Genomic DNA, 72,089 nt, shown 5'->3' with positions numbered 1-72,089 from the left:
CGATTTGCAGCGTGCACAGACAAGGCGAGTGGTTTTCCGCGCCGCCGGGATGGCGGCAGCTTCGTGGGACGAACGTACCGTCCTTGTACTTTCGGGCTTCGGTCCTATGAAACAAAATCCGATTACGCCGGCCACGACAGGACGATTGCCCACGACAGGACGACTGCTGCTCGACTGCCCCATAGTAAGAGAATGTATGCTTAGCACCATACCTCTTCAAGACCCAATCATTCATTCAAGATGTGATTATCTCACCGACTGGCGGGGAGCGACGTCGACGACGGTATCACCCTCGTTTTGGGCGATGAACAGTCGACGGGGTTAAACCAAGAAGGACAGCACGGTGGTCTACAGAGGATTCTAACGCTATCAAAAGAGACGGACGCCGGATATGAGGTGTTCTTGCCGACAGGCCAAGTGATCGTCCGGAAGTTTACCGGCATGCAAAATGTCAATATTTTTATCTGGTGTAGCACGCACACCCGTGTTAAAGGGGCCATGAAATGATTCTTTAACTTCTTTTCCTGAGCTTTAATCCTCAACTCAAAAGAGAACAGTGAGTCACGCGGTCGTGACATGCTAGCGCATCGGTGCGATCACCCCAAGCTTCCACCGTGCTTTTTAAGAACACCATAGAACTTGTCATTCGCAAGTGCGCTCATGTGCACTCATTGGCCACGAACGCGAATTCAAATATCCATTGACGAATTGATTGTTGACGAGCGCATACGACCGAGTGACGCAGTTTTCGTGTCAAATTCGTGAGCTGGGGTCGGCTGACGTCATTTTGGCTTTTGTAGGCATTGCAAAAGGGATATTTAGAACCATACACACTTGATGATAGCATCATAGCACACGGACATTAATGAGTACAAAACGGGCCAAGCTACAGAAAATAAATATTGCACTCGTAAAAAATAATTGTCTGTAACTTGTTAATTACAAAGACGAACACACCTCTGAGCATATACATTTAATAGTGTGTGATGATGCATTCTTATAGAGCAAGTCATTTCATATACGTCATTTGAACAAACGCCAGCTTGTCACTTAAAAAAAACAAAAAAAACACTGCGATCAAATGCAAGCTATTGCTAAAAAATCACGTTATATCAAAATCTTCAGAACTGTCAATTTGTAAAGTCGTCGATTACTACAAAAGGTTAAAGGTCGCAGGCGCTTCCTCGCTTAAAGTGGCTGTGATTATTTGGTGACCGAGGGCTGAAACAACTTCCCCTAAGCCCTAAACACGACGTATACCTTTCGTTTCGATTTTCAGAAATTCCAACATTCAAAGGAAACTAGAAAAGGCGAAAATGTTATCCTAAAAGCTATTGGGCAGGAGATCGAACTATAGGGGGCGCTCTGACCCGTTTGTTTTCCCCACGCTCGGTGTTTACTCAACACAAGGCCTGTGCACATGCCAACAGGCCTTACGGGCATGGCCATGTCATTTTCTACAATAGAGCGCGGGGCACAGTTTAATGTAAAAAATACTAACAATCGACGAAGCGACGTTAAGTGCCGGATCTATCCTCAGAGAATGCGAACTTGACCCACTTCGGCTTTTGTGCTAAGCTGGGATCGTGCATGCTGCATTGTTCATGCAGGCCCTTGTGGAAACAAAAGAGCCCCTCCTCCCCCTCGCCGGAGAACACGAACTCCAGTCGAACGCTGACGCCGCGTTCGGTTATGTCGGCCGAGCGCTGCGTCATTGTATTTGTTGTCCCCATCCGTGTAGTTGATAAGTTAACCGCTTGGGGCGTAACGGTCTGTCCTCCTCCCCAATATCGTAAGATCGTTGGTTAGTACAAAACGTAAAGATCGCAGGAGCTTCCTCGCTAAAAGTTTGTGGTTACGCGGTTACCTGGGGCTGAAACAACTTCCCCAAGGTCCAACATGCGACGCATACACTTCGCATTAATTCTAAGACATTCCAACATTCAAACAAGGCTAAGAGTTTTCGAAAATTGCATTCAAAATGTCTTATCGATCCTCGAACACATCCAGGAATATGAGCACCGCTACGGCGATATGACTGATGCTGTCACACAGGTGCTAACATCCAGAGCGATCTTGCACAGAAAAGGTAGAAAGTCACATTCTTACAGATCTTCACGTTATACCTGCGTCAGAGAGCACGAAGAAGTCCGAAATCGTCGGCAAGCAGCGGTACATTACGACTACCGCGCACCGAACAAACTCGAATCCACCCGCTCTGGGCGCTGCCATCTTACCGGTGACATCACGGCTCTTGCGAGGTCACGTGACGAGTAGTTACTCGGTTGCTAAGGGACGGAGCCAGCTCGGCTCGTTGCTATGGTACCGCGTGTGACCAATCACGGTGAGAGGCGGCACAGGGAAAAGCGTGGCGCTACTCTGGCAGCTACGCTGCCATATCGAGTTACTCTATCCTTGCGTTGCGGAGTTGAACGACGCAGCGTCTCGACTTCCGGCAAGATCTGGCAACTACGCCAACTACGCCAGGCCGCGGTACCGCGGTATTGTTTTGGTTTGACGCGGTTTGCGAGCATATGTAGCGAAGACGTGACCGGAGAAGTGCCCCAGTGATGTTCCCGGAAGACGGAAAGTATCATTCGTAATCGTCGTGCGCGCTTTGAAAGCGAAGGGAGTCACAGAATTCACGGGTGCGCAACCACAAGCCAAGGTTCACGACAGCGCTGCGTTGGTTTCGGCGATCTCGTTCTGTTTGGTGCAACACGGCGATGGGACAGAGCTGAAACGTTCGTGGTGTGTGTAATGCGGTGCTAACAGAGCGCAAATTGGTTGTTGTGGGGTTGACGTTCAACCAGTTAAAGGGGCCCTGCAAGCACTTTTTTACTGGTTTTTAATTTGCACCGAACCTGAGCGCACTGAATGTAGTAACCTAATGCAACTTTTCTTTTCTCGAAATTCGCTTTATTTTAAAAGTTATGGGCAAATTAAAATTACAAAAACAAGCAAAAAATAACCTCCTTCATGACGTCCTTGGTTGCTTGAGTGGCCGTGAACTAGAGGAGGGGTAGTGAGCTATGCGAGCGCTCACGGCTGCCGCACTCCTAGTCGACGGCATGAGAGGGCGCCACTAAAGCATCTATTGTATAGGCTGTATACAGCGGGCAGCCAGAGCGGCTCTCATTGCATTTGCTGCGCGAATAAACGCTAATTCTACATGACACTTCATCGGCCACAAACGACAGCAAACACGGGGTAAAGATCAGTTAAGAATGGGAGCCACTTCGCGCTGCCATACCGCGAAACAGCCAAACCGCATGACAAAGCTACTCGCCGAAGGCCTTCGGAACGCTCGGAGCCGGTCGAATCCCCCAGTCCGTAAACGACCGCAGTGCCGCCGCGTACATCCGGGACCTTTCCGTGTCGGCACCTGATCCCACTACTGCTTTCTTGTATGCGCCGCCTTTTCCACCGCTTGGTGGCGGGTATGTCGACGACGGGTCACTTCTTCTTTCCGTACTTTATAAACTGCATTTGTTTCTTTTCTGGTCTAAAGTAGTAAACAAAAACTACTTTTGTGAATAATTAAAGCGGTCCGCGCCACTTATATTTTGTATTTCGACTAAAACGAAGCTTTTAGCGGCTCTGACCAGTAGTAAGCCCAGGACCTAAGACGTCACATTTTGCGCGCTTTCGGTACCGCGGGTCGCCCTCGTCGGTGGAGGAGGTTTCCGCGTCGTCCGGTTAAAATATGACGCACTGATATTTAGTTACTCTCTCCGTGCCCACTGGCTTGCCCGAACCCCAAGAGACCTGGAAACCGCAAAAAAGGTAGACGCTTAAATATGATTGCAGGGCCCCTTTAAGTCCCGTCATCGTCAGCTGATCCAGTCAAACTGGTCCGGGAGGACGCTGCGAGCGTTTTTAAAAGTAAATCTACCTCGTTCTGTTTCAAAATGTGGAAGTTTCGCGACGCATACCGTGAGTAAAAAGCTGCGGGCGTTTTCAACAAAATTACGTCGTTTTAATTGAACAATGGACTCCGAATTGTTGTCCTAAATCTGCCGTTTTTATGCTTCGTGTTGGACTGCGTTTGCACAGCGACGTGTTGCATCGTGCGGTGTGAATAAATTTGGGCACGATTTCGTACCTGCCTACAGATGCATAAACTGAGACCATTTTTACGTAGTGGACATAGTGCTTTTTTATTTTCTGCCTAGTCGCGGACGTTAGGTGCACACGGGGCGAATCTCGACGGCCTCCAGAGCGATATGACGAGAACGTAACTAGACACGTTGGTCGCTACGCGAACGCTTGATTGCCTCCAGCCAAATAGCATTCCTTTCGGGGCGACATGGCTGCTGGAAGGCTCACTGTCGGGATCACGCATTTGACATCTCCGAAAAGTCAGCATTTGCACGCGTAAACAAGCCAAAAAAAAAAAAAAAAAGCACGCTAAGCAAGCAGAGGAAAACGAAAGAACCGCGCTATGAAAGCCAAAACACCGCGTCGCTTCCTATCACTAACACCTGCGGCAGCTGCTAAACACACACTACTTCACTTCAAGAAGTCTCACTCGAGCACCTGGGTCAGCACGAAACGACGAAATACTGATCACTTCGGCGAAACGATTAGTCGAGGTAGGCGAGACAAGCGGGAGCAGAGACTTCGGTGGCCATGAAAGAATGGCGAAGCTTTTGTTTGTATGAATCCAAACGGAAGTGCCCGTCTTGTAAACCATTTGTAAAGAATAATAACTCTCATCACATGGGTTATTCTTTAAACGTAAAAATATGCCGCTCAAAAGGAAATTGCAACATATAACAAAGGTTTAACAACCAAGATCTAAGCTGTCAATCAAACTCTTAGCCAATGAGAACCTTTTGGGATTGACGTCACATGATCACAACTTCGTGGCGGGCGATTTAAAACGGACGAAATAGCCGCAAACTAAAATGAGTCTCACGCAATAAATATTGCTGTAAAAATATTTTTTCTCGCGGAAAAATTGTTTTTTGACATGCTTGTCCCAATTAGGCTATTTAAAAAAAAAACTTTTTTTTCTTTGCAGTTACCCTTTGAGCGAGTAGACAGCCTCTGCATCGGGGAAAAAAGAAAAAAAAAAAAAAAAAAAAACAGCCTCGCATAACACCATTCGCGCACAATTAGTAATACTGGTAAAAGCAAGCGATCTACAGACAATAACAAGCCTTTTGAACGCAGGAAATAATCTAGCCCAAACGAACAAAACACGAACTTATTTCGATCCCGTGCCATGATCTTGGCTGTTGAGCAGATTTGACGTAGTTCCACGTCCACAGTCGCTTCCGTCTTTGTCGGACACATTTGAAACTAAGGCAAACTCATAGAGTTATTACAATAAACGCTAGAGGCTCAGCTGGCGCTAGTGTCTATGGGACTTCCGGTTGCAAATTGAAGCAGACAGCATGCAGTCTACTTTTCCAGTCTTCTTGTGTATTCCTATGGGAAAACGCGCGTGAATTTTGTCTCGTCGCCGGAAAATAACATGAATAACTTTTGTTATTGCGGTTGTACCGGGTAGTATGGACCTTTATTAATATTGTGAAAGTGTAATTGCTTTAGTTACAGCATTTTTCTTTACCACTGAACGATGTTAAACTTCGCTCTATTTCAGGCCCAAACCTCTGTTGCAAGGAAGGTATGTAAAAACGAGCGACGATTCCAAGCAAAATAACAATCGAAAGGAATGTAGAGTGTGTTCAAAGTTAGCCAGCATTCCGTTGGTGCTTATATATTGCTAATATGCCCGTCCTCTCACTATATGAAAATGACCCCGTCGTGCATCTTTACGAGTGGTTAAAAAAACGTTCGAATCGTAAAGAATAAAGTACGTGGGCTACGAAAGGTGTATTTTCTTATTATTTCCTATGTTGGGCAGTTTTATCGCGCACCTGTTCTCTGGCTTCCCCCTATTTGCAAAGATTTAGAGCGTGCGGGTGATGATTTGAAGACAGAACAGGCATCTTCGCATGTATTCATGAGCAGAAAGAATAAAGCAGTACTTGTTTATTGCAAATTTTGATCGTCTGCAAGCACAAGGAGTTACTTATCCAGTGTTACTGCGTAGTTCTTGCCGTCTCTCTTGGTTTTCATATGTCCTCCGTTCGTTTGGCACGTAACCCCCTGGAAAGCGCCGGCGCCGTGTTCGCGCTAACAGTGTCCGACAGTGCACATAAATACATGTAAGAAGCGGTTTTAGCACCGTTTTTCATGCCACGATTTTAAAATAAAAACGCCGTAACTGACCAATTATTTCATCTGCGTGCCTGGGAAATGTTTCAATGTGCCTAGTAGGTACGAATTATTCGTGATATTTGCTCTTATAATCGAGCGCAGGGAGGAAATGCACTCGCTTTTTTCCGTAGAAATGCATTACCGGAAGTCAACTTCGGACTGCTTGCTGTCTGCTTCAATTTGCAACAGCACACTAGCGCCAGCTGAACCTCTAGCGTACATTATAATAACTCTATGGGCAAACCCCACGCACCACCACTAATCGGGTAATTGGACCGTTAGCCGGCCGTGAACACAGGCATTCAAACTCACACGGCCGGCAAAACGTGCGAAACATAGGCCGTTGCTTCGATGAGATTGTATTCGTATCTTCAACACATTTGAAATAAAACGATCAGCAGACCGCATTATAAACCTCATAAAAGACACAAAAATAATAAATTATTGCATATGTCAATTTCGCCACAATATTATGAATAAGTCCCGAACATGTTGCAAAATAATAAATACGAAACTAAGCCTGCAATGGGGAACAAATTACGCAGACATGCAACCTTCTAGTAAGAGAAAGAAGGACATCCGGGCGGCGGTAGCGTACTGTGTTGACGCTCTGGTTTGCTGAGCGTCTGGTCGTTGCTTCGAATCCTGATAAGCGCTATTTGTTTTCTTACACTTTTTTTCATTTTAAATGTTTTTTCTCACCTTTTTGTATTGGTTCTTATTATTTTAAATATTTTTTCTCACCTGTTTGTGTTCGTTTTTATTTTTAAATTTTTTTCTCGCCTTTTGTATTATTTTGTTTTATTTTGTATTATTTTGTATTATTTTGTATTATTTTGTATTATTTTGTATTATTTTAAATATCTTTTCTCACCTCTTTATATTAGTTTTTATTTTAAATATTTTTTCTGATCTTTTTGTATCACTTTTTATTATTTTAAATATTTTTGTCACCTTTTTTAATTCGTTTTTATTATTTTAATATTTTTCTCACCTTTCTGTATTAGATTTTATTATTTTAAATATTTTCTATGTTTATGCTGTCATCGGCACCGTGCTTCAAAGTAACAATCACGCAGAAGGTGAAAATAAAAAGTGCGAGCCCACATTTGGATTGATGCAATTCAGAAACCCTGTCCCTCTTGTTTTGCCGGGATGATTCGCTCCCTCCGTGCTAATAGGTGGGTCAGTGTAGTAGGCAAACAGCGCAAGTCCTTTCAACGAAGAAATACAATTAATAATAATGGGTACATTTAGAGAAAAATGGGAAAATGTAAGTGATAAAACTGCCACAGTGATGAAGCCAAAGTTTGTCATGAAAGCGGTCATCTTCACCCACTATTGAAACAAAAATACCGCCATTTTAAGGCAGTAATTTAGTTGAACTCATAGCTCATAAGCACATCTCCTAATTTTCTCACTTCCGGATAGTATTTAGTTTTGTTCTGGTAGATCAGCGCTATCCCCCGCGTGCCGCCAGGTCTTACTTATAGAGGTTGCGCCCCGCAGTTTTACTTATTGTTAGGCCTAAACACCTTTTTATTCCTGAGATTCAAGTACAGCGCGGATAATTAAACTAGCTTTCAAAAATGCTATCGTTCGGCACTGTGACATTTATTTTTCGTAGTGTCAAGGTGTCACATTTACAAACCCAGCAGTGTGTACATCCACAACGCATTGGTGTTTCTCGCTTTTTTGAGTAAAGAAAAAAAGTTTTTATATTCGCGTTCCTCTGGTACGGTATGTCGTATAACGGGGTGAGTAGGCATGCCATTTTATTTCACTTTCCGTAATGTGCGCTGGTCTCTCGGGAGTTCTAATTTCAAAACCAGTCTGAACGTTCACGACCGTAGCTGTGACCATTTCAAAAGTCGCTTTCCGTAACTACGCAGCAAAAACATTAATCGAAAATATTTTAGCTGCACGCCAGCCCTAATTATTGTTAAATAATGTTTTCCAAGCCTTTGTTTGAGTAAGACTTTATTGACAGGGGACTAACTCTACCATCGAAGCTATCTATGTGTTCGTGTTGCCGGCCCGAAATTCGCTCAGCCAGCGATCAGGGCAACACTCGTTGTCCAACACAAGTTGCTGCTGTTTTTGTTGCCGAAAGCTGTCATACCGAGGCAACATTTTAGTTGTCGTTCATGTTGTCGTGCAGTTGCCGCGGTGTGACAGCTCTGTCGGACAACACGGGGAGCGAGCAACAAGTTGCCCGACTGTTGGACAACGTGTTGTGTTGCTGTTGCCGTCGTGTTGCCTCAGTGTGACAGGGCCTTAAGGGATTATAGAGGAGCGGCCGGGTGCTGGCGCACTTGCCTCCATTGTCAGCGTACGCTGGGAAACCTTGAGCGAAAACATTTTAGAGCCTCGGCTTTAGGCCGCGCTCTGTATTCTCCATCGTGATGTTATGGGAGAGCAGAACAATTAATAAAACAGTGTCCAGACTTGTTCTGACGTCCTTTATCCACGTCTTGTGTATAAAAAAAAAAAAGAAAAAAAAAAGAAAAACAATTTCCGCTTCGAGAAACGAATATTTATCGAAGTTTTGAAAATTATTTTTAGCTTCTCACTTTAAGTCGTAATATTGCTTATATAATGGGAAAAAAGGTTGTGAATTTTTGTAGAATTACTGATTTAGATCCCGGCCACTGCCCCATTGGATTCGGATTATCATCGTACAGCAGTGCGAGAAAGGGACAATAAAACTGTTCTCCACTATCGTCAGATACCTCCAGTTTATAACCTATCAAACACTTATTAGCACTTCTGGCCGCGCACGAGTAGTCGCAGAAAATGTTTAATAAAAACAACTTGCTCTTGCACTTTGAACAGAAAAATCGGCCACAAGTTTGAGGCAATGAGCTGTGTTGTCTATTTTTTTTTTTTCAATTCTCTCCGTCCCAGGGTTTACAAATACAGCATGTTCTTTTCCAACCAGCTCGCCTGCCCTATGTATTTCTTGCAGATGATCTGCCGCGAATGATCATTACAGCAATGCGCAGCGGTTGTCAATGAACGGTGCACGCGCCGCACTCCGCACTCCGTACGCACTCCCCACTTCGTACATTTGGCTGTTCCGGCGGTCACTGCAGTGATTGAGCTCGAGCCAAAATTTGAATGTCCCGCAAGGCATCAATTGCGGCTAAGCCTAAGTGCAGTGCCACCGCAGTGCTTGAGTCCAACACATGAACCCCATTCAAATATCAGTCACGACAGTCCAGTAGGTATACCCGTGGTATATCAACGTCGTGGTTTCCCGAAACTGCGTCAGCAAGCTTTGCGTAGGAGCGGCTGCAAGAGGAGTTCGCTTGTGCTTTTAAAACTATACAAAAAACAAAACAAAAAAACGCACAGTTCAGAGGCATTGCATGAGAGCATGAAGTTCACACACTTCTGTCAGCATTCTTTTTTGAAGTGCTTAATCTTTAAATTCAGTATCGTTTCATGGCAAAATTCATTATTATTGCACGATGAACGTTAAGATCCCACGTTAACTTCCGCACTGCGGTGGCAAAACTATCCGTCTACAGTAGGAACAGTTTCAATCCAGAACAACTTTTGATTGCCTAGACCTCCTCACAGAAAATATGTACATACCTTTGAGTTTGTGACATGTCAAATAGAGTGCATTGCAGCAAACACCCGAAAACATAAACTGAATTTGTTAAACTTAATCACGGTACTGTTTTTGTTTTGTTTTTGGAGCATGTGTTTCGAACTTTCGATGAATGCGTGGGATTCCTAGATTGCTGTAAAACAAGCATCTGAATAGCCGGTCATCACACTAAAACTAAATGTGGAAGGGCGTTCTGTTAACGCTATAATATTGATCGGGACGCAGAAAAGACGATGGGCGGACATGAACGCCAGAGAAGAGGGGAAAAGTGAACTTGCGGGGCTCGTGACCTTTGTTTCTCTTGGGGAATGTCCGCCTGCAGGCCACCTTCTATCGTTGAGGAGCGCCCTCCCTGTACTGCCCACGCCGCGCCCCTTCCCGATAACTTGCGTCATGAAACCCTAAAGCTAGTACAACACGTTGTAAGCCAATTTTCTAACCGTGACACATCGAAAACTTAGAGAGACAATCCCTAACAGACCCCGGAATCGTGAAGCAAAATATAAAAACACAACCCTGCAAAAAAGAAAAAAAAAAAAGAAAAAAAGAAGGTCATGTTTTGCATTTTGTACATTTTATTCCCTAAAAAGGGCCCCAACCACAACTTCAGAGTTGCTCACGAACACGTTTAGCTATTTCAGAGGTCGTTGTATTGGTCTTGGCATTCCTTTTATGCTCATTTAATCTGTCGTTAATGCGTCTTTATGTTTGACCTACATGCGTAGACCCGCAAGCTAGAGATATTTCATACACGACACTGTTCCAACAAACTGATTTTTCAAGATGACCCTTTTGCACTCATTCGTACCCGCGTGGAATGGCGCCAGCCTGTTGGACTTGAAAGCGGAAATAGACACACCTATCTACACCAAAGTCATTCGCATAAAAGCAGGAGCACAGGTTTAACCTGTGTGTCTGGGTTCTGTAAATAGTCTTTTTAAGGTCGAGCCCCCTTTCATCGTCCGTTTTGTGTCTGAACGTGCATGTGTTCGCATTCTTTCACCACAGCATCATAGAGAATGGTTTTATGCGCCTCATGCAGATGGCGTCGCGAAAACTCACCCAGATGTACCCAAATATCCGTCACTCCAGCCGCCGCGCGTGGTTTAAAGACCCGAGATATTACCATTTTTTGCTTTGCATTTTACGAAACGGAATCGCGATATTTATTTAAAAAAAATAGACGTGATTTCTATCTTTTTTTTTTTTTTTAAGATAAACGATACAAAAATTACAAGCTGCGAATTCCTTCAGCATTAAAACCATTCCATCGCCCCTTTAAATATTATTTTTTTCGATCCACCGCCCAGCCCGTCTCACGTTGTAATGTTACCTCTATTCGGTCGGAACCCTCGTATAACAGGGACATAATAAACGAAAACGACCTAAAATCCGCTCGCAGTTTACGCCAGGGCCGTAAGCTTGTCGAAACTGGAACACACAAAATGTAATTTACGGAATGGCGTCTCGGCCCACCAGGTAGTGCGCCAGCGCCGCACATGAAGCAGTCAAGAAACTTCTCAAACTGAAAAAATAAAAAAAGGATGGCTCCCAGAAGTTTTTACCCTAAAATATCCTAACGCGAAAAGAGAGGGTCATCATACCAAGTGAAAAATTCCGACGATGTCCTGACTCCACAGCACTAATAACTTCGGTTGGGCGAGGTAGGGCGCTGTGTAACAAAAACTTTGTGAAAAGTTGTGCCCTGAATGAGTATGGTCGCGGGCTTTTTATTTCACAATTTATTTGTACGATATATAAAACGCTGCATAAATTAATATCGGGTAAGCTTCGAGAGTTCGCAAAAATGTCGTGCCCGCGGAACTTCAAATCTAGAATAAATGCTGTCATCACGCTTTCTCCACGATTTTATCTTTTTGCTATATATTTCCTAAGTTAAAAGTTTTTCGGTCGCCAGCGCGTGCAGCTGACTAAATTGGTTGTCACCGGAATGCACCTTTCAGTGTCTCCCACCGCTAAACAAATTAATGGCGAGATATTTTTATTGTCGTTTTAGCTACCCAGATTGTCTCACATTGGTTTGTATCCTCTATCTTACCGGATCAGACCAGCGACAAAGACATTTGTATCAGAAGCGTAAACAAGACCAATCTAAACCTCCTTTGAAGGTTACATGCTCAACCGTAAGCTTGTAAAAACTCGATCTCGCAAAATGTAAGCCACGACATGGTGTGTCGGTCTGTCGATCTAGAGTTCCTCTATAGGCTCCCTACAGGAGCCAGAGTTGCGCGTTTGATTCCACGTGCCGCGTGCCGCCCTCGCCGCTATTCGCCGAGATCCGATCACGTGAGTAGCCGTATCAAGTGTCGTGCAGCAAAGTAGACGTTGCACTCGCCCCGGCGTACGTTCCCTGCCCGCCAGCGCCCTCTATGAAACAGTCAGGTAACTTTTCGAACTTGGAAGTAAATAGGAAAACGTAAAAAAGAAAAAACGAAGGAAAAGGGAAGGTCAGCTATTTCAAAGATCTGTGAAGCAAAAAAGAAAAAAAAAGAAGTAAAGTAAAAACATAAACTCCAGGGTCGAATTTAACTTTCACAAGGCATCCACGTTCCCCCTTCGCAAGGGAAGCCTGGCCCGAGGGCAGGCTTCCCCTGCCCACAATCCTTTCGAATCCCCGGGGGACTCTTGTAGCACCCCATTCTCTTTCCCCTTGCTCGCTCCTTCTATTTGAGAGAGGATATTCCTTCCGAAGGGGTGCTAGCGCACGCTGTGGGTGTTGTCACGCCGTCTAACTCCCTCGAACTCCCCTCCTTTCTTAGAGTGCCTTGGATGCGAATGGCGACCGAGCATTCGTTGGTGCCGCGCGTTTAGAGCAACAATAACAATAATAATTCTTTACTTTCGTCCTGCCCCGGAACAGCCTCGCAGTTTTCGGTACTTGAAAAGAATTGTTTTAGGTACTCGAAACAAACGAGAAGCGTGAATTTGGCCGATGGGCCTAACGACCGAACGCGTCCTCTCCCAGGTGCGGCCCGAGGAACCCCTGCGGCAGACGATGGCGGCCACGCCCCTCTTGGTGGAGGCTCACACGCGCACCTACTTCTTCGAGGACAAGAGCTACGTGGTGGCCGGGGGCCTGGGCGGCTTCGGCCTGGAGCTGGCCGACTGGATGGTGGCCCGGGGCTGCCGCAGGCTGCTGCTCACGGCCCGCTCGGGCGTCCGCACGGGCTACCAGCGCCTCTGTCTGCACCGCTGGCGGCTGGCCGGCGCCAAGGTGGCCGTGAGCCGAGCGGACGTGGCCACCGAGGAGGGCGCCAGGGCGCTGCTGCGGGAGGCAGCCGTCCTCGGCCCCGTGGGCGGCATCTTCAACCTCGCCCTGGTGGGTGGCGCCTGGAGGCGGCAAACGCGTCGGACTCTTTTTGAAATCTGGTGCCATCTGGTGCCCCAAAAAGCAGTTTCACTTTTTGGCAAACTAATGGCAGTCGCGAAGCTGTATTTGGTCGAGCATCGTCACTTTCGCGTGTCCGTGGGCGCGTTAAGTCGGCGCTCCTTTACTCCTACTCCGACGCTTCGAGTTTTATACCCCGAGCGCAGCAACTAAACGGCGCTTAGCGTACAGGAGCGCGACACACCGAGGCTGCGTTCCAAACCTACTCGAATGGATCCTACTCCCGAGTTACCCTGGCGGATTATGTCACGTGACGACAAAAATAGAGAAACGTTGGACGCGGGTCGGTTTTCGATAACCACCTTTACCCTAGAGTCAGATCGAGTAAGTCATGGAAAACGGCCAGAAACTATCGACGGGCTACAGACGGGCCACACGAGCTCCTTCCGGCCAAGGATACGGGTGGCAGAAGCCGAACATATTTCGAAGATAAATAGTTAGGCCCGTGTGGAGCGGTAGATATGAAGCAAAAGAGACGGCAACGTTATGAAGTTTCTCCGAACGTTTTAATATTCATGAAAGTTTTGAAGACTCGTTTCGTGCACATATGCGGAAGCTGGAAGGTTACCTTGGCCAATCTATTTATTGACCACCCATGCTGCTTTGATTGAATTTAAAGACAACATTCTTGAACCTGCTCGTCGACCCAGGAAACCTTCAAATTTGTCAGAGATTCCCAGGTTGCGTCTTGCAGCGAGACGGAAGTTACGCCGATACCGGCACGCCGTCGTTCGATAGTACGTAATTCCTTTCTAGGCGGCATGAATGAACAAACCTGTCCCGCAACACTAACTGGTGTTTCGGCTTTCCAATCTAAGTATCTTTATTCCCTGCGGCTGGGCTAAGCATTCTAAGCAGGGCAGCGGTCTGTCTTTTCATCACAACTTTTCTGTCGCCGAGCTATCGGCACGCTCGTTCGATAGTTGAACTCGTTTTCAGGCAAGACGCACAAACAAATCTATTCCTCACGCCCACTGAATGTCGGCTTTCAAATCAAAGTATCTTTATTCGCTGGACTAAGCATTATAGAAGGGACAGGGCGGTCCGAATGTCTCCTCATTTCTAAATTTTTTCTGTCGCTGTGCAATCGGCACGCTACCGTTCGATAGATGAATTCCTTTTTCAGGCGAGATCCACGAACACACCTTTTTCGGAACGCTAATTGACGTATTGGCTTTCAAATCAAATCGTTTTTATCCGCTGGATTAAGCACTAATCAACTGAAAGGGGGCAGCGGTCCGGCTACGCCTTTTCGTCTCGACGGTCTCAACAGCAGCGCAGCCATCTTTTTTGTTTACGTGACGTCACAAAGCGCGGAGAAGTCACTCGCTCTCTGAGAAATTTTCGGTGCACAAAGAGGGCGCTCGAGTGTGAGTCTCCGGTGGCACTCCTCTCCGTTTAGTGACAGGAACGCCAAACTCTCGCGCTTCGGAGCACGGACTTAACTCGCCCAGTGGCAGACGGGAATTGGCCCTTTCATCGATTGACTTTTTTCGAGGGCGAGTGCTTTCGGGGGTGTCGTTTGCGAACTACAATTGAAGGGCAGCCCAACCTCGCCCCAGCGTTATTCCCTCCGTCAGGACATACACTATAAGAAAAAGAGAATGGAGGAATAAAGTAGCAATGGCAAGTTCACCTCCCTTATAGTGACACGCCCCCACGCGGACATGAGAAGAAGGGGGGAACGAGCAACACCTCCTAGAAGACAAGGCCGTAGCGCTCTCCTCGTGACGTCGCAAAGGAAGGCCATTGCGGGCGCGCGTCAAAACGCCGAAGCGAAGGCAACGCACGTGGAGCCACAGTCTCAGCGTCGCCTTTAATAGTCGTACAAGCGTGTTTAATTAGCTATATTGCCACTGCGCTAACTGTGTTAACTCGGAAGCTGTTTTTTGTACTCGGTAAAGTATTGGGGCGTCGAAGTTTCGACGTTAAATGGAAGAATGCTGTACGTTTTTAACATTGTCACAAGAAATGCTGACTTCATTTTTAAGCGAAAATATCCTGGATGGTGTAATTATTTGTTGAAGATAAATTATTTTATAAAAATTGATTATCATTAAATGACTACATGCAGTGATCACGTATTAGAAACATCCTTGCGTGTAATTAAAACTTCTGAAGTCAGTACTGAAGACGAGTGGTCTAATTCCTTAAATCTCAAACTGTTTCCTTTTTCTTTCTTTTTTCATGCGTAAATGCAAACGTACAGCACCAAATTATTGCGAATACAATGTTTACAAAAGCAGTCAACATTTTTTGAGAAAAACTGCATGATACTTGTCAGCTAGAATATAACTAAAATATCACTTATATTCCAGTAAGTTATTAAGGTAAACAGTCACCTCACCCTGCAACAAATACTTGAATAGGAGAAAGCTTGTGTGCTTCATCACATGCTTGCGACAAATTATGAAGATTTCTAAAACGTCAGTAATGTTGTCATAAGAACCTAGTTGTAACTAGTTTAGTGCTGCACCTGTATTGCTGCTGTCTGCTTTAATATATTAGTCGCGCATTACATCAATATAGTCGTGCTTGGCAGCAATGACAAGGCCCAACCCAGTTTCTTAGGCAAATTACAGTGTTTTATAAAAACTCTGAAATATATATCTCTTCAGGTACAAAGAACAGTACTCCAACGTCACCTGACAAGCCTACGAACTTCAACAAACTGAATCTGGACAGCATCACAATCGCATAAGTAGGTTTTCAGTTTAAATGTAAATGGCTGAAGGATCTTTATGCACGTGACTTGCATTCAGCGTTATAAAAGGAAATTGTAAATACTGCAATTCTCACCTGAAAGAGTTGAGGAAGAAAACTTTCAGGCTATCCAATGGTTTTCCTACAGCCGCGCGTGCACATATCGCATGCCGTTTTGTAGGTCTCCCGACAATGTGATACGCACCGCTCATACTGCATGTCGACTTCAATGCCGTATCACGACCAGAATACTCGAGGAACAGCACATATAACACATAATACTGTGGCATAAACCTGCACCACATATAATTTATATGCACACCAATATTCTCTCTTCGCTTAGTACAATGAAGGGCTTGAGTTCTTTGGTTGGGTGACTATCAGGATAAACAATTATAATGTTCACATCAAAATTGATCATCAGCAAAATATCACTAACTCACTAACATAGCATCGCTTCCAGCCGAGTGAGCACTCCTCTACAGAGATTAATTCAAGACAACAATTGCAGCCGCACGCGAACAGCACAAAGAAAAAAAAACAAATACTACAACAAAAAACAAAACAAAAAAACTGGCTACGACTTGCCGTGCGGGGAAGCAAACAGATTGCTTGGAACCGCAGTGGAGGGGCTTGTTTTATTTGTTTTCAAATATTTTCGGCATCAGAGTTTACTTTCTAGTGAGAGATTCGTCTTCTGAGCTGTTCCAAATACTCTAAGATATATGATATTACTGAAAAATCAACTTACTGGGATTATTATTTATGGCATAGGTGGTCACCGAGAAAATTCCTACTTTCAAAATGACGAGTATAAAAGGCTGAAACACAGAGCTCGCAACTAGTGATCAAGTTAGTGTCATGTTGTATTGATGTTTGTATGTGCCGTGGATGTGTATGGGGTTAATGCATACATGGTATACACACGCGTCAAATTACGGCCGCAGTTGCTGATCTAGCGTGTCTTACCGAAATACCGGGCTGCTAAAACTGTCTTTTACGAGCTTCTACAAAAGCCACTGCTGAGGAGAAGGACACAGTGTAATCTAAAGCGACATTAACCTGGCCGGCTATGGTAACAATGAAGTTGAGTAAACGGAATTAGAGGACACAAAAACTAAAGGTCGCTATGATGCCCATGCACAGCTAATGCAAAGCGTGTATATGTTCAGCTGATGCTTGTAGTATGCGTACTCCAAGCAAGTATAAAAAGGTGCCCAAAGGGCCCGAAGCGCAATGGTGGAGTGAGCAAATAAAACTTTTTTTGTAGAACATAATCTGGACGGTACGTAGCGCCACAAAGCCTAGACACGTGCAATTACTCTGCTTCACCCTGCCACCTGGTGGCAAGTGATTGAACCGTTTCCTTGCTTCGCGTTATTTCGTGCAACAAAGCCAAGTAGGCCGCTTCGAATTGGTTCGTTTGAAAGCGGCTTTTGGTTACGCGTATGCTTTACCCCACCTCCGGGATGTGCGGTTGACGAAAGAATTGTGGCTCGAGGAAGAGCGAAGATAAGACGTAAAGTGCGCGAAGTAACTGGGTATTGGTTGCCTCCTCTGATCTCCATGAGAATTGCTGGATCGCGCTTCACACTCCCGCGACTGAAGCCACCAGACGGCCATCTTGCTCGTAAACGAATTGCTGTTTTGCCAGCGTTACAGAAGCCGCGGCAGCGTGCTGAAGACGCGTCTTCTACTCGTGTGTCATCATTCGGCGAAGAAGTTTTTTAAGACCTTGCGTAAGCGTTGAGACTTGCCGTTGAGAACACGTGAAAACATTTACGAAAGCGCAATGCCGCAGGAAAAATGCAGAGCTCGTAGAAAGCAGGTTTCGCCGGTCCCGCGGAATGATCAAAACTTCCTTGGCACACCGAAATGCTGCGTCTCTGTGCCTTCACCTGCTTGTATACCGATCAAGAATCCGCGCCGCAGCAAAGTTTTGAAGGCGTGCCGCGCGTAGATGTCTGAGCATCATATATCGGCTAAAGAGTTCTACATCGACCAGCTGTTCCGGCGATTTGTTATTCATAAAATAAAAAAAAAACAATCTGTACTGTTGCTCTCATGCATTATTAGCCATGGCCACAGTGTAAGATACACATTTTAGGTGAGGACACGGCGGGGCTGAATGCGCGGCGCGATGAATCAGATCGCGTTCGTTCGACGGGCATTCGAAAGGCTGCATCATTCCGCGGCCACCGTGCCCGCGGCTCACAGTGTCGCCGGCGGCCAAACGGCGAAACCGTGTGATCGAAAGAAAGTATCTCGTTGCCATGACACCCCGGTACACCCTGGTCTTTCTGCAAGTGCGACAGCCTCGCTGGAGCTCTGCGCGTGTGGAGCATGAGGCGGCACGACCAGTCTTGTACACTGCTGCCTGCCTTCTGCGTCTTCCACCGTGCCCACGGGTCGACGAGTCATCTGCCGGCGCCACTTGAAACCATAATGAGAGAGAGAAAGAGAGAGAGTGAAAAACGAACTTTAACGGCACGTCGCGAGGAGCGCGCTGTCATCACCTGAAGAGTATTATCTTACACCGTGGCCATGGCTTTGTTCCAAATCTACTCTAATGGATCCCATGGCCATAGACTTATTATAATGTACGTTAGAGGTTCAACTGGCGCTAGTGTATATGCGACTTCCGTGACGCAAATTGAAGCAGACAGCAACCAGTGTACATTTGCGGTGCTCCTGTGCATTCCTATGGGAAAACGCGCGTGCATTTTGTCTCTTCGCCCTAAAACAACACTGAACGCTTTGGTTATTTGGGTCGTACCGAATAGTATGTACCTTGATTAACGTTCTAAAAGTGTAATTGCTTTAGTTAGCGCACTTTTCTTCATCGGTGAGCGATGTTTAACTTCGCTACATTTCAGTCCGAAACATGTATTCCGCAGCAGGTGCGTAAAAGAAGCGACGATTCAAAGCAAAATAACAACCGAAAGGAATATAGAGTGTGTTCAAGGCTCGCCAGCATTCCGGTGAAGCTTATATTGCCGCGCGCGCTGGCCAAGTAGGCAGCGCGCGCGTGGCCTAATGGTTATCGCGCCTCCCTCTCGCGCGAAAAGCTAGAGTTCGAATCCTGGGAGCGACGTGTCTTTTGTTTATTCCTGTAACTTAGTGTTCTGGAGAATTCGAGAATCATGTTGCTTGTTCCAGGCCCGAATGTTCTACGCGTCGAAGTTTCTACGCCGATTATTCCAGAAGACCACGCATGTACATAAGGGGCTCCGCGTGGCGAGCCGCAGTCAGTTTCGCCCCAGCGTTCGTCTCCGCTGCTACGCCGACTTCGACGCCCGCGACGCTCTTTCATTATCTTTTGTACCTTTTTATTTTTGGCACAAGTTCGCCACATTAAACGTTTATTCCTTCCTGTTTATTTCTTGTTTATTGGTCACTACCCGTGACAATATATTGCTAATGTATGCCAGTCTTCTAACTATATGAAAATGACCCCTTCGTGCATGAGCGGATAAAGACATTAAAAACGTGAACAATAAAGTACGTGGGCCGTGAAAAGTGTCTCTTCGTATTGTTTTATCTGCCGGGCACCTTTAAGCATGCATGCAGACACTTGTTCTCAAAGATTTCGAGCGTGCGGGTGATATTTTAAACGTAGAACAAGCATCTTCGCTCAGAGCAGAAAGAATAAAGCGGTACTTACTTAAAATCGGAATATATTACGTGGCCTTCAATTTATTTTGATCGTGCATGCACTGGTAGTTACTGATCCTGTGTTACTCAGTAGTTCTTGCCGTCTCTCTTGGCTTTCCAGATGTCCTTCGTTCGTTTGGCACGTATAGCCCTCATGCTGAAAAGCGCCGACGTCGTGTTCGCGCTAACAGTGTCCGACGGTGCACATAAATACACGTACGAAGCCGTTTTAGCACCGTTTTAATGCAACGAATTTGAAAGAAAAACGCAGTAACTGACCAATTATTTCATCTGCGTGATTGAAAAATGTTCCAATACGCCTAGTACGCACGAATTATTTGTGATATTTGCTCTTATAATCGAGCGCAAAGAGAAAATGCACTCGTTTTTCCCGTAGAAATGCATTACCGGAAGTCAATTTCGGACTGGTTGCTGTCTGCTTCAATTTGCGTCAGCACACTAGCGCCACTTGAACCTCTAGCGCACATTATAATAACTCTATGCCCATGGCAGCACAAATAGAGCAACGCTGTGGAGCAAGAATCGTTTTCGAAAACAAAAGTACAAGACAGCAAGATTGAAAACTTTGGAGGCGCGGCCCATTTGGTCATATGTAATTGGTTGACCAATCCCAATTAGGCGAGCCGCGCTAAAACTTGATGTCACGTGCAATTATTGGTAATGAGCCAGACCACTGATCAGTGATGAGCACTGTGAAAAAGGCCCGTGTGTCTACTTTCCTGCACAACACTCGAAAACCCAATCACCGGAACTTACGGAGGCAGCTCAGCGAATGACGATGCCGAAACATATATTTCAACCAAAAAAGGCAGTCTGAGTTGTGACATTAAGCAAAGCAAGCTTGGCTTTTTGCGTTGCTAAATGTCACAACTCAGACTGCGTTTTTTCGTCTTAACTTATGTATCGGTATCGTCATTCGTTGAGCGGCCTCCGTAAGTTGCGGTGATTGGCTGTCCGAGTGTTGTGCAAAAAAGTCGACGCACGGGTGGTTTTAGAGTGGGGACCTGTGTGCGTGGTATTCTGTAAACCGTCTAACAACTTACAAAATGGTACACCTCCCCTCCTTACCTCCCACCTGTTCCGTCGCCACTGGACGCTGCATCATGCTCGTTCCTGGACTGCGAGAGCCGCAAGTTAGAAATACCGTCGTCACAGTAAAGTAAAGCGCTGCTTTAGAGGCACATACGGCCTCACGCACATTGCACTCGCAAAACACATCCACACAGTGTCGAATTTTGATCGGTATCCAAGCGTGCGAAGGCACAGAGATGCAGCAATTCTGCGTGCCAATGAAGCTTTGATGACGCCGTGAGACCGGCGAAACTTGCTTTCGCGAGTTGTGGCTTTTACCTGAGGCACTGTGCTTTCGTAAAAAGTTCCACGTGTTCTCAACGCCAAGTCTCAAGAATTACGCAGGGTCTTAAGAAACTTCTTCGGCGAATGACGACGAACGAGTAGAAAACGTGTCTTCAGCACGCTTCCGCCAGTCTCTGCAACGCTAGCAAAACCGCAATTTGCCTATGAGAAAGATAGCCCCGTCCGGGGGCTTCACTCCCGCTGCAGCAACCAAGAGAGGAAGTGCGATCCAGCAGTTGTCGTAGAGATCAGTGGTTGCCTCCGTTTAACATTTGCTGACGACGAGAAAACTGAGTGACTGCTTTTGAAACGCAAGTTTCTTTGCTTGCAGGAGGAAGCTGTCTTCGGAAATAAATACAGTTCGCGGAACGCTCATGTTACGCTTTTATTTGCTGCTCCTCTAGGTCCGTACAATAGACGTTGCGTCTTCGTTAAGGCATAATTGAGCTCGATTTGGTCGATTCGGGTTCGACATTACAAGATGCAGGCGACGGAGGAACTTTGCTCCCCTGCTTTCATGACGAGAGTTTCTCCCTTTCAAAGGAACATAGGTTACAAGAGCGTTCCCCTCTTTAGGGAGGACTATAGAGACACTTTTTTCTAAGAGTGTATTGGCATCGTATCATTGTATCGCTTTCTGTCGCCTTTTTATGCTCCTTTTTAATTATTCTCGAAAATGAATCGCCAAAAAGGACGAAATATGCCCAAATAGATGCCGGCAATGTTTGTCGTCCTAAACAGCACCCTCTATAAGTGACGGCAGCAGAAAGAAAAGGCCAGGTGTGAAAGCGTATGAATGCGCACAGGCTTACTCGGTAGATGTGACCTCGCGGGTAAAGCACTGACCAGACCTATCTTGTTGACCTAATAATTGTAATTTCTTCCTAAGAAACTGGTGTATGTCGTTCTTTCGTAAAAAAAACTTGCCCTCTGGAGACTTAGAGGCGAAGGGTCGACTCCGAGGGACGAACGACAACAGCTTGGGAGACACACAACAGCGCTTGCGCGGTTAATCACCGCCTCGTGTCGTTTCACCCGCTGCGTCTCCTGCAAGGGCGACGGTCTCTTCTCCCGTACTTGCAGTAAAAACTTTGGGTCCGCCGCGATACTCTGCCCTGCAAGCGGAGCATATACAGCTACACTGTTAGCAAGTGCCTTGTATTTGGTGAATATTTGGGGTGAAAAACACGCTATTTACACAAATTACCATAAATTTACACGATGAGTAACGGATAATATGTTCAGATATCATGCGAGGTTGTAAAAAACGTGTTTTGGTTCGGTCATACACGCATAACCGTGTAGCCGACCTCGATAACACGCATCGCCTCCGGCGACGACCGCGGCATTGCCGGCTATCGAAGCACCGGAATGCTTGGGGACACACTTAGAAAGGACCGTCGAGACAAATGCCGCGGAAAGAAACATGTCTCGGAAACAGATAAGCACCAAAAGCAATTACGCCATGTCGCGGGACGTTGGCGAAACCCGCGCTTACCGTGGCTCGCCGCCATTTTCTGGTCGATGGCAATGCGGCTTCCCTCATGTCGCCCATGTTTGCATTTAGTTTAGGGCTCTTGATAATAGTTTCTTACACACCACAAATAAAGTCATGGGTCCAATTATTCGTTCAAAACAGTTAAAATGGATATAAAAAGCGTGTCTTCGATGTGAACACGTGACATTGCAGTTGGTTTCGTTTTTGCTTCAACCTTCAACTGCTTCAACTGCAAGCAATCTGGCCGATCTGGCCATGGCGCAAGCAGCGCAAGCGCAACGTCGATGTACGGTGGAAGCAAGAGCCGGTTGGCTTTCGTTCTCTTTGTTTGACCGGAGAAATTTCTGGCAGCCGCTATTGTTTTGGTTTGACGGGACGCGAGAAGCTTCGCATAGAGCTTCGCAGTTTGCGAGCACATAGTGAAGACGTGACCGGAGAAGTGCCCCTGTGATGTTCCCGGAAGACGGAAAGTACCATTCGTCGTGTGTGCTTTGAAAGCGAGGGGAGTCACAGGGTCCACGAGTGCGCAACCACAAGCCAAGGTTCACGACAGCGCTGCGTTCTTCGGCGATCTCGTTCTGTTTGGGGCAACACGGCGATGCGAGAAAGGGCCGAAAGGTTCGTGGTGTGTGGTGCGGTGCTTGTAGGTAGAAACCCGCACTAACGCGGAGCTCATATTGGTTGTTGTGGGGTTGCGTTTGACGGGTTTAGCCCCGTCGTCGTCAGCTGATCCGGTCCAGCTGGTCGGGGAGGACGCAGCGAGCGTTCTTAAAAGTAAATCTTCCTCCGTTCCGTTTCAAAATGTGGAAGATTCTCGACGCATACCGTGAGTAAAATGCTGCGGACGTTTTCAACAAAATTACGTCGTTTTAATTGAACAAGGGACTTCGGATAGTTTGCCTAAATCTGCCGTTTCTATGCTTCGTGTCGTTAGACTGCATTTGCACAGCGACGTGTTCGCACAGCGACGCACACCGCTCGAGTAGATGATTCGGTCCCGCAAACGACCGGTTATACAGAATTTCAGGGAAACTTAAGTCACCACCGATGTTTTCCTGTAAATCTCGTGTGACTCGTGTGAGTTTGTTGCGCTCATCATGCGGTGTGAATAAACTATACCATAGGGCAAGATTTTCTACCTGCCCACAGATGCATGAACTGAGACCAATTTTTTACGTAGAGAACATAGTGGTTTTTCTTTACATTGGGAAGAGGCCCGAATTTGTCTCTTTTCCCTCTGGCACTGCCCCAAGTTTCAAGTTGCAGTTTCAGTAGACATACCTACTAACAGGTACAAACTGCTCTAAAGCAGGTAAAAGACTGGGAAGTCAGGACGGTGCGGACACCGTGTTTTGCGCTTCTCGCAAGGTGACTGATGCTTTTGCGAGGTATGCGGAATATGCAAACGATTTTGTTATGCCCTTCGTTTACGTCTCCAGAAAAAAGAATAAGATTATTTACAAATTTAGGCGCAATCACAAGCCAAGATTTACGATAACAGTGCGTTCGCTTCGGTGGTCCGTGTAGTGGAATTATACGCTGCTTTCTGCAACACCGCGTCATGACGAAGAGCTGGTACGGTCACGGTCTGTGCTGGGCTAGCGGTTGACAGAAACCCGCATCGCCCGCATCGGCACCGAGTGCACTTGGGCTGTTGATGCTCGAGCCTTTCATACGCGGCTTGTCGCCAGCTGATCCTGCTGCTCGACGGTGAGGAAGCGGCGAGTGTGACCTCTGAAGTAAATGTAAATCCTCGTTCATCCAGTTATCCAGTGTCAAAGTGTGGAAGATGTCCAACGTGTACTGAGGGCGGGAACTACGAGCGTTTTGCCTTGCTTTTATAACCGAAACCAGAGCAGCGAGATAATTGCCTTGCGTACTCCAAAATGACGCAAGCAATAAGTTTCAACAGGTCGATTACGTCACCGCGGATGTAGGCGAGACTGTGTACTGTTTAAACGCTTGCAGTATCCACGAGTGCTACCAGAAAAACGACGTCAACAGAGAAGGAGCTCGCGATTTTAGCATAATGCAGTGCCACGGGCTCGTGAATTTTCAATGTGGCTATATAGAAATATAAAAAAAAAAACAAAAAAAAAACGCATCAGCGCCACATTAATGATCACGAATAACAGCGGTCACAAACTCCCAAGCCTCACCGCTTCGCTCGACACCAACACGACGTACGAGAACAATCTGCATCAAAACGCCCCAAAAGTGAAGGCGTCTGCTCCCGTACGCGTACTACAACTAGCGGAAGTGAAGTGTTGGGCGGATGTCCTTCACAATAATATATATAAAATGCCTTGCGCAAGTATAATTTCCATTGATTATTGAATACGTACTGATAAAATTCCAATCATTTGTTTTTCTATCTGATTCAAGCGAGTCGGACTGCTCATAACACTGGTCGAGCATGAAAATAACCAAAATTTGAACTTTTTCTTGGCTGGTTTAAGATTTATTGTTAGTACATCGTTGTTTTTCGCAAAGGACTAATTTTACAGATTTTGCTTCCATACTTTTTAAATGCAAACAGTTCTTACATACGGCTGTCCATTGTGCCGTGTTTTGTGTCTTCTTCTATAAATCGGTAACGATCAGCGACCAAAGAGCTCACCCGTGCATGTCAAGCATATATACGCCGCGGGGAGAGTTCGTTGTTAGTAGGAAGTGTCGGGCGTAGTGTCGGTGTTGTGTTTGTGTATGTGTCGCTGCTGTGTCCTACGTGGTGCTCGTGTTGTCTGTGATGTATGAGAGTAGCAGTCTACTCGTGAAGTTCCCAGCGTATTAACCGACTTCTGCTTTTTTTTCATTGGTTGCTAGAAATCGCACTAGGTGGCGCAAGTTACCGCCCGATTACAAGAGTTTGCTTGAGCTATTTATCCATGTAAGTTCAATATTCGTTTTTTTTTTTTTTTTTTTTTTTTTTTTTTGTCTAGCGGTTTTGTCGTAGCTGCCGACGCCACCGACCGCCGACGATGCACGTAGGTACCTTTGCACGTAGTTACGTCCGCCGCTCGGAGACTGTTTACTGTGCATAAAAGACATCGAACGAGAACGAACGCGTCCTGTATGCTTTCAGTTCGGCTGAAAGGCGCGGCTGGCTGGGCTCGTCCCTCGCCTGTTCTCGGCTGGTGGCTGCCATGTTTCATAAGGAACACGTTGAACCGTGCTTCTCGGAAGGCAAACACGGTGTAGCGTGTTAACTTTACACAGCACCTCATGTGTAGACGAAAAACACAGATGGCTCCGTGTAAAACGAACACGTTTCGACGTGTCCGCTATTCGCAACTCCAACGCCCTATAGGTGGCGGGGCGGTAGTTCCAAGATGGCGGAAGAGACGGGGATAGATTCTCCAGGATACCCGGTGCGCCTGCTCGCGCTGACGCTGTTCAGCGCGCTAAAAATTATTTACTAGTGTACAAATGCGAAGCGGTTAGCAAGAGATCACATTACAGGTGACGTAGATGCTGATGCTCGTTAGGAAAACGAGCATGCTATTATTTAAAAAGTTTCAGAAACCTCAAAGTGCAAAGCTTTGGGGTGAGCGATCGCATTTTAGGCTCCGGCCACGTTACTGTTTGTGGCAATATATTTTTGAGGGTGATGAAGATATGTTTGCGCTTTACCTGGCCATTAGTTCTCTAAAAAGAGAGTCGCGAACGGTGACCGTGAAGCTTCGGAAGAGCAGCGTTCACAGCATTTGTGTCTTCGCGTCACAGCCTCACAACTCGCTGCTGACTGTCTCGGTTTTAGTGTATTGCAACACGTAATCAAACTGCTCTATGATTATTGATAGAAAGTTTGTTACCGCAGGCTACCCTGCGGTGTAGCATTATAACCGCAAGCTCGCGCTGCGCTTTTGAAGCACAATTTTCAGTGCGCGCCAAGAGCGTTGCCGTACTAATCACTCTAAAAAAAAAATGTTGTAGTCCTTACACCCCTTGGCACATATACGACGCTCCAAAACTTCAGTTCGCCGTGCAGCCCACTGACGTCAAACTGACGGCCCCAACTTTTATTAAAGGCTCGATGACGGCGCATTTTAAGATATTAAACAGCTAAAGTACGCATCAAAGAGTACCGAAAAAAAAAAAAAGGATTTGCAGTAGGGCCAAGAAAAACCCGACTATTATTATTATTTTTTTTTTTTACAGTCCTTCACACTTATTCGGGTTATTTTAATAAGTTGCACAACTCGGCTATCAAGCCGCTCGTGAAAGTTGGTAGCGCCGGTTGAACGTCAGTGCGCTGTACGTCCAACTGAAGTTTAGGGGTTTCGTACGCTCTGCAAAAACTGCCTATGAACATAATCGGCGTGTTTAGGGTTTTTATTTATTGCTCTATCAAAACTAAAAATATTTTAATCTACCGTACATTTTTTGTGCCGTGTTACTTGCAACGCTGCGGTCCTTCTGGCCAAAACTGCGCGTTCTAAGCTCTCGTCACAAACGGCTGGCTAACACAGACCCGCTTAAAAAGCCTCGAGTCTTTCTTTATTTGCTTTGTAATCACTTAAAAACAAGTACGGGTATTCTGTCTTTTTGAAGTGCTTGGAATAAATGGTCACGTTTCTTGTAATGGTCTTAAAACGCGAAGCCATTCCCGATTTTTATTGCTCGACATACCGTTCCGCGACGAGTTTTTTCCTACTTATGGCAAAGAATAGACTTTCCGTAGACCGTACTATAGAGTTCTTCATTATTAGCGGGAGCGTTTTTCGTCACGTTGAGTGCAGATTGAGTTGGCGGCCAAGCACAAGACCAAAAATCCGCAGCGTATGCGATACACGAAAAGTGCCTAATGAGATTAGACATCCCGGTCCTTCGTGCAAGGCTGTTGCAAGGCGGAGCACAAGAATTCCTTTTTTAACGCGTTCACTTTTTTCGTTAAAGCGGCTTCACGCATCAAGCCCGACAGTCCCTGCCACCGTTTCCGCGCCGCCGCCGCCGTCGCCGTCCCCGTTCCTCTGGTTCTCCGTTCGTCCGCGGGAGGGCGAGCGGAGCGCTGGAGTTGCGAATGGGACAACGGTTTACACGTCTGGGCGTGTTATTTTTGCTAACAGTGTACTTTAGTCGCAGTGAAACGCGAGTGTGTGAGCCGTTCTCGAGAGGGGCGTTTGTGGAGCGCAGGTGCTGAGGGACGCCCTGCTGGAGAACCAGACGGCGGAGGCGTTCGAGGCGGTGTGCCGCCCCAAGGTGGCCGGCACCCTGCACCTGGATGCGGCGTCCCGGGAGCTGTGTCCCCAGCTGGACCACTTCGTAGCCTTTTCGTCGGTGTCGTGCGGTCGGGGCAACAGGGGCCAGACCAACTACGGCTACGCCAACTCGGTCATGGAGCGCGTCTGCGAGAAAAGGGTGGCCGACGGACTGCCCGGTGGGTGTCTCTTGCTCCGGTCCACGGGTTCTCGGACTTTGCAATCCTGAGGAACTTGGGTTCCGCGAATATTCCATTAGTGGTTTTAATTAAAACATGGTTTCAGATTCACCTCGAGGTGAACCGTAATATTCATACTTGTTGAAATATTGATTGCGGCGACTCCTCTGGTATTGCTTCACCGCAGTGCACAGATGCTCCTTGAGAAGTGCACACAACGGGCCTAACCCGCCGCATTGAACGCTTCATCAACAAGTACAAATATCGCATTTCACTTCGAGGCGAATGTCGAATAGCCTGTCATTCGAAACTTCTGTTAGGAAATTTGAACATTCGCACAACAGTACTTGAATGACAGCTGACAAACTCCTCCTAAACTCGGGACTGATGCCATAAAGTGATTGAGTAGCCTACAAATAATAACGTAAACAGTAACATATAAACAGTAGGGACTGTCTGGCTGATAGGTTTGCATCATTGGATGATTTAAATTTTCCGTAGTGATTACCGGCTGAAGTTTAGCTAGTTGGTACATAATTTAGGTAAATGGACAGCTAGAACGATAGGGACAAAACACAGACAGGGAGAAACTTTGGGTCCGTCGCGGTGTGTATGTCTCTGTTTCCCCCTGTCTGTGTTCTGTCCCTATCGTTCTAGCAGACCATTTACCTAAATAGTGATTATATTTGTGCAAAACTGTGGCTTAGGGGCAGGAGGAATCAAGGAAATGGTTTGGGAAACTAGGGTTGTGTTACGGGTTTTAGTTGAGCTAGTTGGTACATACTGTTGGCAATCAGGTCAGCTGAACACGGGAAAAACAAGAACACGAAAGAAAGGACTGGACATTCACACCACTGACTAACAACTGACTTTATTTTTTCCTTGTCCCAGCCTAGGCCTTTTCTTCTTTGTCCTACGGCTTAATTAACGCGTTTAAAAACAACCCTTTATCCTACTACTCAACGGGGTGTGCCGAACCGCAAATATTGGCGTTCTTTTTCGTGAACTCTAATCGACGAGGTGCTCACGCAATCTTCTCCTTTTTCTGCAATGGCCAAGGCCTCCAGCACTTCACGCTCGAAGGAGTTCTTGTTTCTATGAAGGACGGTTATGTTGGTGAGCTCTGCGTCACATCCACAGGTCCGGCAATGCGCTGACAAGTGTCCCGCTGATGTATTTTTGACCAACGCTGCGTGCTCTCTTGCTCTATCATTTATACATCGGCCAGTTTGGCAGATGTAGATCTTTCCGCAAGAGAGGGGAGTCCGATAGACGACCCCGGTTTCGTATTGGGCATACCGTGTTCTATGGGCTGTGTCACATATCGGCTGTTGATCACGTCCCTTGTTGACCCTGCGGAAAATGGCGTACGCCTTGTTCGGTGCCGAACAAACAACCTTAATCTCTTGCCTGCCAGCGATCTTTTTTAGTCCGTGGGTCACTCTATGGATGTAGGGCACAGCCGCGGTTTTGCATCGCGTTGATGGATTCGCCGCTTTCTCGCCGCTTGCTGCTCTGCTTGAGTTTCTTGGAGAGGCTCTCACAGACGCTACCTAACAGAGCGCTTGTGTAACCCGAAGCGCGTAGTCGAGCGATCTGTTTTTTAAAGCTTGTCTCACCTTCATGATGGCAGGACTTGCTTAGCGCAGAGAAAAAATCAGTACTGGCTACACTTGTTTTGATGGTCTTCGAATGGCGTGACTCGTAGAGAAGAAACTCCTTGCACGAGCGGGGTTCATAGCGCCAACAGTTTTGAACTCCAAAAGAAGGTCCAGGGACTTGATTGACTTCTCCAGTGGTAGTTCGTAATTAAGCACTCATTCCGGGCGACTTTTTTGGAAACAGATCAAAACCTTTTCTTTACATCCGTTCCCCGGATCTTCCACCTCAGTGTTGCATAGCACCAAATAATCATCAACATATCTAAAGATGAGTTTTACTCGCGCGTAATTCAGGTTCTCTTGAATGTTCCTGCCGGATGCTGCAAGGAACACATTGCAAAGATAAGGAGCGATCCGAGAGCCAATACACACGCCGCTTTTTTGTACGGAGTGTTGCCCTTGATGGGCCACCACTGTCGCTGCCAAGTGCAGACTGAGTAGTTCCAGGAAGGTGTCCACGGTGATTCCAGCCAAGTTTTGGAATGTTGTCGTTCCTTGCTCATCAATGGCTGCTCGAAGCATCAACAAAAGGCCTCTGTGTGGTATTGAGTAATACATATCCTAGATGTCGACTGACAGAGCAGAGACGACACCACATCAGTGCTCTTCTAGATAACCAATAAATTGTTCTGAACTTCGTATCCTGTAAGGATCTTTGCGCTCAACCAGGGACAGCTTTTTATCCAGGACGGACGACAAGTGGGTTTGACATGTTTCCCTTTCCGATGCAATGGCCCTAAAAGGTGCGCCATCCTTGTACGTCTTCCCCTAGAAAAACACCTCAAGGTGCCCCATGTTCGTCTTTTTGATTTTTGTACAAAGACTTTGCACTTGTCCGCACCATCGCATACAAAGCTCATGATGAAAAGGCATCACAAATAATCAGTGAAGGAATGAACTGCATAGCAGGCCAAAGAAGCCAAAGGAGTCCAATATCTCTAGGTATTAATTTTGGCTCCGCGGTAAATGAGCTTCGAAGCAAAGATCTCAAGCTCTGCGTGTCAGACAAAGAGGGTGGTTTTGTTGTTCTAGATTTTGGGAGCTATAGAGACAAGGCTGCCGCAGTCATGGCCAAAGACTTCATTAATGTCGAAGAAAAACAAAGCAAGGGATCTAAACAGGGCAATGTGCAGCTACTTGAGAGAGACCACCTGAGCAGTCTTTGTACAAAAATCAAAAAGACGAAGACGGGACACTATGAGGTGTTTTTCTCAGTGAAGACGCACAAAGATGGCGCACCTTTTAGGGCCATAGTATTGGAAATGGTAACAAGGCAAGCCCACGCGTCGTCCTTGCTGGCGAAATAGGTGTCCCGGGTTCAGTGCAACGATCCTTACAGGATACAAAGTTCAGAACAACTTATTGGTTATCTAGAACAACATGGATCTGGTGTCGTCTCTGCCCTGTCAGTCGACATCCAGGATATGTATAACTCAATACCACGTAAAGGCCTTTTGTTGATTCTTTGAGCAGCCATTGAAGAGCAAGAAACAACAACACTCCAAAACTCGGCTGGAGTCACCATGGAAACCTTCCTGGAACTACTCAGTGTGTACTTGGCAGCGGCAGTGGTAGCCCATCAAGGGCAATACTTCGTACAAAAAAGCGGCGTGTGTATTTCCTCTCGGGTCGCTCCTTATCTTTGCATTGTGTTCCTTGCAGCATCCGGCAGGAACATTCAAGAAAACCTGAATGACGCGCGAGTAAAACCCATCTTTAAGTATGTTAATGATTATTTGGTGCTATGCAACACTGAGGTGGAAGATCCGGGGAACTGATGCAAAGAAAAGGTTCTGACCTTCTTTCCAAAAAAGTTGCCCGGAATCGGTGCTTACTTGCGAACTACCACAGGAGAAGTCAATCAAGTTCCTGGACCTTCTTTGGAGTTCAAAGCAAGCCAGGTCTGTTGGCGCTACGAATCCCGCTCGTGCAAGGGGTTTCTTCCCTTCGAGTCAGGCCATTCGAAGATCATCAAAAAAAGTGTAGTCAGTACTGCTCTTTTCTCTGCGCTAAACAAGCCCTGCCATCATCAAGGCAAAAAAAAAAGCTTTAAGAAACAGATCCCTCGACTACGCGATTTGAGTTACCCGAGCGCTCTGTTAGGTAGTGCATGTGAGAGCCTCTTTAAGAAACTCAAGCAGAGAGCAGCAAGCGGCGAGAAAGAGGCGAATCCACCAACGCGATGCGAAATCGCGGTTGTGCCCTACATCCATGGAGTGACCCACAGACTAAAAAAGATCGCAGGCAGGCAAGGCATTCAGGTTGTTTGTTCGGCACCGAACAAAGCGTACGCCGCGTGCTGCAGAGTCAACAAGGGACGTGATCAACAGCCAATATGTGACACAGCTTATAGAACACTGTGTGGCCAATGCGAAACCGGGGTCGTCCATCGTATTCCCCTCTCTTGAAGGAAGAGCTATATCGGCCAAACTGGCCGATGTTAAACGATAGAGCAAGAGAGCACGCAGCGTCGGTGAAGACTACATCAGCGGGATACTTGTCAGCGTATTGCCGGACCTGTGAATGTGACGCAGAGCTCACCAGCATAACCCTCCTTCATAGAAATAAGAACACCTTCGCCCTTCGTGGAGTGCTGGAGGCCTTGGTCATTGAAGAAAAATAAGAAGATTGCGTGAGCACCTCGTCGATTCGAGTTCACGAAAGAAAACACCAATATTTGCGGTTTGCCACACCCCGTTGAGTGTTAGGCTAAAGGGTTGTTTTTAAACGTGTTTAATGAGCCGTAGAACGAAGAAGAAAAGGCCTAGGCTGGGATGAGGAAAAAATAAAAGTCAGTTGTTAGTCAGCGGTGTGAATGTCTAGTCATTTCCTTCGTGTTCTTGTTTTTGTTTTTAGAGCGCAGCTCTTAGGGGCCCGTTTCCAGCCTGAGCGGCGTCGGCGTCGACGCAACCGGGGGGGGGTCACTTGATCCCCGAGGTCACGTAACCCCCCCCCCCCCCCCGAGGTCACGCGACCCCCCCCCCCCCCCCCCCGAGGTCACGTGACCACCCCCCCCGAAGTCACGTGACCGCTCCGAGGTCGCGTGACCCCCTCCCCCCGAGATCACGTGACCCCCCCCCCCCGGGGTCACGTGACTACCCGCAGGTGACGTGACCCCCCTCAGTACCCTTCCCTACTCCTCCTCAAGAGCTGCGCTCCAATTCGGCGTTGCAGGGATTTGTAAACGGCTTTCATTTTTTTTTTCGTTTCCAGCTGACCTGATTGCCAAAAATAGGGTTGTGTGAATATTTTTTTTGAGAGGCTTCATTTAAAATGCCTTTGGGGAGCCCCTGAGTTCCTATGAACCAATAGGCTCTGGCACATGGTGTAAGATACTCTTCTCTGCATATATGGGAGATAACATGTTATGTTTGCAATCTTCTCAAAATTGCAGCTAGTTTAACCGTCTCATTTTTTTAAATTTTCGCGCACTCTGCCCCAAAAAGTGACCCATGTCGCTCGTCACAACGATGGCCAGAACTGCCGGAATCGCAGAAAACGTGTGTTTCCTGGCACGAAGCATTATGTTAATGTCGTTTGTAAATTTCATAGTGCTACACTTGTTCAGAGATATCTCAGTGACAAAAGTGCCAGCCACGGTGTAAAACACTACTTCCGCCGGGCTGCGTGAGAACACACTGCACGGCGAATGATTTGACGTGATCGACTGCATAGAGTCCTGTTGCCGTGTGCCCAAATAGCCAATATCAAGAGCGTCACCGTTGGGCGAACGGCGCAACTGAGTAAAAGAAAGTGTTGTGTTGCCATAGCACCCGGGTGCAAGCACTTTCTGCTTGGTGCATCTGCTCTGATCTCAAAAAACACTGGCTCAAACGTTGCGTCAAAAATCTCTGCACTTTAATGCGTTGCTCTGCCAACCGCTAATCGAGGCACAAAACTGGGGTCAATAGAGATATTTAGAATGATGTACAGAAATATAGGGCACACTTGTCCTAAATGTATCACTTTTTGCGTCCACACGTGTGACCTCTATATCTGGCCCCCTGGTCCCGGCAAACCTTGAACGATTCTTGTACATACCTGAAACGCAAGATGCGCGAAGCTCGAAATCTCTGTCGATAGAGAGGAATATTCTAGTGCGCTGAAGAAGAAACTCGCGCAAACTGGATGCGAGGCGGGACAGCCCCTGTTGACTTCCCTCGTCCCCCCAGGCCTGGCCATCCAGTGGGGCGCCATCGGCGACGTGGGCGTCCTGCGGGAGACGATGGGTGCGGACGTGGGGGTGGGCGGCACGGTGCCCCAGCACATTGGCTCGTGCCTGAAGGTGCTGGACCGCTTCCTGCGTCAGGGCCACCCTGTAGTCTCGAGCCTCATCAAGGCCGACTTCTCCGGGGCCACGACCAAGGACAAGCACGACCTCGTCCAGTCCGTGGCACACATCTTCGGTAAGTCCTCCCCCTCGTGCTCATCGTGGGAGGTACCGAGACTGGTTCTCGCAATTGCGCCTACAGAAAGGAGCGGTGTAACAATGTTTCTACTCTGAAAAAATGTCATTTAGAATTAATAGCTTACGGTTACGACATATGAAACAAGCGTTCGCTTTTAATGCGGAAGCATTATATGCCCTATTACGTTAAAAGGTGGCGGAGGCGTTGTGCCCGAAATATGCCCATAAAATACGTCATCAAGCACGTGCCGCTCCAGGTCGAAGCGGACGCACCTCAGAAATAAAACATACCAAAAAAAAGAAGAGACGTTTACAACTCCCTGTAATTCCGAATTAAAACGCAGCTCTTGAGGAGGACGGGCGGAGAGTACGGAGGAGACAGCATGCCCCTCCTCCTCATCCGTAGACTCTCCTCCTCCCTCCTCATCAACTCCTCCCGTGCTCCTCGCCTCCTCCCCCTCTTTCACCTCATCCTCTCCTCCTTCCTCGCCCTCCTCCCTCCTCTTCCTCCCACATCCTCCTCCTCCATTCTCCACCTCGCTCCTTCTCCTACTCCCCCTCCTCCTCCCTCCCGTACGATGCATTTTGGGAAATGTCATAGCCTCCTCTATACGGAGAAAGCTTGGCACATCGACGACGGAGCCATAGAGCGCGCGGCCGCAGGAAAAAGGAGAGGAGGAGCGCGCCGAACGGTGACCAATATGGTAGCGCAGAGCAGTAAGGGCAGACCTAGACAGCGAGCGCTTGGGTCATGAGCGGCCGCTCCCCGAACCACGCTTGTTCTTGTGTTTTCGTCACCGTCGTTTTTTTACTCCGGGAGAAACGGGCGCGGCGATTCGAAAGGGCGCAGGGAGAAACGGGAAAGGGTGGACGTTGAGTTTCTCCTCTCCGCGATAGCGACAAGAAAAGAGAAAAAAAAAAAAAAAAGATTGTTTCTGCGTTTGGCCGCTCGCTCTTTTGTGGCGCTAGCGGACAAGGTTCTCTCCGCTCCCGTTTCTCCGCCCCTCCTTTCCCATTTACGGCGGCCGTCTTTTCACGCGACGCGCCAGGCTTTCTCCGTATAGAGGAGGCTATGGAAATGTTCAATAATGTAACGCGCGCGTCACCGCGGTGCACTATGGGCGCGCTTCCCGTCACGTTTTTCGCTCTTTCGTCGTCTGGTCTTTGTTAGATACTTCCGTTTCGGCTCTCATCTTTCGGATATATCAGCATCAAAACCGCACTCGCTACCTACTTGGCAGGTGCCCAGGATGCCCTGGTGACCAGCGTGAATGTGGTTATCCTAGCCTGCTCGTTGACCTTGCGACGTTGCCGCGCTCTGAAGGGAAGGGGGCGCAGGTTTTGGGTCCGGCGGAGTTGGTTCTACCAAAACACCGAAGGACAGATAAGTGCTTTGCTCCCCCGGCGCCGCGCCAGAGCTGAGGGCTACTTTCGAAAGTGTCACCAAATCAACATGACATCCGTCAGCACACAGACGACATGAAACAAGTGCCACGGAGAAAGTCACTCGTAATTCCGAATTCCTCTCCTATAATTTCGCAGCGGTTGTTCTTCGCGTCATTATCTAGGTAGTCTGGCTGCGTCTTGTCATATAAAAAGGGAAACAGTCGCGCAGTTTCAAGGAACCGCTCCGTTGGGGAAGGCATCGGGGGAAAATATGGATAGCGGACGACACGGAACAAGGCTACGGTCTTCGGAACGCGAAACACGCGCGGAGCACCGGCTGGAGCGTTGCCATGGCATCGCAACGTCACCATCTACGCCACCTCCCATTGGCTGCTCTCTTCTGCGGCGTGGAGCGGCGAGCTATGTACCGCGCAAGGAGCGGTTGGCTCTGTGGCGCTGTACGTCGCGCCGCTGAAGCCCAAATCTGGTTTTGGTCGGCAGCCGGCCGCGCCGACAGTCGCGCCGCAGGCCTCCGCGACGCCAATATGGTCGTGCCTTAAGAGCTGCGCTCTAAAAAATGCAGAGCACCGCAGGTGCTTCGTCGGGGAAGCCATGAAGCTGGCGGGGTTAGCCGCGACTGCGCAGTGGGGGAGCGTGATGTCGAAACCAGTGCGCGGTTTGCAGAAGGAAGACATGGCGCCCTCCCTCGGGCGCCTCAGTTGCGCTTCGGACTTGATCCGGGTTCAATGTGTGCTTCGTGCGAAGGACCGTGATGCGACCGCGTCTACGGCCTCGACATCGGCAGAAGCATCTACATCTACGGGGGCTTACGCAAGCATGCCCTCCCCTCCTCCTTCTCAAGAGCATAGCTCTTGAGAAGGAGGAGCGGAGGGAACGGAGGGAAGGGTACGTCGCTCCTCTTCCTCCGTACCCTCCGCCTCCCCTCTTTCTTCCCTCCCTTCTCCTCCTCCTTCGCTCGTCCTCATCTTCCCTCCTTCTCCTTCCCTCCTCTACCCTCCTTCTCTCCTCCCACTCCCCTCCTCCTCCTCTTTTCCTAGTCTTTTGTACCTTTTCTTCCCTCTCCACCTCCTCCCCATACCTTCCCCTCCTTCTGCGTACCCTCCCATCTTTCTCCTCCGTACCCTAACCTTCTCTTCCTCCATACCCTGCACTCCTCCCACACTTTACCCGCTAAATTTAGCTGAAATATTAGGGAGTTTTCGTAGACCGCGTTGCCCCCTCCGCTAAGCTTTCCGCAACGAAGAAGTTGCTACTGCGCCTGCGCGCCGATAGCCTTGACTGTGGAGTTCCCGCTATCGTAGCGGGTTGCGGAGGGCCTTGCGGGACGGCGAAAACGATCTACGAAAACTCCCTATTAGGAAGGTTTAAGAGACCGTTTTCGCAGCCCGCTAAGCACCCGGATAGCGCTCCGTAATCTTCTACAAGACCTTGAACTGTGCACATGGCGCGCATGCGCAGCTGCGGCGTTTTCTTTACGGATACCGTAGCGGAGGAGAAAAACGATCCACTACAACTCCCTATTGACGCCACCCGACCTGAACGCGAATTCAGTTTCCCCGCTAAATTTAGTGGGAAAATACGTCACATGACTTGGTGTCACGTCACCTAGGCACAAACTCAGTTTCTCCGCTAGATTTAGCACGAAAATTGACGTTACGTGATATCAACAGCTATTCAATTCCTCGATAAATTTAGCGATAAATTGAATTGGTATTGAGGCCACGTAGCGTCAGTTTTCCTCCTAAAATTAGCGCGGTTACGCCGACACCGCGAGACACGGAAACGGGTGCCTGAGAGCAGCGCTCTAAAACAATTAGAAGAAACACGAGCAGCATGTTTTCTCTCAACTCGCAGCCAGAACAAGCGGCCACGTGATCTGGAACCGATTATATGCCGCCAATGTTTATCATAGACCGACGTTGTTAGGAGTTCGGCTAGTGTCCTCATTGCAGCGATTGGATAATAATAATAATAATAATAATAATAATAATACATTTATTGCATGGAGCACAGCACTGTTTGCGTGACGGGCGCATCAAAGCCAAAACAAGGCTTGTGGGATGCTACCCTAAAATTAACACTTTAAACATTGCTGCCCGGTATACAAAAAGGAAATAAGACAGATTGACATACACGTCCTTAGAATGTCCCGAAGTCAAAGTCAGCAGTTGGGTGCATGCAACACACAGAATCACACCTCCAAATACTGATGCAAGTGCATAGATAAGGTTTAAAAGAACTTAATATAAAAAATAACCACTACCCGAATTCTCGTCGAGCTTTTGATTATCGTGAGCCCAAATCGAGCGCTCGTGCAATGATTGGGTTTAATCTACGAGCCGCGCTCAAATTTTGCCACTGGGGGACTATGACAGCACTGCGACCTCTAAACCACGTCATGACGTTTTGCCAACAGGATGAAAGAAAAAGCTCATTTTAGAGAGCAGCTCTTAGGCGCTCATTTCCGCGTTGAGCGGCTTCGCCGTCGCCGTCGGTGTCGGCGTAACCGCGCCCGTTGAGTCATTAGACGTCACAGACTCCCCTAAATTTAGCGGGGAAACTGAATGCGCAGTGTTGCATTATGGAACGTCGTAGACCTACACACCAATTCAGTTTCCCCGCTAAGTTTAGCGCGGAATTGGATTGGAGTTGAGGTCATTGGACGTCAATTTTCTCGCTAAATCGAACGGAGAAACTGAATTTGTTCATAGGAGACGTGACACGATGTCATGTGTTGTCTTTTTCCACGCTAAATTAAGCGGGGAAATAAAATTGGTGAGGTCCCGTGGCGTCAATTTTCCAGCTGAATTTAGCGGGGAAGCTGTGAGAGGAAGGTAGGGTAGGGAGGAGGAGATGATGGTATGCAGGAGGAGGAGGGGAGGGTACGGAGGGGGAGGAGTGGGCATGGAGGAGGAGAGGAGGGTATGGAAGAGGAAGAGGGGAGGGTATGGAGGAGGTGGAGGGAAGAGTATGGGGAATGAGAGGACAGTATGAATGAGGAGGGGAGGGTACGGAAGAGGAGGAGGGGGATACAGGAAGGAGAGTCCTAATGAGGAAGAGGACACGGAAGACGAGGAGGGTACAGAACCTGTATGTGAGGAGAGTGATCTATATCTGTATATATAGGTACGTATATTTCTTTCTCAAATTGTTTAGCACAGTATATTGCCGAAGGCAAAATACCTCAAGAGCTGCGCTATAATTTCGCATTACAGATATTTAAAAACGTCTTTCGTTTTTTATTCTCGAAATTACACCCTAAAAAAGAGGTTTCTTGGTCAACGGTGTTGCGCGCGATCACATACTTGAGTATTTTTAGTGCAAGTAAGCTCGTGTAAAGTGAAACACATTCCAATCGAATATCATTGCATGGCCCCCTTGCGACCGACTGCATTACCACCTGTCGCGTTATCTTACGAGAGAATGCACTGCCACACTGGTGCCGTCAATAGGGGTCCCTGGAACTGCATTTCACCGGAGCGAAGGTTTTCCGCTATTTGAAATGAAATGTACATACAATCCATAAGAACTGCTAGTTTATCTCATTGTCGAAAATTTGTCGAGCCAGGAAAGAAAGAATGATGCGTGAAAAGGAAGCTCTTCACTTGTTCGTAATCAGTTCCAAGTGCGTGAACCAGCCAAGCGTCGAGGCTTTGCAGTGGGGCTTCGGGAACACGTTCCGCCGGGTGGCTCGCGGGGTTGTCATGGCGGCGAACTGAGGTGGCGCTCCCTGGCTGCAGGTGTAAAGGACCCCTTGAGCCTGAACCCTTCCCTGACCCTGGGGGAGCTGGGAATGGACTCCCTGATGGGCGTCGAGGTGATGCAGACCATCGAGAGGGACTACGGCCTCAGCCTGTCCATGCAGGAGATTCGGGAGCTCAGCATCGGTCGACTCAAGGAGATCGGCGGAGGGGCCGTGGCCGGAGGATCCGTCGCGCCCCGGGGTGCACGCGGGCCTTCCTCTCTTTCGCGGCAGGCGGAGGCGTTTAGGGCGGCGAGACGGCCCGCTCGGCGGAAGCGGAGGGACGTCCGATTAGAGGGGCACTCCGGAAATTTTAACGCGGAATGTGTTTAAAGGCTGCGATCACTGAAGAAAGTGCGACGGAACGCCACAGAAACCGTTGCGAAACGTGTTACACATACCTCGAAGGACGATCTTTACGGACTAACATATTGTGAAGGGTTGGGACCAAAAGAACAATAAATAAACAGGAAGGAATAAACGTTTAATCAAGCGAACTTATGCCCGAAACAAAATAGAAACTGAAGATAACAACGGAGGGTACCGGGTGTCAAAGTCGGCGTAGCAGCAAGATCGACCACTGGCGAAAAACTGACTGCGGCTCGCAAATCGCAGCCCCTTAAGTACACGCGAAAGCTTCAGGAACAATCAGCGTAGAAGGTTCTGTGCGTAGAACATTCGTACCTCGAATAAAGAACAATGTTCTCAAATTCACTAGTCCGCGACATTTCAAAAATAAAAAAGGCGCATCAGCTCAGAGGCTTCGAACCTCGAGCCATTTGCGTACGAGCTAAGGACGATAACCATTCGGCCACGGGTGCGCTTGGTCAAAGATGCGCGTGACATTACTCCCCCTTTAAAAAAAAAGCATCGTCTCAATGTAGTGTAGTACAAGGCCACAAAACGGAGCAAAACAAACAAAAGAATGACAAAATACGGAGGATGGTAAAACAGTCCTATCAAGCCTAGCACGGGATCAGAGTCCACAGTTTTATCGTGCGCAGTGCGGCTTGAGGCACACGACGTGCACAATTTCAGGTCGTGATGGGCAACGTCATAACGTTCTTGTCCCGTCGGGCACCACCTCGTAGTTCAGGTCTTTGAACCAACAAAGCTCCTTGGAGGGTCAGAAGAGCGCTTCAGGAGTTTCTCGCTTAGTCCGCGTCGTCGTATCGGGGTACAGACCCACACACGGTCTCCGGGTTTGAGGCGAACGTCGATCCGACGAAGGTTGTACCGGCTAGCGTCGACACGTTGTTGATCATGAATCCGGAGTCGGGGGAGCTGGCGAACTCCTTCGGCGCGTTGAGCAATCAACTAGGCGTCGTGGCTTCCATCGGCCTGCGGTTCGTGGGGCAGCATCGCGTCGAGCATGGTCGTTACTTTTCGGCCATGCACCAAGTAAAACGGTGCTACTTCTGTGGTTTTTTGCACGGCAGTGTTGCAAGCCAATGTTACATAGGGTAACACCTCGTCACACGTCTTGTGCTCTACGTTGACATACATGGAGATCACGTCTCGGATAGTTTTGTTTAGCCGTTCAGTTGATTAATTTGTGAGCGGATGATATGCAGCTGTTCAACGGTGGCTGGTGCAATTGGGACGAAGGATCTCTTGCGTCAGCTGAGCCATAAACGATGATCCCCGGTCTCTGATAAGGACTTCAGGGGCGCCGTGCCAGAGGACGATGGACTCGATGGAAAACTTGGCGACTTCAACAGCCGTACCTGATGAAAGAACTTTTTCCTCGGTGTACCGTGTGAGATAATCGATCGCCATGATTACCCATTGGTTTCCTTGCGTCGATGGTGGGAATGGTCCAAATAAATCATTTTCGATCTGCTGTAATGGGGCAGATGGTGGCGCAATAGCCTAAAGAAGTCCTGCCGGTCTGGTAGGTGGTCTCGTCCGTCATTGACACTCGTGGCAAAATCGGGTGTAGCGATGGACTGTTTTCGCAAGCCTCGGCAAGTGGTACTTCTCGCGTATCCTGACAGAGTCCTGTTGTAGCCAAGGTGTCCCGCCGTCGGATCATATTGGCTGGCTTTAAATATTTATGCTCGAATAATAGCCACCACCTATTGTTTTTACTGAAGTTTTTTGTTGTACAGCGCGCCTTCTCGGATGAAGAATGTTGGCAGTGTTCGAATGAAAACGTGGAGAACAGTGCTTTCTTTTCCCTCTAGGTTCTCGATGAGGCCTCGCAGTTCAGGATCATCTCTTTGGAGTGCTGCCATGTCACTGACATCTACTGCGCCGAGGAAACACTCGTCGTCGTTGTCCTCCATGCAGGGAAGACCAGCCTCGATCGATCCTCAACAAACAATCGACATCAGTGTGCCTTCGGCCGAACTTGTACACCACGGTCATGTTATACTCCTGCAGTCGTACACTCCACCGGGCGAGGCGTCTTGAGGGGTCGTTTAGATTCGCGAGCGAGCAGAGCGAGTGGTGGTCCGTAACCACCCGGAACGGACTTTCGCACAACTGCGGGCAAAACTTGGTGATGGCCCGGACGACGGAGAGGCATTCTTTCTCCGTCGTAGAGCAATTACCCTCCGCCTTGGACAGCGTCCGGCTAGCATAGGCAATTGCCCACTTTGTTCCCTTCAGTATTTGGAGCAGCTGCGCGCCAAGCCCCGTGCTACTTGCGCCCGTGTGAATTTCTGTTTGTGCATGCTAGTCGAAATAGCCAAAGACGGGAGGTGTTTTATGTCTTCGTTTAAGCTCGTCGAACGCTCTCTGGTGTTCTTTTGTTCACTGAAACTTGACAGTGTCTTTTTTAAGGTATGTCGCTGGCACAATACGTTTCTCGAAATCTCGATCGAAACGCCTGTAGTAGGCACAAAGGCCTAGGAATCTTCTTACGACCTTTTTGGGGTCAGGAAAATGTGGGTACGGCGCGCATCTTCTCGGGGTCAGGACGGAGACCCTCGCTGCTGCCGACGGGGCCTAGATACTTGAGCTCACCATAAGCGAACCAACATCTCGTTGGCTTGAGTTAGTTCAGTGGCATTGATGGCTTGAGGTACGGCACGGAGTCGTCGAAAGTGCTCGTCGAAGTTGCCGGAAAACACTACAACGTCGTCGAGGTATACAAGACAGCTCTGCCATTTCGAGCCTCCTAGCACGGTGTTTATGAAACGCTGAAGTCTCCGGCGCTGTACATAGCCCGAAGGACATCACTTTAAATTAGTGCAGTCTGTGCGACGTAACGAAAGCAGTTTTCTCCCGGTCCTGTTCGTCAACTTCAATCTGCCAGTAGCCACCCTTCAAGTCCATCGAAAAAAAGTATCATGAGCGACGAAGACTGTCTAGAGTATCGTCGATGCGGTGCAGCGGGTACACGTCTTTTTTGTCACAGCATTGAGTCGAGGATAGTTAACACAGGACCTCAGGGTTCCATCCCTCTTCACGAACACAACAGGTGAAGCCCGTGGAGTGCTTGACGGCTGGATTATGTCATCGTCAAGCATTTCCCGAACCTGTTTTTGGATGACTTCCTGTTCTTTCAAAAATACGCGGTACGGTGACTGCTAGAATGCGTGCACGTCGTCGTCGGTGCAAATGCGATGTTTCGCCACTGGTGTTTGGTGAAATTTCGACGACGTGGCAAAACAGTCACTGTGTTCAGCGAGGAAATCAACCAGCTGCCGGCGCTTTAGAGCTGTGAGCTTGGCGTTCGATGTCGAGATGCGTCGGCGACGTGCTCTTGTGCTGTGACGACGAGGTTTTCTCAGAGATTGCGGTGACCACGGCTGGCGCTTGCAGCCACTCGACGTGGTCCACAATACTACCCTTCGTTAGGTGCTGCAGCCAGTGGCGTCACTGCCCGGGTGCCGCTGACCCTAGTGACGCCCCCCCCCCCCTCCCCCCCCCCCCCCCCCATCTCACTGAGCCTAGCGAGATGGGGGGGGGGGGGGGGGGGGCTGCCGAGACACCCTTTTCCACATCTCGCTCTCGTGGTCCGCCGCGGCACACCCCTGAGCGCTGCACCCGGGGCAATCCACCCCTCTCCCCCGCTCCCTCCTCCTTGTGACGCCACTGGTTGCGCCTCCTCTCAAAAGTTCGTCACGAGAACAGGTATACGTCCTGCTTGGAGATCCGTTACGCCTCGTGCGACTCCAATTCCGTTTTCAATGGGCAGTTGGACGCTGCCTTCCAGGAGAGCTTCACTGCACATAGCTGCGTCGGTTATGACGGTTACGAAAACACTCGACCGCGGCGGCAGGTTGACATGGTCGGCAATAACTCGGATCCCAGTTGACGTCATGTTGGGTCCCCACCGGCGGCAGAACAGGGTTTTGCAGCGGCAAATGGTTTGCCCCGGGGTCGATGACAGCGCCGTATTTGCCGAGAAACTTCATTCCGAGCTTAACGTCCCTCGCACAGTCTTGCAGAACGACGAAATTCATAGGGCGCGTGTCACTATGGATGTCGACGCGAGCAGTGCATCTTCCGACTGGTGTAATGAGCTGCTCTCCGGCGGTTTGTATTTCAGGTCCATCGGCGTCGTCACTTTCCGCAGGCGTCGAGAGAGCCTCCCACTCAAGATTGAGTAGTCTGCCCCGGTATCCACGAGTGCTGACGCGTCGTGGTCTTCGATATCAAAATTTAGGTTGTTGCGCACCGTTGCAAGAACGTCGCTGCGATGCGTGGCGTAGGGAGAGTGGGGGCGCTCCGGTGTTCTTATAGCTGTTTACTTCGGTCATGTTCGGCAACGCCACCTCCAGGCGGTGCCGCACTTAGTTTTCTGGACGAGATAGAGGGGACAGGCTGTCAAGGCGCGACTGACGAAAAGGCGATGCGGAACGTCGGTGGGACGGAAGACGGGAACCTTGTGGTGCTCTCGGCGCTGGTGACGAAGGTATTCCTTGATGTCGCGAGGGTGTTCACAGTACCTTGGCCGGCGGTCGTTTAGTGCAAACCCTCGTAGGCCCAGTTGATGATACGGGCACCTCCAGTAGACCTAGGTGTTGTGTCTGGTCGTGTCCTACTGTGTTTATCTTTCACCTCTTCTTCTTTGTGTTGTCCGATCTATTGCGTGATTCTCCGATAAATCTTCTTTCTTTTTTCCTTCTGTGCTCTGCTCGAATAAATCAGTTACTCACGAGACTCTGCCCGCGATGGTCGTGCTCTGATAGCGGTCCACGAACCACTCAAACTACATTATTTGGAGACGAGGACGAGGACAATAAGTTGAACACTTTAATCGCACTTTTAAGTTGTTTGTACAGAGCACTTCCCTAGAGAAGCGACCGATCCACACTGCCGTCTTGGATTACTTGCACGTGTATCGCTGTACGCCTGATGCCACGACTGGATAGTCTGCTGCACTCCTGCTGCATGGACGCAAGCCACGCAACCGGCTCCACATCACCGGCCTGTTCCTGCTTTGCTTTGAAACGTATTTATTAAAATCCACTGGAAGAGTTACAACACTCGCGGTGTCGAGTCCAGAGAAGGCAAGAGAGCAGCAAGCGACATACGGACCAAGAGGGGCGAAAATCCCAAAGTTTCAGGTCGGCAGATGGGTGTGTGTGAGAAAAGCAGGGAAGATAAGAAAGGGAGAAGAAGCTTTTGGACCTCCACTGCGAATTGTTGAGCGCATGGGTGGATGGACCTACAAGTTTCATGATAGAGGCATCTGGAACTCCTTCAAGCTTACGGTGGTGACTCCACCTAAGCAACGCATCGGCAACAACTTGCCACATGCTGTGACAAGATCATGTAAATGGGCGCCTGCAAGCAGTACTACAAGGGCAGTTCAACAAACCGTCATACTCAGCACGAGTGGCAAGCACCCACATTCAGGGAGGATGCTCAGCGGCAACAGCAGCAGTTACGACCGCAAACACCCCCTCCTTTCCTAGTATGCCAGGAAGCTGAGTTGAAAGAAGGCGTGGCGTTACGACCGCAAACACCCCCCCCCCCCCCCTCTTTCCCAGTTTGCCAGCAACCTGTGTTGAATAAAGACGTGGCGTGTCCAGGTAACGTGAGTGGATCTGATCAAGCTATGCAAGGGGATGCTCCTCGCCGATCAACACGAAACCGTCGTCCTCCAGAGCGATTTGGAGACTGGAGTCTGTAACTCGCACTTATGTGTTTCGGGTGGAAGTGACCAACCTGGAGACGGATTTATATTTAGTTTGAACTTTAAAATTACCTAGTTTTTTAGAAGAGTACATGTTTAGTATGAATGCGTAACATGTAGCCTTGGCCAAGGGTGGCTTGAATGGAATAACGAATGCATTGCGTGGTAACGGTTATCCATTGAGTAAATAAGGTATGTATATGGGTGATTTCATCTCAACTCAGGCATGAATTTCGGGTCGAATTTTTAATTTTTGTCAAAAAAATCTATGTTTTTGCGCAATTCCTATAATAAATAAAGACGCAAACGGCGAGTTCGTCGAATTTTTTGGTCTCAAGTTATGGACCGTTGAAGCGAACCAGGTGGAAAGTGACGTTTTTCCAGCTTATCAAGGTGCCATATTTCACTCCATCTCTTTTCCCTACGTTTTAAGCTACATCAATATATATTTTTGGGAACACTCTAAACATATGCTTTTTTGTTCTAATTAAGCGTCTAGGTAATAAGATCCTTATTGTTTTTTTTTGTTTTTTTTTTATTGTCAAACCGCCTCTCTGCGATGACCTTTGACGAAGTTCAGTAAGTTGTGCTGTGTGACCTAATCAACATATTTATATCATCTGTACATCACCGGAAAGCTCCGATTAAGGTATTTCTTAGTAATAAAGTTGGAATATTTTGCATTAAATATATAATGCACAACATGTTCCTGAAAAACGAATATTTTGAATAAATAGCAAGTTTAATGTCGATTTTCCAAAAAAAAAACACCGTTTATGTCTTTCATTTTTTATTCACAGTTAGGTAATATAGTAGTCTAACAGGAACTACCAACAAATACTTTAATATATTGATTGTATGGCCGCTATTAGGACTCTAATCTCGTGTTGTGAGCGTTTTGAATGGGACTTCGCACAGACGCTCTGCTGAGCAGAATTTCGGCCTGTCTAAGGTTTTCTATATATCGTTAGCAGTTTTCTCGATATCGAACCATAAACATAATGAAATTTGGAGTAGTGCACTAAAAAAAAATGAACGCATCTCCACATAGTGAATAATGTTGATTGGGGCGAAGCTCTGATGGTGTTGATGATACTGATTTTATTGTTCATAGGTAGTGCTGACGGTGCTGATTTGTTTTTACTGCTCATAGGTAGTGCTTAGTTCCGGGTTGCGTTTCGACTTCATTATTACTGCTTTATAGTCGGTGAAATGCAGAGCCAGTGGTTATTCTAGCGGATCAGCTTGGATCGACTAGAAGCCGTGGGAACGCATCTCCACCGCTTAAGTCAACGGTCCATGCCAGAAAGTGACTGCATGGTGTAGATTGAGGTTATATACGCAGTTGAGCATTTGACTGCAGCGCCCTCTCGTCTATAAATGTTGAGCCAATGCATGCAACGTTTAACACAATTATATACGCATTTGACCGCAGCGCCCTCTCCTGTATAGAAGCTGAGCGGCTACATGCAAAGTTGAAGTGTAGCATAGTAGTTGAGACGTCTGCCTCGTAAGCAAGCGCTCCTGAGTTCGAACCCCCGTGCTTGCGTACGTTTTTTGTTTAAAAGTGGGCCGATCCCGGAGGCAGTGCAATCCAAGTGAGCACGGATGCCGGACAAGGCTAGATGCTAAAAGCTTCACCCCTAACACGTTTAGATGTCCGTATCCACAAGTTCGGGCACAGCGCTTACTTCCTCCCAATTCAGGGGAATGCAGATCGTTCAAGAATTTCTCTGGGGCAGTTCGCTTTCGGCTTTGAGTTTGAATACCGAACTTGATACGTTATTGCCCTATTTTCCTATGTCAAACAAATATTTAGGGCATATACATATGTACGATTTAGTATCTGGCGCTTTTTGGGCATTTTGGGCACACACGGACTCCTTCGTAAAAAAACGAGCATTTTGTAGCCTGTAAGGCTTGAAATGTGTTATTCATGTGTTTGGGTTTCATTTCTATTTTTAGTGATTCATGACGGGTTACTTAGACTTTTCCCTCATGATTTAAGTTTGTCCGGGAGTCTAGATGTGACGTATCTTCTCCGTCAATACATAGGGCGAAGCTTACGCACCTTGGAATTCACCCCGCTGCCAAGTAAGTAAATTTTGTTAGGATAAATATTGTTGCTTCACTGGCTTTTACGCTCATCTATTGAGGTACGTACTAACATTAAATAGAAAACCTTACATAGGTCAAAATTCTGCGCAGCTGAGCGTTTATACGAAGTCCCGTTCAAAACGCTCAGAGCACGACATTCGAGTCCTAATAGCGGCCATAAAAACAATATATTACAGTTTCTGTTGGTGGATCCTGACAGACTATTACTTAACTTTGAATAAAAAGATGAAAAAAAATAAATGTGGGCTTTTTTAGAAAATCGACTTCAAACTTGCAAGTTTTTCTAAATATTCGTGTTTGAGGCAAATGTCTGGCGTTATATGTTTAGCGCAAAATATTCAAATTATACTCAAAAGAAAGAACTTAATCGAAGCTTTACGGGGAAGTAAAGATCATAAATATATATTGATTAGATCACACAGCACAAATTGCAGAACTTCGTCAAATATTTTTGCAGAGAGGCGGTTTCACAGCTAAGGGAGCTGTGCAACGATTTTAACCATGAAAGAATTTGCATTTTCTACTTTTGACATTGTTTATCTGGTCACAAAGGACAAAAGACACATCTCCTTTGTTCAAAACGTTGGGATTCCGCCTCATAATCACGAGGCGAAAATGAGAATATTCCCCGACCTGCAGCCGCGAGCGGTGGCCATGTGAACCACGCGGCATGACGTCAATGGGGCTACTGTAGAAAGATGGTAAGTTGTGAGAATACCTGCTCGATAAACAGAATTTTTTTTATAAATCTTGTCCTTCCAACATAAATATAGATGCGTCAAAAACCTGGTATCGCCAACAAAACTTTTATTATGCGGAGTTTTAGTGGCGCCATCTATCCTAGGTCCACCAAACCGTCAGCTCTCTCTGCTACCGCGAACCGCAACCAAAAGCCGGAGGGGGATGGGGATGGCCGGATCCGGATGAGACTTTCCTCCCTTCACTATATTGTTCGCGCTGCGCCAGCACGTGGTCACGAGTTCGCGAGCAGATGAGTTCTCGCTGCTCACTGATGGCCCTAGAGAGAGAGCTTCACCGGAACCTTGCTCGACCCTATTGACGTCACAGCGCACGTAACTCCGAAGATGGTAAAGGACTTGAGAGGTGCCGAAAGCTTCAATCTTTGTCCTTTTTTAAAGTAAAAACTAGGACATGCAGGCAAAAGTGTTTTTTTGTTCTTTACTTTAGAAACGTCGAGACACCAACTCCCAAATTATTTAAACAAAGCACTGAAATCGTTGCACAGCTCCTTTAAAAAACAAACATTAAAAATATTATGATTTGATATTATAAGATATTAATCTACGATAGATATATTGGTCGCAAACTTTATTTTGAATACAATCTGATTTTAACTAGACTAGGATTGTGCACTTTATGTAACAGAAGGTCTATCCGGGATGTTAAGTTTTTGCATAATTTGGTCCACGGATTAATAGACAGTTCTACTTTGCTTGCTTCTTTACATTTTCTCATTCCCGTTAACACAAGGTCTAGAAATCGTAGAGTGTTTTATCCAGATCACCTTAACTTGTCACTTGTATCACGAAATCAACATGTCCTTAACACGAAGTATTGCGGCATTGATATTTTTTGTACAAATTTGCACCATATGTCTTACACTTGTGCATGATTTTAAAATCGGTTCGATTCAGGGTGCAGTTTTTGTAACGGAAATGTAAGTCTTACATTGTACTTTACCGCAAAGGCCAACCGGCTGTTGGTAAGCACACAAAATAAATATTGTATTGTATTGTATTGTATCGACCTAGACACGTTATTAGCATAACTCGCCGTTTACATCTTTTTTATGAAAGGAATTTACAGGTAGCTACTAAAAATGTCAGAGGAGTTACTTATGAGTTAGTTTATTTTTGTGAGTCACTTGTATTACTGGGCGACACGTCATTGAAAACCAAAATATGAGCTTTTATAGCCGCCATACAAACAAAATATTACACTTTCCGTTCATTTTAATTTATCAAGCACTGCGATAGGTAGCTACAGAAAAACAATTGGCCAAATAAAAAATAGGCTTCTTTGAAAATCAACCTCCAATTCGAAATTTTTTTTAAATAGTCCTTGCGTTACAAGAAAATATTGGCATTTATCTTTTACACATATCAAATTTGTTATCATTAGAAGGAGTATACTCTAAGTTTTCGGAAAATACTAAATATGTTAAGACACCTCATATAAGTCACACAGAAGAGCTGGTAAACTTTGTCAAATATCGTCCAAAAACGTCATAACGGCAAATTTTCGAAAATATATTTGATATAAGTAATCGCGTTAAAAATATTTATCAGAGAATAACTTTGTTCAGGTATCTTTAATAAAAAAATGAGAGGCGCCAATCTTGAATTAGTGTATTTTTGCGAGTAAGTTGATTTACTGACCAAGCAGTGAAACATAAAGGATTTATAGCTGCCATACAAACAAAATACTACATTTTCTATTTATACTACCTTATAAAGCACTGCAGTAGCTAGCTAGCGAAAAAATATCAGCCAAATAAAAGGTGGGCTTTTTAGCAAATCAATCTCTAATTTGCAAAACTCTTGAAATAGACCTTGCTTTACGAGAATGCATGCCGTTTCTCTTTTACACACAACGTTAAATTTGGAGGCCTTGCTCATCAGTCCAATTCGTTGTGGCGGGCCACCCGGTCGTATTGCTGGAGACAATACTTTACGTCCTCGTAGATTTCACTGCAAAATCGCGTTGGCACTCGGGGAACACAGGCAAGAACACGTAGGACGACGCAGCTGGAGGATTTTCCGTCTGCTGTGCCATGGAGCCGATCGTCAGATTCGGATAGCTTCTTTGTCTTTTCCGGCAGTGGCCCAAACTCAAGGAGTTGTCCTCGACAACGTTGTCGTGCCCGGGGCCATGTCTCTTCTACAAAAGGTCGACTTTAACTGGGGCTTGCCGAACGGCTCGTCGGGGGAGAGGGGGGAAGGAGAGAGGGGGCGGGGTACGGTAAAGAAACAGGGTGCGTACCCCGCACCTCCACTAGAGTGTCACGGGTGGTGAATTAAAAATAAAGAAATTAACGTTTCAGGGGGCGAACTTGTGCCCGAAACTAAAATCGGAAAAGGCATATGCGTCGCAGGGGTTGAACTTCCTATAGCAGAAGGATCGAGCGCTGGCAAAGCCTTGACTGCGGCTCTCCATGCGGAGCCCCTAATGTACACGCGCGGGCATCCGGAACAGGCGGCGTAGAAAGTTCTTTGCATGCGGCATTCGGACCTCGAACACGCAGCACTGTTCTCGAATCCACCAGAGCGCGACAATTACAGAAATAACAAAAAGACGCCGTCCTCACTATTTATTTATTTACAGAAAAAAAATCATGCAGCGTCGAAAACTTCGGCAATATAGCAGGTACAGCCAATGAATTAATACGCTCAACAAAATAAAAACAGAACACTTGAATATACAACCTGAACTGTCAATAAAGAAAATACATAAACATTGAACATAAACAACATTAAAAATCGAGACCATTTTCTGACACAAATGGTCCCACGTCGTCACGAATAAAAAAAGACTTGGGTAACAGGCTCTACTGAGCGAACCTTAAGCCCTTTGTGTAGGAGCCAAGGACGATAACCATTCAGCCACGGGTGGGATTGGTCAGAGGCGCTCGTGGCAATATTTTTGAGAAGGCGCGGTGATTAGTTGAGAAGAAAATCAAACTCTGAACGCAACCTAACAGGAACGGCCAAAGGGTAATGGTAGAGCGCCGGTGACAGAGGGCAGTGGCGAACACAAACGCCGGCGTTCGGCGTGGAAACGCGTTCGAACGGGCAGCAGAGGCAGCTCGCTTTGAGTTAACCCACTAATCGTTCCAGCCAGAGCTCGGTGCTCGGATATTTCAGCGCGCTCTCGTCTCTGCTCCATCAGTTTTGGTCTATATAACTAAAATAATTCAATGAAAAGAAACATCACTTAAACGTTTGCCGCTACCCCCAAAGATTCCCCGCGGAAACACGTACTGCATACACAGACTTTGTCCCTCGGAAGGAGAGAAATTTTGCTTTAACCACCCAGACTGTTTATATTTTTAGGGCGCAGATCTTAGGCGCCCGTTTCCGGCTTGAGCGGCGTCGGCGTTGCCGTCGCCGTAATCGCGCGTTGCATTATGGGAAGCGTCCCATAATGCAACGCGCGTGTCTCACTCATGACCCGCGCGTTGCATTATGGGACGTTTCCCATAATGACTCATTAAAAAATTGGTTTCGGTTTGTTGGTTCATGGTAGGCATAAGGCTGAAAAGATCAAACAGACAGGGACGACAGGAAATCACACTAACGGAAGGGACTGGCGTGTCCCTGTCGTTTGTGTTATTTCCTATCGTCCCTTTCTGTTTGCACTTTTAAAACTTACACCTCCCTCAATGACGTCGCACGTGACGTCACGTGTGACATCTCGAGGGTCCCGCGCATTGCATTATATGAAACGTCCCATGATGCAACGCGCGTGATCTTCACATGACCTTCACTCGTGAAGGTCATGACCTTCAGGAGTGACGTCACGTTGTCAGGAGTAACGTCACAGGGGAGCAGGGAGGGGGAGGAGGAGGGAAGGAGAATGAGAAGAGGAGGGAGTAGTAAAATGGAGGGGAGAAGTAGGAGGAGGGGGAGGAGGATAGCGAGAGGAGGTAGGAGGGGATGATGAAAGGACACGGAGGAGGAGGGCATGCCTTTCTCTTTGTACCCTCCCCTCCTCTCCCTCAAGAGCTGAGCTCTAATTCGGCTTTACAGGGAGTTGTAAACGTCTTTCATTTTTTACCTTTACTCGTTTCCGCACTGTACTTGGGGTCTTTAGATTCGGAACGTCACTGGAAGCCGCGCTCTCTGGACGGGCGGGCAGTCTGGAAAGAGGGGTAAAAGCACAGGCGAGCTAGTGAACAACTTCCATCGTAACCGGAGACACAGGAAAATAGAAAAGCAAACAAAACAACGAGTCTCAAACACAGCTTGTAGTTTATTTGAACATAACCACTCTTATATATACACCACGACACTCATCTCTAAAGTCAAAAAACCTCTTCTCCACTGCGTCGCTGGCAGCTCAGACTGAACCTAATGACACATGCTGCCTCCCTTCCTTTCACACCAAACCAAAAACTGACCCGACGACCCCAATTCATATAAGACCAGCCACAATGAGAACAGGCATCTCAAACACTAAACGTTCATTTGTCACCATACTTTTTGTCATGAGTTTGGAACAAACTATATCATTTTCTCGGGTCGTGAGTAGGGAGTACGAGGCTGCGCTCCCTTGCAACCAGACGCAAGTGTCTGAACCAGCGTTAAGTGGTGATTCGAGTAAGCTCTTTCCTGGAGTGATATCTCGTCGCGTCTTTATGGCGACTTCTTAGCCTCTTAATTTGTGAAGCGCTCGAGAGACTTTGACAGTGCTGCGCATTTTTTTCCTCGGAACAGATTATTTAAAGTAATTCTGTCCGAAGCTTAACTCCTATGTCTTATAAATTCGCAGTTAGTCGCTAAAATACTGAAGACTGTAGTGGCTTTGTAGCGACACTAGAAAATAAACCCTCCTTTCATTAAATGGTTCAATCTCGCACTAAAACTGACGCTTTAGTTGCAAAACCATACATGCAAAGAAACAAAATTTACGAGTGTCAATCTAAAAGCCAACAGCGATCGTACACAGAGTAAATAACGGTCGCGTTGCAGAGCGCGAAGAAAAGACATCCGAACTGGATGACAGCTCACAGACACTGGTCTTTAATATCCCACAAATAATCCATTGCCGTCCTTCTTACACTATAGTTGTAGAAGGCGGTGCAGGTGGCGCTAGTAGGCGGTTAACACTCCTGCCCCCCAAACTGAAGCTTTATTTTTTGATGGTCCTGGAAAGCACCACCCAACTGATCGCTTGATTCTTGAACTCCTAATTAAAGTAGCGGGACTCTCCTCGACCAGGGCAGAAGTTGGTGAAGAGCATGTTTCCCCTGATGGTGTCGGCTGCTGCTCTCGTATGGCTTCACTTGGTGCGGTATTTTCCATCGGTAGCGCCAGCTCGGGGTGCTGTTGAGGGACGACCCCTAGCAGGGATGAAGAATGCGGGCTACGGGCCGTTCGTCGAAAGGCAATTCGTAACAGGGCAACTCGTAGCAGGGCAATTCGTCGCGTAGGGCAGTTCTTCATAGGGCTATTCGTCGCTAGGGCAACTTGTCAAAAAACGGCGTGTGTGTGTGTGCGTGTGTGGGAAAAGGGGGGTGGGGAGGGGGGCGAGTCATAGAAGAAGTTTGTGTAGAACATAAGGCTTTGATGTTTCTTCTTTTTTTTTTGCTTTCCTTCGTTGGGTGCTTTGTCGTATTCTGTTCAGAGAGTTCACGATCCCTTGTCCGGTTTCTAGGACCCACAAGCAGACGTTTGGAGACTTCTTTGGTGCCTATTATCTTTACCACCTTTCTTCCTCCTGTTCGGTCCCTGTCACCTTCACCGCTTTTTCCTGGCGTTTCGTTCTGGTGATGATGCGACTGCCTAGACCCACTGCTGACTTAAGTGCCTTTGTTATTTCGATATTCGATTAGCTTTTTTTCGGAAAGTTCGGAAGTAACTTTTCAAGGCTTACAAAATAAAGTTTTTAAGACCTCTTTGTTAGCCACATCCTTTTATAGGTCCGAGGGCATGTTCGTACATCTGCCGAATGCTATAAAATATTTGGTCTGAGCGTGTATCTTCGCAGTCGCTATGGAAGTCATCGGGACTGCAAGAGACGGAGAGATGTTTGTTTGCGAAGGATTTTTATATACTACAAACCGAAGGACTGAGCAAACCATTCAAAGGGAAGTACCAAACAAGCGAGGAGCTCCGTCCGTGAATATTCATTTCGAAGCACTATACTTGATAAACTGGGAAAATTAAACACATAAGAAGCTTTTTCAACTTAGGGTGACGAATTCTCATCATGACGAATTGCCCTATGACGAACTGCCCTATGACGAATTGCCCTATGCGACGAATAGCCCTGCTACGAGTTGCCCTGCTACGAATTGTCTTTCGACGAACGGTCCTACAGCCGAAGAATGCATGGGGGCGGCGATCCACTCCTCCTTGCTTCCCTTGAGGCACTGATAAATAAAAATCAAAGGTTGGGTCAATTATGTTAACGCAATATACTTCAAACACGCAGCATGAGTGCTGGCAAGATATTTGCTGCCTTCAATCTAGATAAGCTTGGAAATTTAGATGCCAAATAACAAGTAACTTAAAAGCTGAAATATATTTCGATGGAACTACAAAAACCGAAGACTAGCTCTGCAAATATAGTGCTATCTAGTACACCATAATTGAGTAGAATCGGATTACAGCGCCCCACTTACAAAGACTGGAGCAAAACAAGTATAGACTCTGCCGTGCCATTACAACAGAAACAATGGTATTGTAATCTCGTGGAGATCAGAGTTCGGAAAAATAGTGACAGGCTTTGGCACGACAAATATGCCAATGTCATTATTCATTTTTGCATATTCTACGGTGACAGTGCAGGGAAACAATCACACACCAGATAGTCTGAAAGACAAGCACACGCGCTGAACGTATAACTCTTGGGTATTCGACTATTTCATTCTTCTCTTCAACGTCTAAGTAGACATTCCAGATCGTGATAAGCAAAAGAAATAGCATGAAATACAAGGAAAAAAGCGAAAGACGAGAGAAGAGAAAAGGAAAAGACAAGAAAAAAGTAAAGAACGAAAAAAAAAACTCTTACAGTTCATCCCTCTCCCTCACCCCTATCGTTTAGATAGAACCTGGAACTCTTTGTCCGACAGCGCTTAGAAGGACTACTTGCACACTTGTCCTTCAGATGCTCTATTCTTTGCGCTTTCATTATTTATCTTGTCAGTGGGTCTCAAATCCCATCTATTACGGAACAATTTTCAAAATGTGCTGCGCAACCACAATCCTGACAGTAGATTCCCAAATGTCCAGCGTAAGACTGTAAAAACGATTTCCTCGGCAGCTCAGGTAACAGACGGATGTGCAGACACATTGTTCGCCCCTACTACGAATAATCAAGGCCTAAAATAATTATCTTGTATGCTTTTTAATGGTATGTGCTAATTATTCACGTTTTTCCTGAGGATGACTTACACGAGCAGTGTAAACAGTGCATCGGTAGGTGACAATCCATCATATATTTTAGACAGATTGAGCTGTTTTTTTATATATTAGCCATCCATCTGTTACATTAACTAGCATAAAAATTGTGTGTTTTTTTTTTTTTTTTATCTGCTCTTGCTAACAGGTGAACGTCCGTTCACACTCTTGCGACCGAGTACGACTGAGAGAGACGAGATCTCTTAAAACTTCTGAAATGTTTTTAGAATGACGGAACACTCTGGCACTGTGGCGCCATCTATGCGGTGACCCCGGAACTGCACTTCACAAGAGCGAAGGTTTTGCGGAATTTCCGAGGTCAAATGTGCGTAAAACCCGTAGAAAGGCTCGTTTATAACATTGACAAAAGTTTTTCGAGCCAAGAAAGAAAGGATAATGCGCGAGAAATAAAAAATATGCCGGACCGCCGAGTTTACACTGCTTCCCAACAGATGGCACCAGTGTGTTCTCCAGTTTAAGAAGTTTTAAGGAACTGCAACCCAGGTTTAAGAGGTCGCAGGAGTGTGAACGGGCCTTAAATCAGCGCGTTCCACTTGGGTCTGTGTTCGAGCTCTTTCCGCATACATTATTTCTCCCTTCTCTGATTTATACAAGTTTAGTCTGCGCTCGCTTGAGTTCTACGTGTTACTCTCCCTGTTTCCTTGGCTTTTTGCAAACTATTTTTCAAGGTGCTCAATTAGTACCAGCCCACCACCTTACTACAATCATGCAACAACTAAAAACAATTACAACTTACACAATTCAATCAAGGCAGTACCACACGAAAAACAGGGATGAGGTGAGGTATGTCTAACACTATATACTTACACTGAACAAAATATAGATACCAAAAACTGGCGAGACACTACCTTAATTGAGGACATGGATGTACATTTCCCTAGAAGCTTGTAGTTAATACTTGAAAGCCTCTAAAAATACACCAGTAGGAAAAGAATAAATGCTTCACCATCTAAACCAGCCCGAGTGTTTCTGGAGGTGTGAAATTCGTAACACGCGCGTTGGATCATACGAAACACGTGTACAGCAAATGATCTTTAGAGCTCGACATTTCGCGAGGAATAAATGCCAGCGTCAAAAATTATTTCGCGGGCACAAATTTTTGCGATCGGAAGTCATATGCTATGCATTAATCACCATGGGGTAAATTCATCGCGGCATCAATTTTTGGCAATTTTTTTCTGGGTACGAACTGCGAAAATGAAGGCGTCTGCAGACGACTGGGGCGGCGAAAGCTACGGACTTGCTCGATCAATCAATCGCTGCTTTTGTCCGGTCCAGCTTTCAGCACGCAAGTACGGAGAGTGGCGTCGGCGATGGAGGGGCACCGCGCTCTTCCAGACATTCTAGCTTACCAGTAAACAATACGGCGGAAGGAGGAAATCAACCCCCCCCCCCCCCCCCTCCTACTCCGCCTTTGCCCAACACCTCCTAGAAGACAAGGCCATAGCGCTCTGAGAGGTTACGTCACAATGGCGGAGGAAGGAAGTTTATGGTGCAACTACGTGAGAATACGCTATCGACGTGAAAACAATGTTCCTTGACAAGCGGCGCGGTGGTGTTCGTTCATGCGCGTTTATCCGACATTAATATACGTTTTAAAGGCGCAGTCTTGTACAATTTAATATATAAATAATATAAACGTATTATATAACGCGCAACCAAGGTTGAGAGTACCAAAATTATATTTATGAGTATCCCCGTAACCGCGGGACTACGTGCAGTTCCGCAGCACCCCACACTTTTCGAAAGGACCGGCTGCGATGCTGCTGATGCCACATGGCTCCGATTCTGGTAAATTTACGTTGTGTGTGAGCTGCTGACTGTCTGAAAAAAAAAACAGTGACACATCTCAGAAGGGAAGGAAACCGAAAAGAAATCCAGTCATTGTCGCAGGGAGCGCACACCAGCAAGAGATGGGTCGACAACGTTAAGCCTTTCGTCGCCGCTGCTCTCGTGTGTGGTACTTTGGGACTTGTTTACCGTCGTATTTCTGTCATCACCGTAGTCTCGGGTAGTTTTTTTTTGTTTTTGTTTTTTTTGTATTCGCTTGACACTAAGGCATTTACGTGGATTCGTGAAACCGGTCCTGCTACGGTTTGAGTGACGTGTGACAACTAGCCAACGAAGACTCTGGTCGATTAATCGATAGACCTCTCTTTCGACAGAGAGAGGCTTCTTGGAGTTTGTGTTCATATGTGTTCGTCACGGATATTGTGGGACGTATGGATACGATCGACAGGTGAGAAACAACTTATTTACTGGCTTTCTTGGTCATGTAGGACGCAAGTAAGATTCTGCATTCGTTTGTTTTTTTTTAATCGCATGATAGATTGCAATTTTGTTCTTTGTCGTTATTCGTATGCAGTTGCGTCGACATTTGTAAATATGCGCGGTAATCTAGTTTTCACTGGAAGGTGAAAAACAAGTTTGTGTGGTTATTGAAAGTGCGTTGTTTGTGGTTCTGTGTTTATTTATACTAAGGTTATTGTATTGCCTTTACCACGTTTACACTAGAATCTTAACTATTAAGGTAATAGTATTATTATATACAAAATAAGTTATGTTTTGTTCTAAGACAGCTCGAGCCCATAGGGAGAAGTAAATTAGTAGACTAAGTAGTACGTTTAGTACCCCTGCCACACGGAAAAGTTAATATATTTTCATTCAGTCATATAGGATTAATCAGCTCGCGGTCTTGAGTGATTATACGTGCGCCGCAAGCGGATTTGTCGACCCCATAATGCCATTCGATCGAAATTACATTAATTTTGCCATGTGGCCGTGGTATGATGCAAGAATTCAGTGACTGCACGCGATAACGTCGTTTACATGATCGTGAGAAACACTTGTCTTGCCTTGTCCGCGTTGACTACGTCTACCTGATTTTGAACTGTTCTGTTTTGCTGTTTCCAAATCACTGCGTGTCTCGCCATTTTGTCGAAGTATTTCTGTATGAAATATGCATTCCTACAATAATAATTGCATGACTCAATGTTTTCGACTTAAAACAATCACATTTTTTTTTTATAGACGTCTTATACGCATACCTCGTGCCATTTCGTACCGATTATTTAGCGGTGTAATATTTTGCTCGTGTAATAAAATGTTTTCTAGACCCGTTGCTATGTACAGCTTTCATTTTAGCTAATATGACACGCGTATGTGACTAAAACGCGTTACGACGGTCGATCCACGCGCGTTGCCTTCGCTTCGACGCGCGCCCCCGATGGCCTTCCTTTGCGACGTCACGACAAGAGCGCTACGGCCTTGTCTTGTAGGAGGTGTTGCTTTGCCCCCCCACCCCCAATCCGTCTCCCAAAGAGTTCCGCCGCAACTGATCGATCTTAGTCGAGTAGACAGCCCCTGCATCGAGGAAAAGAGAAAAACAGCCTCGCATAACACCATTCGCGCACAATTAGTAATACTGATAAAAGCAAGCGATCTACAGACAATAACAAGCCTATTGAACGCAGGAAATAATCTAGCCCAAACGATCAAAACACGAACTTACTTCGATCCCGTGCCATGATCTTGGCTGTTAGGCAGATTTGACGTAGATCCACGTCCTACAGTCGCTTCCGTCTTTGTCGGACACATTTGAAACTAAGGCAAACTCCACGCATCACCACTAATCGGGTAATTGGACCGTTAGCCGGCCGTGAACACACGAACGTTTCGCCGCAGTAAGGTTGCAACGCCCATTGGCTGAGAGAACAAAGCAAAAACAAGCAAAACAACACAAACCGGCAGTGACGTCAGTTTTTGTTTTGTTTGTTTTTGTTTTTTTCAATTTTATTGTTTGTGTGCGTACGTATATTTTTGTTTTGTTGTTAATTTTGGTTCCTCCAAGTGTTTGTTGGAGGCTTTTCGGAGCGATCGCGTCGGTTCCAGCGGCGGTATTGCCGAGTGGAGTTGGTTATGATATTCAATGCTTGGGAACGAGCGTCGGCAGTGAAGTGAAGTCCACAGTGTCCACAGCGCATTCATGCAAGCTAGCGGGCCCCGTCTCGCCACATGGAGGCCCGTGGGACGAGTTAGTATGTATGATCTCTATGGTGGGACGCTTGTTCGGAACGTAAAAGGTCAGTGGAATTTACCTACTAGTGGCGGTGTCCCATCGATAGCGCTTGGCTACCTCACGTGGCGTCGGGGACAAAGAAGAAGATAATATAGATAAAAGCGTTCTGTCGGAAGACGGGATTTACAAACAGATCAGGCTTCGCAAATGGCCCTCCCGGCGCGTCGAATTTGTGGCGGGTAATAATGTTACTGTTCATCCTGGTAGGCCTGCGATGGTGTTTTCTGCACAAATGCTGTATTCTGCCTCGTGGTACATTCACACCTGCAGCAGAACTGCTAAGCGATTCTGCTACAGGTTAATCGAGAAGAGTTGTGCTCCTCCATAATGTGCATGTTAAAGTGACAACAAATAAGTGCCTCTCTGTTCTACTTCTCCTTTGGTATTCAACTGGTTGTATTTTCTACTACATTTTGTTCAGAAAGCCACTGCGAGACAGGCGTTATTGATGTATACTATCCAAAATAATGCTTGAGCATAAGACGAGGTAACAGAAATACTTCTATATGTGCCTGCTTTTTATGTTTTTGCAAGACAAGGTAACAGAAATACTTCTTTATGTGCCTGCTTTTTATGTTTTTGCAATTCACCGGCAAGACCACTCTTCTCATGGTTATTGTTTTGTTGGGTGTAAATTTTCCACCCCAGGTGTCCGATGCTTGCGGCTGATGGCGTCTACCTGCGTGCATCAAACAGCGGGCCTGCACCTTCGCCGAGACAGCAGTAAAACAGTTCTGGGTAACTGCAGCGTCTGGGTCACCGATACTATTCCACTTCCTCCACTGCACTCCGCGTGGGTCAAAGGGCCAGCGCATGCCTTTTATGGGTTGTCGCCAGCCATAGTGAGTATGGCTTGGAGTCACGTCATGAGAGTGAATTGCTTGTCACCTGAGTGACGTCAGTGGGGGGTAGGGGGGGGGGGGGGGGGGGGGGGCGTTGGTGGGGCTATGACCGGTGGTTTGCGATCACAGACCACCAAGCACCATTGCACTGTTTATGGATGAACTAGCCACTCTTGAGGAAGAGCAGGGTGCTTTGGGAAGAGCTATGGTGTCCGCTTTTTTACTAGCTCCAGCTGTCGCCACAGACATTTTGTCGAAAGGAGCAGCATCTATGGATGAGTAGACGGCGCTGAATGGCCGCAAGGGGCCTCGCTTCTGACCGAGAGGGTCAAGATTGTCCCGTTTCAACAGAGGTACCTCTTGGGGTATTGTACAACACAGGAAATAAAGGGCCCGAAAGTTTTCTAGCTCAACGAGGTGTGAGTTATGGCAGGACCAATTTTCTCAAAGGTGCGAGTAGACACAAATGCGGCTTTGTTCCGTGGACACCTTCATGTGTGGTGGCATGAGGCAGTCATTCCTTAACCTTGCTGAAAGATCAACGGCTGGACTGGTCAAGGGTGGCGTGCCTGAGAGTGGGACAGTAGACGGCTGTTATATACCAACTTTAGACTTCATTCACCCCTTAACTGACAAAGCACTGGAGGCTACATGCTCGGTGAACCAGCCGATTGTCAGTCTTGCATCTCTCATCATGCCCCTTTCTCATACAGATGTGCAGATCGGACATGAGGCAATAAAAGCTTGGCCCACCAACCACATGGCTCCTGCCGGCTGTCAGCGTAGGGGTGAACGGAGCGTAGGGGCGGCAGTGTTGGTGGGGTCTGCCAAGTGCTTCCGGCGTAGCAGCTCGGCAGTGGTGAGTTACTAGAGCACAAAATGCAATACCGCACTTTACTCTGAATGCTGCGAGCCATCGGAGCCAATCCAGTGCCATAGGTGTTTCACGTGGCCTGTCCGTTGGGTGCAACGGCACGTGGAGCACAGTGTCATCTGGCAGTGACAAAGAGTTGGATTGGCTCTGGTGGCTCGTATCCTCGGCTGCGGTACAGCACAAGGTGAAAAGGAGTAGAATGTGATGGCATGTCACATCACAGAAGGTGAGTAAAGTAAACAGATAAAAGTTTGATTTTTAGAGTGCCTCTTTTAGGTTTTTGTTTCCTCTTTCGGTGTCCTTAAGAGCCCAAAGGCCTGCCCATCCCGACATTTGTAGTTCCTATACTGGGCCCGCCACCAAGTCCACACCCATCCAAAACAGCGTGAAACTGGCAAACAATATTCTAACCCTAAAATTAACTTGGGCTGTTCGTACAGAAGGAGCACGCTTCAGAGAAAGCGTCGTGTGGGCATCCTTTCGTTCCGCAAGGCGTGCCTAGCCGTCAAATTTCTTGCGTTTGCTCTGATCAAGCTTTTACGCAAACAGTTTTTTTTCAGTGTATCGTTCAACAAAAAGTTACAGCTGTTTTGTACCGAGTTGGTTACAGGAACTAATGCCATCTGTAGATATCTCTTACAGCCCAGCTGTTTGAGGTCATCACAGATATAAACTACACGTTGCAGCGACTCACAATCGCATTCCTGCCCGTTATGTCAAACAGCGGAGCGCTAATTTCAGTTTGAGGTCTGCACTCTTACTACAATGCAGATGGTGACAGCATCAGGCTGCACTCGGTAAGTTAGTTTGAGACTGGTTCTTTGTGCGGCACTCTGGGAAATGACTCGCATAATGCCAGTGCGTTTGAAACGAGCTTGCTATAAGGCCCGCTACTCATGGGATAAATTTCTCATATAGTTTTTGGGCAGCTGATAAGTTAGTCCCCCCTCCACAGCGACACGCATTGCTGGGTTTAGGTACGACTTGAAACCGACGAGCAGTTCCGACAGCTCTAAGGTGTTTGAAGCGGCAGCAGCAGTTCAGTGACACAATATTTCCACGTGACCTCCCTTGCAGTAGTGGTGATGGTGCGTTCAGTAGCGGCTCCCTCGGCTCCGAACGAAGTAACTTGAGTTGGAGTTCTCGATGCACCTACCAAACGCCAAACCAAGCGCAGCTATTCAGCCGCTGAGCACGATAGCTTTATTTGACGGCTGTATTGAAGAAGTCTCGATAAGGTTGTTAAAGGAAAAGCGAGTGTCTGTTGTGGGAGCCACTGGTTTCCCTCCCCCAAGGGGACGTAAGCTGCGGACGTGCAGACATTCCTTCTGGAGTCGTCTGGCTTTAAGCCTGCTCGTTCCAAATCTTGTCAGGGAGAGTATGCCACCCTGCTGGCCTACTCTCGCACTCCTCCGCACGTCTCCCATTTTCGGGGGACCTGCGAGATCATGTGGGATGGTCTTCTGAATTGACGGCCGTCTGGCGATTAGTCCTGAAGTGTGCTATGGGCGACGGGTCAAGTTCGAAGAAATCCTATGAGTGCTGTGCAATTTAAAACACCTTTAAAAAATGCCAAAAAAAAGCTGCTTTTTTTTGTGGATGTCATGTCTGTTGGATTTTTCACTGGCCACTGTTGTTAAACTTCCGGAACTCTATGTGCCAAGAAATTGAGAGAGAGGAGGGGATGAGAGTGCAGGGATGTCAAAACGCAAAGCTCCGATTGGAACGATTAGTGGGTAGACCTACTGCACATGCAGAACGTCGGTGTCCAGCGTTTTGCATTTGCATTCGAATGCGTTTGACGAGTGCAGTGGAGATAAAGGCAGCCTTTGTTTCTGCTGCACTCGTCGAACACGTTCGACTGCAGAACGTTGGTGCCAAGTGTTTGGCTCTCGCATTCAGACGTTCTCAAAGAGTGCAGTGGAGACAAAGGCACCTAGCTTTAGGTGTACCCACCAATTATTCAAACCAGAGCTCGGGTGTCCTGACGTCCCCGCGTGCTATCTTCCACTCTTCTCCCTCATTTTCTTGGCACATGCATCATGGGCAGATTTTAAGGGTGGGGGACTAGGGCCCCTAAATTTAACTTACTTCAGTGAAAAATCTACATACGCCAGCTCTTGTTTAGAAGAAATGATTAGTGGCTTCCATCCATACTCGAGAGTCGAACTAAACGCAAAAGACTACTTCCATAAATTCCTGCATGCAACATGGTGTGCGTTGGACTCTGGGAACTAGTTAGCCAGGGAGGAGAGTGGCATGGTTTCGGTTTCGATTGACACGTCGACAAGAGATTATACACGGAGTGTGGACTATAAACGGCCGTTATTTCATGTTTTCTGGTCCCGAGAACGCCATTTGTGGTCTTTAAACTAACCTAAATGGCCAGACCTCGAAGCTTTAGCACAAGCCTGAGACGTATAAATCCTTGTTGTATTTTTGTACTTGAGCCTTTTTGTTAGCGTTTCAAGGTATGTGGACGAGCCAGTGCAGGGAATCTCGACGCTGCGAAGCTCGGGGATCTTGCTTGTGTACGAATCAACAAGCTGTAGACACCAGTAAGTATGCATACATCGAGCTCGCGCCTTTACATTAGTATTGATCAGGAAGTTTTGTTTTTGTTTTTCGTGCGTCCATCGACGAAATATAACTGTTTGCCATTACTGTTTTTCTTAATACGCCTGAGTATACAAAGTAAAACTCGAACGCGCCATTGAAAAGCTCCATTCGAACACACTTCTCATCTCTTATCTGTACTGCCCCGCAGCACTGCACGAAGTGAAGTCCCTACCCGCTTGCCTTCCACTAATATTCAACATCGCGTATGCGCATAAAGTTATCCTGCAATTTATAGGTACATTCGCACATACAAAAAAAGAAAGCAGAAGTCGAGCACTTGTGTGAACAATGTTGCACCGTTCGCCGGAAGTGCACCAGACGGGCATGAACCATGTGGTAAGCCGAATGAACAAAATTATTCAAGCGCATTTGACGGTTGCTAATGGCCGTAATATTTGTTATGTGTCTGCTTTCTTCCTGACTGAGTATGCTTAGATAATTTCAGACACACTGTTCAGGCACAGATCTTGGGCGTCAGTAAAAGCTCGTCCAAGACGGCTTAGTGAGGAGTAGGGGACGCTTGTTAGGGCCTCCGTCGTAGCTAGCCGATCTTAGCGTTTGCGAAAACTTAACCTTCTATTAGCATAAAATTTGAGTGTGAGATATGTGATGACATGGGAGGAAGACATCATAGTAACTTTTGTGCAGTAGTGAGGTTGAATTTATTGTGTTTCCTTGAAGGTTAATGCGCCAACGCTGGGCTCAACTTTGATACTCCTGTGAGGATGTGGCTTGCTTTTCGCCCAATGAAGTAACAAGAAGCGTACGTTTGGCAAACAAAAGATGTGTAGGGCTCAAGGTGACCAAATTCAGTTCACTGGTACTGGACGGGATTACTGACAGTGAGCTCAAAGATGCACTCGTGGGATGAGGTGACTAAGCCACGTCTTACTACGTTTGCATATGCACGCGTATCGGGTGTTTCTGGAACCAAAGAAAGTGTCCCGGTCTTCATTTTGTATCGCTCGAGAATGAGTGTATTATACATTCATAAAAAAAGTCAGATAATTGAAAACACAAGCAGCGTATTCGGTCGCGGTGTGATAGCATGAGATGAAGCCGCTCAGCCGAAACCGAAACTGAGTGGCCAACTAGTTCCCAGAGTGCACTGCATGGTATTTCGCCGCGATGGGGCGCGTCGGTTTTGGAAGAAGTCTATTGCAACGCCGCCATTTCTCCCGCAGCAGCCACTAAGGAAACTACAAGGCTACAATTAGTGGTTCCGTCGAGTCGCAGAAGAGCCAGTGGCGCTAAAGTTTCTGTATAGGCTGTGTACGGGAGCAGAGTTGAGTGTTCTTCCCCGTTGCGCCGTCTTTCCTGCACGGCATATGGAGCCTGCTCCTCATGTGACTGAATTTGGCGGGTGGCAGCACGCAGGGGAACGTATGTTAGGGTGCGTGCAACGTGTACTTTCGTGACAAAACAACGTGTTTAGTGACATAACAAATATTAGGTTAATTAAACAGATCTGGGCAACATTTTGCCCATGATATCATCTCCCTTTCCCCCCCAGGCTGCTCTGCATTGCCCTGCATGTTCTAGTCAGATATTGGTTCCTGTTGACCTGATGGACACCTTTGTTTTCTGCATTCATCATAGGTTACCGTCCTGAATCATGGACCAAGACTGCACTCTTATAGCATCCTCGATCATCCGCACCGGTGCACACCGGGGCACTGAGGTGCGCCCCTTCATCTTCGATCAAGTGCACCGGTGCGCACCGTACGTCCTCGATCAACGAAGCGCACCCTCCCGGTGCGGCTTTTCGTTGCCCCAACGTGCACCAAGAAAATCGGCGGTGCGCCGGGGGGCAGTCCCATCAGGCATTGCGGCCAGGAGTGGGAATCGAGAAGATGGCGGGAGTAGCAGACGCGCAGACTATCGAGATGGCGATCTTGCAAAAACGAACACGCCTTGCAGCTGCACTAGATGATTTCCTCGGGTCTTCTGACGGCGAGACGACGAGCTTCTCACCATCGCCGTGATTACTGGCGATTGCTGCGGTGGCAAGGAGCGCCCGAAAAGCACGAACTTCGTGGAAAGCGGCGCGAGGCGTTTTGATGACAGCGAGGTAGGCTATTATCTGGTGTTTCGTTTTCTTGAACTAATAATGATGGCCAACATATACATGTGGAATTGCCACCCGCTTCGTGACCCCATCGACAATCACGTCCACGATGTTTATTTCTGTGGGACCGTCAAATCCGCGAGTAAAAAAATAAAAGAAATTGACAGCAGACGGGCACCGGGCGCTGACCTACGCAAAATAAACGAACAAAACGCGAAGTGGCGCAAGATGGAGCTCGCCGCGGTGCACCGGCGCGGCGCAGTTTGTCCTCGATGTTGCACCGACATCGCGCTGCACGACCGAGGAGCGGTGCGCACTGTGCTGGTTTCAGGGTGATCCCGGTGCGAGTTGATCGAAGATGCTATTAGGCCCACTCCTTTTTGGTGGATCGGGTATCATTGCATCGGCTTTTAACCATTCACACTTGCAAGGAAAGGCTATCAGCAAGGGTTTCCAAGTCTGTGTTCTGTTTGCATTTAATTACTGAAACAAGGTTTATAGACATTACCAAGTGTATTTCGGCACAACTAAATGTTCAAACTTTAGGCTATTTTGTTGCCATGATTTTAAGTTTCTGCTAAGGTGAATGTGTGTTCCTTATAAAAAAAAATACATTAATTAAATCAAGGAAAAAAAACTGATTACGTTTGTCCTCGGAGTTTTTACAGAAGACCCATCGCTATCACCATCACTATTTTAATTTTTTCTCAGATGGCGGTTTTGTTTCGTGACCATTCTGCGACTTCGGCGATTTACGCAACTTACGAACAGCACTGCCTAATTGGTACGTTAGTTTTGGTGGCTATTTATCGTGTAATACTGTGGGTATCTTGTGTTTGTGCAGAAAGTAGTATTTCAAGTTCAGATTCTTCTTCGTACAGCGTTCGCTCGGTGGGTCGTCTCCTCTGAACTGCTTGCCTTTTGTCCGCGTTTGTTTCCCTCTCGCACTTTCTGGTTAATTTTCTTGTTTTAAATACCTGCTATTTTGCTGGCAAATATCCAGAAATGTAGATACCATGCAGCTCTACTTGCACTATTCTTTTTATGTTGCGCAATGGCAAGAACCGCTTTTGTTTTGAAATATATTATTTAACTTACGGCGTTCTATAATATCGTTAGGCAGCCCAGTTATGTTCGCAAAGAACACATGGCTAAGCGGTGGTGGATAGCACTTGCGTTGATGAAATGTTTTGCTTCCGCATATCCGGAAAGCATCGGGCTGCCGTCAACTATCTAGTGACGAGCCGAAGCAAGACGGTAATGTTGGTGGTACAAAACTGATTAGTACCCTTTGTTAAATATTTATGTTGCTTGTCTGCTTGGCAGTGCCGCCTGTGCCTGGACAATACTTTGGAAGCTAATGCAAATACGGAGACAAAGCTGTACAGTGGTTATACTCTGCATCTGCACTCTGAATAACGTGATGTCTCGGCAACCACGCACGCTTTGTTAGAGAAATTAGTTTCGCTACCTGCTAGGCATCACTGAGGTGCTTTAGCTCTGGGCCTTTATTTTACGCTAATAGAATGTACTGCATCTACAACAAGCAGTTGTAGAGGAGCGCCGTTTAGTGAATTCATTCAATCGTCGTAAGCAAATCTGAAAAACGCTAAAGGCTACCGCACGATTCAGTGAGGCTTTTTGACCTATGCTTTGAGCACCCGCTATTCTTCGTTAGGTCGTAAACCAGGCAGAACGTAAAATTGTCATTGTGAAAACAGCAGGGTTGTGACATGCACGAAGACTCGTCTATCATACTCTGAACATGCTGGCCGCCCAAGCGACTGACCGGCTCGGCTTTGTCATTGGCGAAGGCGGAACAAGCAAATGCTAGAGCATGCAGCCAAGTTTGGTGAATTGTGTATTTTTAAAAACGAATTTGCTAAAAGGCTGTTTGTCACCATTTTCTCTTAACTGAGTGTCTTCTTGAAAGGATTCAAAAAAAGGGGGGTTTCAAAACCGGTGCTTGGGAAAACAGATGCCTCCGCTCAGGCGGTACACGCCAGGGGGGGGAAGGAGGGAAAGGGAACGCGGCGCAAAGCGGAGGCTGCCATATTAAAACCGCTTACGTTGCCAGCATAGGTTTTGCAGTGGAGAAGTTGCTGCCATATACGGCGGACTAAGTTTTACTTTCTTTTTCGTTTTGGAAAGAGAATATATTGTTGTGTTATATAAGTCCTCCTGCATACAGACAACGAAGTTTAATTATATTTGTCTTGTTTACTCGGCTTGAAACCCTAAAAACAGGTTTTCGCAACTTATTGCTTCCATCATTTTGGAGTACGCAAGGCAGTTATCTCGCTGTTCTGGTTTCGGTTACGAAAGCGAGGCAAAACGCTCGTAGTTCCCGCCCTCAGTACACTTTTGACACCTTCCACACTTTGACACCGGATAACTGGATGAACAAAGATTTAGATTTGCTTCAGAGGTCACTTTCGCCGCTTCCTCACCGTCGAGCAGCCGGATCAGCTGACGGCAAGCCGCGGATGAAAGGCTTGAGCATCAACAGCCTAGAGCCACTACAACAGCCCAAGTGCACTCACGATGCGGGCGACGCGGGCTTCTGTCAATCCAGGGGCAGACCCAAGGGGGAGGCGGGAGGCGACGGGGGCGGCCGCCTACCCTCCAAACAGTCGACCCCCCCCCCCCCCTGCCCCCTTCTTGGAGGGCGATTTGACATGGGTGGATCCCCCGAAATAAAACCAACTCCCGTCCTGCCAGGTGGTAGGAAGCTCGGTACTCAAGGACGAGGGTTCGAAATAGGGTAGGCCGCACCCTAGCAGGCGCACACACTTGGAGAACCACTCCGTCGCCTAGACTTAAGTCCGCGGCGGCGGTTTCAAAGCACGGCTTAGAAGTTAGAACCAAAAGTCGGCGCAGCGGCGCACATCTAGGGCCCGTCGGCGCAGTGTGGTACTGCGGCGGTTAAAACAAAAGGCGCAACCGGAGTCCTGTTTATCTTGCTTTAGAGTTTAGATTTTCCCTCCCCCCTCGCCCCCCCCCCCCCCAAAAAAAAAACAAAAAAAGAAAACAACGGAATTTTGGATTTGCCCCTGGGTCAACCGGTAGCCCAGCACAAACCGTGAACGTTCCAGCTCTTCGTCATGACACGCTGTTGCAGAAAGCAGGGTAAAATACAACTACAAGTACCACCGAATCAAATGCACTGTTATCGTAAATATTGGCTTGTGATTGCGCCTTTGTAGATCATCTTATTCGTTTTGCTGGAGAGACGCAATCGACAGGCATAACAAAATCGTTTGCGTATTCCGCATACCTCGCAAAAGCACTTACCCAGTAACCTTGCGAAAAGCGCGAAACACGGGGTCCGCACCGCCCTGACTTACCAGTCTTTTACCTGCTTTAGAGCAGTTTGTACCTGCTAGTAAGTATGTCTAGTGAAACTGCAACTTGAAACTAGGGGCAATGCCAGAGAGAAAAGTGACAAAGTTGGGAAAGCATGCTCGCTCTCTCCAATTTCTGAACTCTCAAGTGATTGTACTATAATAAATTCACCAACACCTCTTTCCAAAATAAAGAAAAAACGCTATGTTCACTACGTAAAAAAATGGTCTCAGTTCATGCATCCGTAGGCAGGTAGGAAACGTTGCCCTAATTTATTCACACCGCATGACGAGCGCGACAAATTCACACGAGATTTACAAGAAAATATCAGCGGTGACTTATGTTTCTCTGAAATTCTGTATGACCGGTCGTTTGCAGGACCGAATCATCTACTCGGGCGGTGTGCGTCGCTGTGCAAACGCCAACAACACGAAGCATAAAAACGGCAGGTCTAGGTCAAGAATCCGTAGTCCATTGTTCAATTAAAACGACGTAATTTTGTTGAAAACGCCCGCAGCATTTTACTCACGGTATGCGTCGAGAATCTTCCACATTTTGAAACGGAACGAAGGAAGATTTACTTTTAAAAGCGCTCGCTGCGTCCTCCCGGACCAGTTGAACCGGATCAGCTGACGGCGACGGAACTTAACCCGTTGAATTTCAACGCCACAATAACCAATTTGCGCTTCGTGTTAGTATGGGATTCTACCTCCACACTCTAAAAAAAAAGGGTATCACCTTACACCCTTTTGTCCCATATAATACACCCCAAAACTTCATTTCGACGTACAGTGCCCTATAGTCGAACAGACGGCACCAAATTTTACCAGGGGCTTGATAACGGTGCGATATAGCTTATTAAATTGTTAAAGTACGTATCAAAGACCAAAGAAAGAAAACACGGAGCTTTTGCAGTACGGCGAAGAAAACTCAGATAATCTTTTTTGTAGTCAATAATACGTACATCAGCTATCTTTATAAGTTGTACCACACGGCTATCAAGCTCCTCGTAAACTTAGGGGCCGCCTGTTCGATTATGGGGCGCTGTACGTCGAATTGAAGTTTTGGGGTGTACTATATGGGACAAGGGGTGTAATATTACACCTTTTTTTCTGAGAGTGCAAGCACCGCACGACACACCACGAACGTTTCAACTCTCTGTCGCAACGCCGTGTTGCACCAAACCTATCTCTATGCACCAAACAGAACAAGATCGCCGAAGTCAACGGAGCGCTGTCGTGAACCTTCGCTTGTGGTTGCGCACTCGTGGACCCTGTGACTTTCTTCGCTTTCAAAGCACGCACGACGATTACGAATGATACTTTCCGTCTTCCGGGACCATCACAGGGGCACTTCTCCGGTCACGTCTTCGCTACATGTGCTGGCAAATCGCGTCAAACGTGGTCAAACCGAAGCGCCGAAGCAATACCGGCGCCATGTTGAAACTTGAACGTGCGTTGTTGCTAGATTTTCTCCGACCAAACAAAAACAACGAAAGCAAACCGGCTCTAGCTTCCAGCGTACATCCGTGTTGCGCCGTGGCCAGACTTTCTCCGTCAGCTCTAACCTAAAGACGAGCTACAGATGCAGCAACACTGGTCTCAAGTTTTAACATGGCGGCCCCCACGGAGCGCCGTAAATTCTGAGGAGGGTGCATTGGAAGCGGCGGCACCTTCCCCCCCCCCCTGGTACACGCCAATGTTCTCAGATCTATCGGTTGACAAGCTGCACGGAAGAGCAGCGTTAAAATGAATGAGACGGTTACAATTCTCTGTAATACGAAAGTAGAACGCAGCACTTGACGAGGAGGGGAGGGTTTACCTCTCCTTTCCCTCCAATTTAGCAGAAAATGTCAGCTAAATTTCCTGCCCAATTTAGCGGGTTTAAGTTTCCCCGCTAAATTTGACGGGGAAATTGACGTCGGGTGACCCAACACACATTAGCAGGGAAAATGACGTCGGATGGACTAACACCCATGAACAAATTCAAATTGACGTCACGTGACCTGAACACCAATTCAATTTCCCGCTAAATTTAGCAAGTTAGTTACATAGACAGTGACACCGCTAAATGCGGAAACAGGTGCCTAAGAGCTATAAGAACCACTATAAAATCACTTTCCACTGCAGGTAATGTGCACCGAACATTCCGCCGGATCTGTCCATAAGGCGGGCTGATAGTGTGGCAGGCGCCATTGAGCGGACGCACCGCAAAAAGGCGTCTGGCGTTTTCAGAAGCTTGTCAACTGCACTAGATGTGAGAATGTTTGTACATGTATTGGTGCTACCATTGCCCAGCGGGACCAGATATTGTTGGAGATCTGTGTTTGTTGAAAAATGTTTTTACAATGTTTGCACTTTGGTCAATGCAAGCACATCTTTTTTTTCACTAATATTGACTAACAACATTGTAGCAATCAATCTAGTTGACAACAAAATGTTATAAGAAATAAAGGAATTAAGACCAGGCTGTTCTGTGAGTGAAGATTTTATATCTTGTTTTATTGTTAAGGGCGGCGCTGATTTGTTTGCCCCTTTATTCGAGCATGCATTTCATCTCCGAGAAATCATGATCTTTCATTGTGCTGGAAGAGGTCTTGTAGTACAAGTAAAGGACGCTGGTGACATGTATAGGGTAGACAGTCATTGCCCCGTTTCCTTACTGTATGCTCGTTTGAAAGTGTCTATATAGTTATACACAGACATGGGTCTTTTTACTCCAGTTAAAGCACTATTCAATGCATGGAGAACATAATAGCGCTTCACGACAGGGACGAAGGGTAGGAACGAGACAACAC

General features: G+C 47.1%; 1 protein-coding gene across 1 annotated transcript; it reads left to right on the top strand.

The window, feature by feature from the left end:
- The first annotated feature begins 12,649 nt into the window (after positions 1-12,649).
- LOC120845300 (fatty acid synthase-like) lies at positions 12,650-39,799 on the top strand. Its single transcript, XM_040217134.1, has 4 exons — positions 12,650-13,190; positions 27,628-27,871; positions 33,705-33,938; positions 39,088-39,799. Exons 1-4 carry the CDS (start codon positions 12,804-12,806, stop codon positions 39,420-39,422), a joined length of 1,200 nt encoding a protein of 399 aa, XP_040073068.1. The 5' UTR covers positions 12,650-12,803; the 3' UTR covers positions 39,423-39,799.
- Positions 39,800-72,089: the final 32,290 nt, after the last annotated feature.

Source organism: Ixodes scapularis, unplaced genomic scaffold (genome assembly GCF_016920785.2).
Source record: "Ixodes scapularis isolate PalLabHiFi unplaced genomic scaffold, ASM1692078v2 PGA_scaffold6__148_contigs__length_123643588, whole genome shotgun sequence".
NCBI classification, from domain to species: domain Eukaryota; kingdom Metazoa; phylum Arthropoda; class Arachnida; order Ixodida; family Ixodidae; genus Ixodes; species Ixodes scapularis.
This window is presented reverse-complemented; position numbering and strand designations above follow the sequence as displayed.

Bases quoted from the DNA above. Each gene is read 5' to 3' on its own strand.
- LOC120845300 (XM_040217134.1), top strand. From the start codon at position 12,804: ATGGGCCTAACGACCGAACGCGTCCTCTCCCAGGTGCGGCCCGAGGAA. The intron at 13,191-27,627 runs GTGGGTGGCGCC...TGTGGAGCGCAG, and splicing joins GCATCTTCAACCTCGCCCTG to GTGCTGAGGGACGCCCTGCT. The intron at 33,939-39,087 runs GTAAGTCCTCCC...CCCTGGCTGCAG, and splicing joins GTCCGTGGCACACATCTTCG to GTGTAAAGGACCCCTTGAGC.